Raw genomic sequence first — 71,639 nt, 5'->3', positions numbered from 1 at the left:
AGAGATGCTATTCGATGAGTCTTGAGGTCTCTCTTACGTCCAGCACAGGCCATGCACACAGTAGGCATTCCTGGGTATCTGTCCAGTCCACATGTCTTCACGTCATCCTTCTATGCACCTTTGTTTTTTCCAAATTATTCTCTGCCATTTCAGATTTCCCTGTTGTTCTTTGAAAAGGTAAATGTCTTAAGAACAGGGAGAATTTATTTTTGCATCATACTGTGTATAGTAGGGGCTCAGTACATGCAGTTGATGACCTAAATAACCCCATCTAAATCTGAGGGTCCTTTCTCTAGTCCATGACATATTTTCACAATTATGTCACCCCCAGTATAACCAGGGGTGACATAATTTCAAATCCAGAGGATTACAATGGATTTTCTCTCTTAGTCTTCCTCAACTCATGGAGCCAATTATTAGTCATTCATTCAAAAACTGGTAATAGTTAATACTTGTTGTTTACTATGTGCCGGATACCACACTAGTGTTTTACCAGTATTGGCCTCCAAACAGCCCGTGAGGAAGGAATGAATATTACCTTTATCTGACAGAAGAAGAGCCCAAGGCACGGAGACGAAAAGTCAGCTACCCAAGGCCACAGCCCGTGGTGGAGCCACGATTTGAACCCTAGAAGCTTAACTGGGAATAAAAGTAGGAACTGGGGAGCCATAGAGATCGAAACCTGGCCCTGAAAGAGAGGAAATCTAACTGGGAAGGAATAATGACAGCGTTGAATTCATTCGGGGAAGAGGGAACTGTCCCACAGGAAAGGCCGCAGGAGGTTAAAGCAACCTTGGCTTCAGATGGTAAGCGCAGGGGCTTCGATGCCAGGTTAAGATACCTGGGTGTTAGGTGGGTAGTGGGGAGGTGCTGGGGGTGCTGAGCCGGTGACTGGGGTGGGAGACAAGTGTAAGTGGCTCAGAGGTAGGGGAGCCTGGGGGCAGGGCTGTGGACCTGGAGAGGGGAGAGGCCTTCTGACCTGATGGCAGAGGAAGTTAAGGAAGAGGCGGGGAGATGGGGCGAGGGGGTGCTGTCCAAGCCTGGTGGGGAGGCATGGTGGGAGGCCCTGGTGGAGCTGCCTGGAACTTGGGAGGACTGGGGCTGTGCTGCTGGGGACTGGACAAGGGGGCAGTCCTGAGGAACAGACACATGAGGAGAGCACCTGGAGTGACCTTTGGGAACGCCCGTGTCTGGGGCAGGAGGAAGCAGCAGATCAGCGAAGGAGACCAAGAGGGGTTGGAAAGGCCTGAGGAGCAGCCGGACCCCACCCGGGCTCTTCTGTCGGGGGCCGGGTCTGGCAGCAAGGCTGGGCTGGAATTCCAGAAAGGCAAGAGGGGGCTGGGGGCAAGCTGAGGAGACAAGGGGAAAGGGTCCGGATGTAGAAGAAAGCCCTTGCAGGGACTGGAGGAGACCACGTCTGTTCTTGGGGAGACTGTGCTCAGCAGGGTTTGGGGGCCTCACGAGCCAGGCAGTGAGGGGTTCTGACTGATGGGAGAGGAGGTGAGAAGACCCGGCAGTGTGGGAAAGAGAGCACCTGTGAGGTACACCTGCGAGGTACACGTGTGAGGAGGTGGGGGGATGGGCATAAGCAGATTCGGGCTCAAGGGGGCTTTGGTAACAAGGGAGGTTTCAGGACAAGTAGAACGTGGGTGTCTGCATCTCCTCTGGGCAGGAGGCCGGGCAGGACGGGAGTTCACAGAGGGACACATCCACAAGATTTTAGTCTGCAGACGTGCACTTGTCTATGCCTAGGAACTGAGGGTATTGGGGGCCTGACAAGAACGTCCCACTCTCCACCTGGCCCAGCTGCCTGCCACCTCTGCCGCCTGCTCCAGCCACTGGAGCCTTTGCAGGAGGACGGGAACCAAGCTGGACAATGCTGGGATAATCTTTGTTGAGCACGGTGCCCTGTCTCTACCACAGAGTCATCACTCCCCGACTGGTAGCGATTGCTGTTTCATGCAATAATGATAATGCTATTAATTAGGGAGAAGGTGATGAGGATGCCTCTGTCTATCTCACCCAAAGGCCAGCCCAGGCACGGTCACCAAAGGGATGGTGACAGCATCCTCACCTCTGACTGTGGCCAGCAGGAGAAGGCCGATGGTCCAAGAGGGCAGCATCTTCGGGGATGAAGACAGAGACACGCACGGACACCAGATGCACAGGCACGAGGCTGGCGGACAGGGCAGGCGGCCCTCAGCACACATGGGGCTCTCCCTCGAGGTGGGGACCCTGAGGCTGAGGCCTCCCTGCACACAGGGAGTTGGGCAGCGCCTCTCTCGGACCCTGTACTCAGGGTCTTTGCACGGCTGTGCTCCCCTGTTCTGGGCCATGTCCCCCTGGCAGCCCTACCCCTACCCGGCTCCCTGCCCGCGTGGGGCTGTGACTTACTGTGTGGCCTCAGAGCTTCCACCTGCAGCCCAGCAGGTTGGCCATGGCCTTTTATAACCAGACTTTATCCTTTGGGTTCCTCAGAAAAGGACGGGGGTGGGGGTTAGATAGGGCTCTGTACATGCCAGGTTTGAACCTAGGTTATCATAAATACATAAAGCCAGCTCAGCTGGGGAGCAGGGCTGTTTATATAGTGAGATTTGAGGAAAGGGAAACTGACTTTATAGGATGGCAAAGGGCTCTGTTAATCTGAATTTACAGGTACAGTTGCCAAAAGATCGTGTTCCCCAGGTGATAAGAGGGAGACTCCAAGCTGTAGTGCCACCCACTCAAAATCCTCTTGGAAACAGGAAGCCCGAACTCATCTCATTGCCCTGCAGACACTGGCAGAGCCGTGCAGGAGTGGGCAGTCCGAAGCATCCGTTCAGTGGAAGCATCTGTTTATGAAGACAGCCCTTGGTTACTTTGGGGGTGAGGTGGGTGGAGAGCATCCTTCCAAAGATGCTGGACAGAGTTGTAAAAACCCTGCTGGTGGAGGCACTCAAAAGAGTCAAATAAACACTGTTCAGATACAGCTTTGTTGGGAAACAATGTAGTTTATGACCCGGGGATAAGAAAGATGGAAGTGTTTGCTTTCCTTCAGGGCTGAGGGGTGAAAGCCAGGTGCTGCCCAGCTGTTTTTAAAATTGACATATGATTTAGATGCTCCAAAGTGTATACATCTTAAGTTGAAAACTTGAGTACAGTTTAATGAGTTTTGACAAATGTATACTCCTGTGTATACGCCCCAGATCGAAAAGCATTTCTAGCAGCCAGAAGTATCTCTGATGATCCCTGTACCACCACCCGCACAGCCATGCTCTGACTTCTATCACCATAGATTAGTTTGGTCTCTTCTGGGATTGCATATACGTGGAATTATGCAGTATGTGTGCTGGTTAGAGTCTTGCTTCTTTCACACAACAGGGTTTTGAGATTCACCCATGTCGTTCCATGTATAGTAGTTGGTTCCTCTTTATCGCTGTGTTATATGGTACATTTCTGTGTGACTCTGTCACAGTTGGTGTATCCATTCTGCCTTGGTGGACACGTGGGTTCTTTCTAGTTTGGGACTGTTATGGACGATGCTGCTGGGAACTTTCTAGTCTAGTACCTGTCTTTCGTTAGACTTGCACTCGTTTCTCTCAGGTTTGTCCCCAGAGGTAGCATTGCCGGGTCCTGGGGTGTGTGCGTGCTTAACTTTAGGAGCTGCTGCTAAACACTTTCCCGCAGCGACTGCACCTGCATGAACTCCCGTCAGCAGCTGGGTGAGAGTTCCAGTTGCTCCGTATTCTACTCCTGCCCTTCAATCTATCCCACAAGGTTGCCGGCAATTTCCGGAGGGTTTCAAGTGTAGAAAATGGCTTCTTTTTTTGGTGAACTTCCCTTCTGAGAACTCTGAGGCTGGAGGTGAGCAGGGTGGCGCAGAGGGAAGCCCAGGAATGAACTTCCTTATCTCACGTGGGCTTAAGAAAAGTCAAGCTTTGTGGAACTGGTAAAGGGATGATGAACCTGAGTGGGGTCACCTATACCTCAATGACCCCAAAGCCCAATGTTGCCACCCCACAGCTCCTGCGGGTGTCCTGCAGCTGAGGAAGGAGGTTAGTCCAAGGCCTGACACTCATGCTTATCAAGGACCCTACTGAGGAGCCTGGAATGGCAGCATGAGGCTGAATGGAAGCCCTGGACCCATGCCGCGGGGCTGGTGGCTGCCCACCACTCTTGGGAAAGCATACAAACTCCTCACCAGGGTGCAGCGTTACCTGGATGCCTGTCTCCCCTCCCTCCCCTTGAGTCTCACTCACTGGACTCCAGGCACACGGGCTGTGTGTGGTCTGTTGAAAGTGCCCATCTTGGAGTCTTCGCATACTCTGTTTATTCTTCCTGGAACACACTGCCCTCAGTCTTTCCCTGCCTAAACTGAAGTTATCGCTCAGGGCTCAGCTTAAACGTGACGTCTTCAAAGAAGCCTTCTCCAGTGCCCGTGGAGAAACCAGACCTTCCTTTACTCTCTTATCACGTTCCTTAGTTTTTCTTCCACGGAATGTATCCCAACCGGTAATTATATTTCAGGGATTATTTGTTTAGACCTTGCTTTGGTGGCAGGGTCAAGGTCTATAGAATCATTTATGTGTCACCAGAGCTTAGGACAGCGCCTGACAGGTACTAGGTGATCGCTAAACATTTGCTGGATGAAAGGAGGAAGCATTGGAAGCTAATGGTGAGCTGGATAACATCCGGATCTCTGCTGCCTTCTCCTCCCTGCTCCGTGCCCCGGAAGCTGTCTCTATGGACAGCCTCCCTGCACTACTTGCCCTCGGCCTTCTGGTTGGGTTCGGTCAATGGGAAGGAGGTGGGAGGAGGGAGAGGTCGGGGTATTTCTTCCCCAGGCTCCCTCCCTTCTGTGCTGTGGTCGGCTGATGGCTGCACTTCCCTCCTGACAGCTGCAGCCCCTCTCAAGCAGCTCCTCCCCTGGCCCCAGCTCCTTCCAGACTCTCATGACCGCTTCCTCCCTCCAAGCTTCCGATTCCAGGGAAGTTAGAGCTCCCAGCTGCTGCTACATCCCTGGTGATTTAGTACCCCTAGTGGATTCCCTTAACCCTGTCCATAGTTCTGTAAACAGTCCCTCGGATAAACCCTTGGACTGGGCCATCTTTTGTCACTGGGGCCCTGGCAGGTGCGTCTAGCCACTGGACATCCCCTGAGAGAGGTTGGTCGCAGTGGTTCAGAGGCCTGTAGTCCATCTGGTGGGTTAGCTGGGCCTTGGGCACCACCCTTTCCTGACTCTATGTTCCTAATGAGGACATTTCCATCCTCGTTAGGAAAGGGTTTGGACTGTGTAGTTGTCTGGTTTCACCACCCATCGTAATAGCAGCCAAGCCTTTCTGTGACTTGTCTTTTTTTTTTCTTTTTGCGGTACGCGGGCCTCTCGCTGTTGTGGCCTCTCCCGTTGCGGAGCACAGGCTCCGGACGCGCAGGCTCAGCGGCCGTGGCCCACGGGCCCAGCCGCTCCGCGGTATGTGGGATCTTCCCAGACCGGGGCACGAACCCGTGTCCCCTGCATTGGCAGGCGGACTCTCAACCACTGCGCCACCAGGGAAGCCCTGATTGTCATTTTTGACAAAAATTTAGTGAGACGCTTTCAGATAATCTGTGGTTCCCGTTGTCTATGCTCTCCTGGCTCCAGCTACAGACTGGTCAAGGAATCTGGGAAAACTTCTCACCTGAGTGGCCAGTGGTGTTTCATCTGGTCAACAGTCACCTGGGAGGGCAGAGCTGGAAAGAAAGGGGAGGGTTATAGTTCATTTAGGCAAGAAGCGATTCTTGTTATTTCCAGGTCACCAGGCTCTGTTCTAAATGCCAAGGGCAGGTCGTGGTCACCCCTGTCCTCAAGGGACCCACTGAGGCAGATTTGCTCAATATGAGAAAAGCTTTGTAAAGGTTAGAATCACTGGGAAGTAGGATAGGCCGTTGCTGGTGGGGCATGACCCCCGCCTTACTTGGATGACATGGTGACTGAGTAGACATGGACAGAAGCCAAGCATCAGATGAGGGGTGACTTAAGCGATGTACTTCTAAGGTTGTCTTCGAATCTGGGATCCCACAGGAAATTTTGGAAACTGCAACCTAGAGAAAGGACTCACCTTTCAATTCAAGCAAGAGTCACCCTGAAGGAGCGCAGCATCTAAACCCCTCTTTCAAAGTGGATAAGGAGTCATCCAAGAGGTGACAATACCTAAGATAATGAGAAATAAGCTGAACACACACGTCTCGGGGATACAATCTCTGGAAGAGGTGCTGAGGGCGTGAGAGAGCTGAATATCAGAGGAGAAATAGGTGGTGTTGGTTCAAAAGGTGTCCTGAGAGAAGACGGCGGCCATCAAATCGTAGCTCCTAGAGCGCCTTTTTTATTCCCATTCTACAGCCAAGGCAACAGAGGCCCTGAAAGTAAGGGGCTTAGTTGGGGTGAATGGAGGAGGAAACCTTGATTTTAGGCGCCACCTCCTACTGTGCAGCTGCTCTCTCCTGGAGGCCTCAGTTTGCTGCCCTGTAAATGGGGGGAATCTCGGTGGATTTAGGAACACTGTCCCTGCACCAAGCTGACCCCACGGGGCTGGGCACCCCTGCCACAGTCACCAGTGGCTGGGGGCAGACCCACTGGGTGCTCTCAAGCAGTCCCGAGCCTGCTTGGTCTCTGTGACAGGTGACCCAAGGCAGGGCCCCATGCCGCCTCCCAGTTGGCTGCCCGTGGCAGGGGCAGCTCAGCTCCTCCTTCTTCTCTGGGGGCCTGAGGTTCTGAGGTCCTGCCAGCTGTCTGCCCTGGGAGGGAAGGGAAGGCCAGCACCTGTGGGAAAAGTCATTCACTGGCCACATGTAGGCAAGCGGCAGGGTCAGAGCCTGGGGAGCCCTGCCAGCTAGCGCAGCCACTGCCCGGGGGAGGGGGTGGCTTGGGTTCTCCTTCGCCTGCACCCTGAGGCCTATTGAGACCTGTTCATTCCTTACCTTCATCACCTCTTTTATCTGTTCCCTCCCCTCGCCCTCGAGGGGCTGGCATCACGTCTCTCTAGGGCACCGCATCCGCCTCCCCCAGAGTTTCCTCCCAGCTCTAATCCTGTGGGTGGCTCCTTGACACCCTCAGATGCGTGTTTCACATGTCTGTTCACGCTTTCGTGTTCATTTTTATGCGGTCAGAGCGTGCTGGATGCTCTTCCAGCCTTGAGGGTGTAACAGGGAGGGAACAGAGTATCCTACTGCCCTGCCCTCATGGAATTGATGGTCCCTTGGGGCACAGACACTGATTGCCTAAAGGAAATACAATTTCAACTGATTGAACAAGCTAACAAGGAACAGCACACTGAAGAGGGCTTGTACCAGGGCTACGTAATTTGGGCTTTAACTAAAGAGAATAGTTTGCGGGTATCTGGTGGAGAGGGATCCAGTTTAAGTGGAGTCCAAGCTCCTAAGCTGGACATGCGAGGTTGGCCACTGTTATAGGTTGGGTTGGGTTCTTTGCAAAAAGATATGATGGAGTCCTAAACCCTAGGACTTCAGAACATGACCTTTTGGAGTTACGGTTTCTACAGAGGTAAAATGAGGCCATTCGAGTGGGTCCTAATCCAGTATGACTGGTATCCTGATAAAAAGGGGAACTTTGGATACAGAGACATGCACAGAGGGAGAAGGCCGTGTGAACATGAACAAAGAGATTTGGGTGATATATCTACAAGCCAAGAAATGGCAAAGATCACCAGAAACCACCAAAAGGAGAGAGGCGTGGCCAGGGTCTCCCTCACAGCTGCCGAAAGGACCCGAACCTGTGACAGCTTGGTCCTGGGCTCTCCAGCCTCCAAAATCGTGAGATCATAAGTTTCTATTGTTTAAGCCACGCCGTATGTGGTACTTTGTTATGGCAGCCCGAGAAAATTAACATGGCCACCACGTGGCCTCGCCCAGCTTCATTTCTGCTCTTCCCTGATGCCTTCCCACCCTACAAGTGCTTAGATGGAAGGACACACAGTTCTCGAATACACCTGTTCTTTTCCTCTCCTGAGCTTTTGCACCTGTGGGTTCTGCTGCCAGTGATATCAGCTGTATCTCCCCACTGAGGAGCCCCCTGGGGTCCCCGCTACCACCCCCGAGGCTCGTTCCTCCCCCACCCCTCCCTGCTCCTCTCTGGCCACATTTGCTCTCCCGTTCCGGGTCCCAAAGCCAACTCTCTGCTCTCAAAGCCTGTGACACTGGACATGTCTTCCACATTTTCAGTCCCAGACCATACTCTCCAAGGTTTCTCAGACCTGAGTAAATAGAAGGACACCATCCTCACTAACAATTTTCACCCGCCCCCCGGACGTTCCCATTAACATCATTTCATTGCACATCAATTTAGGAAACAAAACTCTTACTGCAAATTACCACAACAAAGAGAAAACCTTGTCTCTGTAACTGACTGAAAAAAAATAGATTATCATCTAGGTGAAAACACAAAATTAATAAATTCCCTTGGAGAATGAGGAGTAAGTTCACTTGGAAGCCTGGGATGAGAAGACTCACCTTTAGAGGATTCAGGAAATACTGTTTCCTGAGGGAGCTTCACCCAGCTGCACGGGGAGAAGTACCCGAGGACTTTTTAAAAAGGCCTGTACATGGGATTGTTCTTGAGTTGGTCAGGGTGGGGCCTGGGACAAGACCCCCCCTCCCATCTTTTTTTTTTTTTTTTTTTTTGCGGTACACGGGCCTCTCACTGATGTGGCCTCTCCCGTTGCGGAGCACAGGCTCCGGACGCACAGGCTCAGCGGCCATGGTTCACGGGCCCAGCCGCTCTGCGGCATGTGGGATCTTCCCGGACCGGGGCACGAACCCGTGTCTCCTGCATCAGCAGGCGGACTCTCAACCACTGCGCCACCAGGGAAGCCCCCCAACTCCATCTTTTTTTTAAGCTCCCAGTTGATTCTAGTTTGCAGGCTGGTTGGTGCAACCCTGGCACTCCTGGAGCTGCCTCAACTAGTCCCGTGAGCCCCTGGATGCCCAGCTTCCTGCACCTTGGGGTGAGCATGCAGGGCCTGAGTTGGGTGGGTCTGAAGCCCATCCTAACGAGCACTGCTTTGCGTGCCTGCTGCCTTCTGGTAGCTTTGAGTCTGGGGTCAGACTGTGGCCATACTCCCTAAGGAGCCTCCCTCATCTTACAGCTCCCTGACTTAAGGATGGAGCCTTCTGTTCCATTTTACAGATGAGAAAGCTGAGACCCAGAGAGGTGGAAAGCCCTTGCCCAAGGTCACCAGGCTTGACTAGAGCCCTGACTGCTGGCTCAGTTCCTTTTCCTATTGCTTCCAACCAGACTGAATGTCCCCCTGAGCTTTATGTTAACAAACTGACTATGAATGGGGTGTATTTTCATTGCTCCAAAGGCCGTATTCATATGCATTCTGAAAAATGCACCACCTCTGTTATTTAAAGAACAAAAAAGAACAAAGTCTAATCAAGCTGGCCCCATGCAGCTGCTGAAATCTGGATTGCAATCTGCCTGGGCCACATAGACACTGCAAGTGTCCCCCAGAGTAACCGCGGAGAGCCCTAATCTCCCCATCCAGCTCGCAGGCGGTGCGTTAAGGTCAAGGGTGTGTGGGGACAGGAAGTGGAGGCTCTGCAGCCGCACTGATAAGTAGCCAGGGTGCTATGATGTGATTTCTTCTGTGCTACGGTTCCTACTTACCTTGTGTGAAACGTATAGGATTTAAGCTATTGAAATAGTTCAAAATAAATAGTTCAAAATAGTCACAGTGGCCAGTGTGAACTTCCATATTAGCTGTCTTGGAACGTCCGCTGTAGGACTGCGAGTGTCTTAGAGTGATACACTGAGTGGTACTTTAGATAAGACATTTGATGGGTAACATACGTCACTAGAACTGAAGGAGCAACTGATAGAGACAAGGTACCCTGGGTGTAACTGTTACACCTCCTGACCCACTCCTTGAAAAGAGACACTGAGCCCAGCCACTAGAAGGCTCTCTGCTGGAGGACCGGATCCCAAGGTGCTGAGCTGTTGCAGGTGGTCGCGCCCGAGGCCCTGTCAGAGCAGAGGGCGACTTCCCACTCATGCTTGTCTGGAGGCCTGTGGCAGGACCAGGACCTCCGCTCGTGCCGAGATGCCTCCTTCCCTACTTCTTCTTGGGGTGTTCATTTACCACCTTTCTTATTTTCCCGACTCTGACTAAGCTGTGTCGTGTGCTGTTTGTGTGCAATAACAAGTGATTCATGAATTGAACATTGGCTACGTTTCGTGTATCTCCAGCCCCGTGATTCTTACCTGGCTTTACCGCTGGCCCCTGCGACACACACGAGGTCAATGGTGGTGATCGTGGAGCCAGCTGTTCTCTGCCCTCCTGGGAATTTTCTCAGGCTGTATATCCGATTAAAGGACTTACGCCCATTCTAGGAAAGGGACTCGGGAGGAGCCAGCAGGAGGCTGGCCCTGCTCCGGCTCGGGTCTCCATCAGCTGCCTTCCCTGTTCCTGGAGCAGGTTACCTGTCCCAGGTTACCGGTGCACCTGCTGTCAAACCCAAGGTCACCCAGGTCACCCGAGGCTCAGGGCAGAACCTCCGCTGTGTGCTTATGGTGTGGCCAGCAGATTAGGGGAGCCTCGGCAACTGGTCTCTTCTGTCTGTAGTCTTTTTTCAGCTTCCTCCTTGTTTTAAAATCCTTTTCTCCAAGTTATTGGCCGTATCTGTCAGATTGGGGAGCAGGTGAGACAGGCTGTCCTTGAGCAGGAAGGACCCTCTCACCATGGCCAACCAGTCCCGCCCCCCCCCATTATACCTGGTTCCACTCGCCACCCTCATACATCTCATCACTTCTTGCCTGGATGTCTGTGGCGGCCTCCTCCTCCTTGCTGGCCTCCCAGCCTGCAGTCTCAGTGGGTCGTCTTCCTGCAAGCCTGGGCCTAGTTCCCACGGCTCTTCGGAGCCTTCCCCATCTTACTCCTCCTTCTTCTGGGCCCCCTGTCCCGGCATATACCTTGCTTTTTGCCCTAGTGGGCAGCATGGTGGTGTTTATTTAGGTGCCGGCCCCCTACCACCGGGCACGCCCCCGGGGGCCAAATGGAAGTCGGCTTCCCTCTCACTCCAGTGCCTGCACAAGAGGTGGTGTTCGGGAGCGTCTGCAGAAGCTCCCTTCCGTTGATTGACGTGCTGCTTGCCCGGGGCGCGGTTCACGGCCAGCGCTGGGTCTCTCCTGCTCGGTGCGCCGCGCCCCCCCCATCACCACGGTTTGCTGAGCGCCCACCCTGTGCCCTTGACTGTGAAGCCTTTACTACAGCCGCTTGGGGAATCCTCGCCACACCCTCTGCTTTCACGGAACACTCTGGAGCCCACTCGCACTCAGGTTGGAAGCTCAGTGATAGCTTGACGTGCCACTGGGCTTAGGAACTGCCATGGTGGGTGGGTGACCAAGAGGGGAGACACTCAAGGGAGGCAGGGCCCTTCCTGGTCCCTACAACCCCCTGGGGATGATCACGGGACAGGCTGGGCCACCTTGAAAACTCCCCCACCCCCAGGTAGGAACACCTGTGTGGGCGGGGCCACGGTGAGGTCGGCTTGGCTGAGTCTCCCCGCCCCCCCAAAGGCAGAAAAGTGCCCCCTCAGCCGGGCCTGCATTGGGCACCCCCTGGACCCCTGCTCAGCGCCTGGCCCTGCCTGGGATGATGCTTGCCCGGCAGGTGGAGAGAGGGCTCTGAGGCAGCCCCGGCCCAGGGCCAGGGGGCGCGGGAAGTCTGTCTGTGCTCTGCAAATGTACCCACCACAGTCTCTGGGTGCTGGAGCCCCTTAACCTCACCAAGGGCCAGAGCCCCCAGGTGGTCCCATCACCACACAATTTACCATCACAAAGGGGCCACATCCTAGCACGGCCTTCCATGATCTCAAGGTGATGGCAGAGTCAGGGAGGGGCCCTGGAACCAGAGTCAGGGGCCTGACCCTCAGCCCCGATGGGGCACATCCGCTCCATGTGCTGCAACAGCGAGCCCGCACGCCTGTTTCCTCACCTGCAGGATGAGGGGCAGGGCTAAAGGCTCTGCCGGGGCCCCAGCTCCACTCTCTAGTGTTGCTGTCTGTCGCCGCGCCTCGGGTGAGGAGAAGACAGTGGGCACGAGGACCAGGGAAACCGGGGGGAGCGGGGTTGGTAACTGTAGGTCAAGGGCAGGAAACCCCAATATACGGAAATGGGCAGGGCATTTTAAAATAGTCAATTCCCAAATGTCCCACTGGGGGCAGCTGACACCAGCGACAGATGCTGTGAGCAGATAGATGCATGTACGGATTTTATTAGTGTTACACGGCGGCTGCATCGCACCCGGAGTTTAACAGGGCATGAGACTGAGCAAGACGTCTTCTCTCACGGTTTCTTCGCTACAGAAACTGTATCTGTGGAGAGAAAGGAATCTTTTTAAGTGCTGGGCGTTCTTACCTGGCAAAGGTAATTGCTGATTTACAATTCAAAACGATGAGGGCTGCACTAGGGTGGTAGCTTCAAACAGTTCCTGGAGGGCTGATTGCCTGGGGGCTTCCAGGGGGAGGGGCTGGCTGGACCCCAGGACAAGGTCAGGGGTCGCTCAGAAGTGGTCCCCGGTCTCTGGGTCCTCTGGCAGCCAGGACTGTGGGCACCCTGGGGCAGCGGCTGGACCTCTCACGGCTCTCCTTCTCCACAGTCCATGCGGGCCCCCCATAAACCCAGCAGAGGGGTTTACAGATGGGCTCACTCTCGCCCCAGCCATGCTGGGGACCCGATTCAGCCTACAGCAGCTCAAGAAAACACAGCAGCTACAGTAGATGGAGCTCTCGCTAGCTGTCGGCAACCACACTAGCTGATCCACTCACGCAGTGCGCACTTCGTCCTCACCACACAAGTGTGAGGAGGTATCGTTAAGAGTCCTACATCACAGGAGAGGAAACTGAGGCACAGAGGGCTCTCAGTTAATACGTAGAAGAACCAAGATGCAAGCACAGGTCAAGCTGACGTTGTGGCCTACGTTTTCTGTGGTCAGCTTCAAACCTCTCTGGACCTCGTCTTCCAAACCTGGAGTCAGGGGCCTGGCTCTCCCGTTGGGCTGCCCCCTGCTGCCTTCCAGCCATGATACGGGGCTGGTTACTCGAGTCTCAGCAATGGAGTCTTTATTTGTAGAAGAGGGCTTAGCTCCCTCCCATGATTGGTGAGAATCCCAAGTCAATAATGTAGCATCTCATGACAATAAATATAAAAAAGCTTTATAATTAATTTAAAAACAATGCAGATGTAAGTGGTTGTGGTTACAGCTCTTCCAGGAAACATGGGATTCTCTCACCACCTGTGAGCTCTGAAGCTTCATCCTCTCTCCTCACCTTCACTGGCCCCTCCCCACTTTCTCTTTGTACCTCATTTGTCTTTCCTGGAAGCCCTAACCCTAACCTCCAATCGAATTCCTGTCCTCTGCACCGGAGCCCCGCCCTCAGCAGCCTGGCCTCCCTGTGCCCCTCACATACCTCCCCCCGTCCCTCTGCCCGTCTCCCCAGCACCCTCTTTGGGCCCCTCACGGGGAGTTCTTAGTCTGTCATTTGACCTTTCCAATGAACCAGAAGTCCATTTTTCTCAACAGCTATACTGTAAACTCCTCAGCAGGCTCTGTCTTTGCATCCCCTCCTATACGCCAGGCATACCTGGTACTTACTAAAGTCAGAGAGGAAGGAAGGAGGATGGTGTGTGGGGAGAGAGAAATAAAGGGGGGAAACTACATTTTTCTTTTGAGACCATGTCACTGGAGGAATTCCTGTCAGCAGGTAGGACTTGAAACCCCAATGAGATGACTAAAAAAATTTGAGGGGGATATGAGAGGAGGTTGGACCAAACTCTTAATTTTCTTTAGTCTCCCACTTATTATTATTTTTTTTAAATGTTACTTATTAGCTGTTTTCCTAACAGCAAAATATTTGAATAAGTTGACGAATTCAGTATTTTTACTCCCCAAACTATTATAGTTTGTGACGCTCTATCTTCCCATATTTAAAATTTTTGAGGTCCACCATCTAGCTTCTCTTAGATCGATTCCCTCCAGAGTCGGCGGGCGGGGAAGCCGCCCTCAGGTCATCGCAGGGTTGAGGTGACAGCTGAGGCACCTAGAGGGTGCAACGCCCTGGGTGATTTGGTCTCCTACTTGTTTTCCTTTCTTGAATCCACCTGTGAACAAGGCATCTCCTTGGGAACGCCTCTCATTTTAAAGATTCCAATGAGACCACCTTCTTCTGACATGATTTTAGCCACATCCCAGGATCCAGGAAACAGGTCCACTTCCTAATGGGACCTGGGCCACTGACCTTAGAGTCCCAGTGTCCTCCGATGGCGGAGAGGAGGCCTCGGCTCCACCCCCAGCCTGCATAGGGCTCCCCACTGGCCTCCTCGACACTGTATTTTCAGTGAGAGGACCTTCTTGTTCCGCGGACGCCCTGCCTGGGCCAGCCCCTCGGTCCTCCCGTCACAGAGACAGGGTGGACCCCACAGGGGTCATCCAGCTAATGAGACGGCTGTGAGGTCTGCCAACCCACCCCCCTGCCCGCCCCCTGCCCGGGGGTGTGACATTCCCTGGGGCCTGAGTTTAGTGATCCCACCTAACCTCCAAACCTCAATCAGTGACCAAGAGCCCAGGATCTTCTTCTCGCCAAGCGGCACGGGGGTGTCCTGCTGGCCAGACTTGGGGTCTGAGCTTTGGTCCTTACCCCCACCTCCCCGCAGATGCCACAGCCAGGGATGCCAGGGGTCAGGATGAGGATTCTGCAAGTATTGCCCCCTCAGCCCTCTCGCCTCATCTCAAATTGTATATCTTTTGCTAAAACTGATTTCCTTTTCCTTCTATTATCCTGAACTTTCATGGATCTTCCCCTCTTTAACTTGTAGCCACTCTCTAACGGATACTTAACTTTATACCCTTCAGAAATTATTTCTTATTTCTCTTTCTTATTTTTCCTCCTTAGTTTTCAGTGAAGGCAGGGCTGTATCATCTGTGCCTGCCACAGAGAGCGCTGAGAACACCGGCTGAACCTTAGCTGACTTTCTGGGGTGAGTTTCCATGACAAATGCAAGTCTCTACAAACATCCTTAGGCACAAGCTGCAAAGACACGTACTCCGTCTTGTCCTCTCCCTGCTGCACGGTGATCTTGGCTGCCCCCACTTTGGGGAGGGTTGGGTTTACCACGTTGTTGTTCCAAAGAAACTTGACTTTCTCAATTGTTCCAACGTCAATATCCGCGTCAAACTCATTGGAGTGGGTGGAGCCTGGTGTGATAATCCCCCTGGAAGCAGAGAAATAGAAACGTTCCCATTCACTGAAACAAGTTCTAATGACCATAAAGTCCCTGCCTCTCTTTTCTACCCTAGATTAACAAGATGATTTTTTTTCCAAATTAATTCTCAAATAAAGGTTAGAGAAATGAAAAAGTCAGCTCTATGCCAGCAGCCTCAAACTACTATTTATTTTATTTTTTATCCAGCATGCGAATCTTGGTTCCCTGACCAGGGATCGAACCCGTGGCCCCCTGAAGTAGAAGTACAGAGTCTTAACCATTGGACAACCAGGGAAGTCCCTTAAACTACTATATAACTAGTATTTCCTCAAACGTAAGTTAATTTACCCTCAAAACTTACCTATAGAAAACTATATAATTCCTTCATATTATTTTTTTCTGGTAGAATTATTTGTACAATAACAAGTTATCCACTAGTTTAACACAACAAACACGTGTGACTAGGCTAATCAGAAAATATGATATCTGGGCTAACATTAGATTTATCTTAAAAAATCTGATCTATTGAGAGAGAAAGAATAAAATGCCTGGATTTATAATAGAGAAGAGAACACATGTTAGCAAAAATCTGAAGTTAACTTCAGTACATAAAGTAAATAATTTAGAATCCATTGATAAAGAGACAACAAGTATGTCAGTGCACGGATGTGAAGGCCGTGTGTATCAAGTGAGAGGTGGTACCGAAAAAGGAAATTTACTTGAAGACATTGTATTGGTGAGTGTTTCCCTTATTTCCAAACAAAGCGACTTTGATTTGACCAATGGCTCTTCTTCCAGACAGTGTTATAGAAACTCCGTATCTCCAGCCTGCACAGGACATAGAAAAGAGTTTTTATTCATGCACAAAACAATTGACAGAAATCTCAGGTTCTTGTCACATCCCTTACACTGAGGCATCGAAGTAGAAGTTCTACATGTTAACCTACGACTCAAACTAGGCCTTAAGGAGAAACACGTATCTGGCAGTGGACCCCTGTAGACTTGCCCGCCCAGTAAAGGGGTCACTAGCCACATGTGGCTGCTTAAATTTAAACCCAAATTAAATAAAACAAAAATCAATTCCTTGCTTTCCCTAGCCACCCTTTAAGTGCTGAATTGCCACATGTGGCTACTGATTACTGCATTGGACAACACAGAGCATTTCCATCATGGCAGAAAGTTCTGTGGGACAGCTCTGTTCTTGAAGGACAGTACTATGAGTGAAGGTGGAAAGAGAAGGAACAAGGGCTGGTCCCCACATTTGGAAAGGTAGTTCAGGGGTGCAGTCCTGGGAGCCTCAAGGGCAAGGTCTGTGTCTTCCCTCTGCCTCTCCAGGGCCCTGGGCAGTCTCCAACACAGTGGTCATCCAGATTTATGCCTGAAGGGCTGTCTTGGTGCCCAGGAGCTCACACACATACACAGGAACCTATACACACATGACCACACACTCATGTGCACATAAACACACACACAAAAACACACATATACACATGCACACACATACATACACACCACATACTCACATACACATTCACACATATGTATGTAAACGCACAGACACATCCTTTGCCTAACCCCTACTTGTCCTTTACATCTTCAGAGGTGTTTTCCCTGCCCCTTCCTCTGATCAGGGCCAGGTCCGCTGTCCTGCCGTGTCACAGCAGCAAGCCGTCAAGCCAACACACTTGTAGCTAACTGCTTGTTCAGTTTCAGTTTTCTCTGCCAGGTTATAAATTTCATGCTAGGGTGTCTTGTTCATCCCTGCACCACCCCACATCTAGCATAGCCTGTGGCCCATACATAAATGTTAGTTGAGGAATGAATATATGGTTTTGAATGTTTAATTTGTTGTTTTAAAATATTGGCAAGTATTTTGTGCATCACTACATCAGAGGAAGGATTGATTAACCAACGCCTTTTTAAAAAGTATGTAAACAGTGATGGAAATGTTCTATATCTTGATTTTGGAGATGGTTACATGACTTTTTATTTATCAAAACTCAGAATTATACACTACAAAGGGTGACTTTGGCTGTATATAAATTATACCTCAATAAACCTGACTCAGAAAACTATGTGAGACTTGTATTATATTTATGTATTTATATAAACACAGTCTCTTTTTTACAGTACAATATCTTAGGGAACTGTCATAAGGCAGGTTGGCACAAAGAGGCTGAAACATGCCTGACTCTACCCTATGTCCTAGCCCATTCAGCAGAATTTTGAGAGGAATTACCCCTTTCTGATCCCCTCCAACCCTCCACCAGGGAGGCACCCGCCATCAACGGGCATGAGGGACACATGGACAGAAGGCTGGAAATTGAGGAGATTGGAACTGGGCTTCTTAAGTGGGCTAGATAAGCAAAGAGTTGGTACCAAATAAATTTTGAATGGATAGAACAGATGCGGATGACACAATTTTTAAAATGCATAGGACAAGGAACTGTGAGGTGGTGAAAATGCAGAGAAGATGGCCACAGAGACAGGTAAATTGCTATTATCCCATTAATTATGCTGTTGGTGTCCACTCATTTCATGCCATAGAAATAAAATGAAAGTAAAGCAGACCCTTTCTAGATCCTTGGTTGAGTCTTAAATGGGGTGGTTTGGGTGGATGTGTCCCTTTACTAAGATGAAATGTACCCACAAATATTTCAGGTTAGAAGCCACCCCTGTATGTAAAACAGAAAGGAAACCTCTTTTACTTGGGTGGGAAATCACAGCGCAACTTACGAGCAAATTTGCTGGAATCTCCTGTGTTCAGGAAGAATTTCTGCTGCTCCTCACGTGTCTTGCCAGCAAATCTATCAGCATAGTGGCCCATCTGCGGGCACCCTTCATCTGGACAGGGGAAGCACTTGTTCTAATGAGAAAGATGGATCCGGCTGTAAGGTGTGAATTTGTCTTTTTATGATCCACACGTCTGGGGAGCAATTTTCCTATAGTCTCAGTTTCCTCTTTCATAACTGGAAAGAGATTGGCATAGATGGTCTCTAAACTAACTTCATCCAGGATGTAGTACCCAAGCCTGATGCACATCACATGAGAACTATTTGGGGAGCTTCAGAAAATATTGATGCCTGGGCCCCAGGTTAGATCAAATATGCCTTCCATCGAGTGGTATGCTGGTGAATGACTAACAGGCAACTCTGGGACAAAAAGTCCTGTAGAGTTTACCGATTTCTGTGGTGTAAACATGCTGTGCCTGTGGCCAACTTCAGGCTATCAACACGATGTCATTGAATGTGGGGTTGGGAATAGATGTTCACACCGGCTCTAGTGAGCCCGCATAGGCAGGCTCTGGGGTATCGTTTCGTGCATCTCTCTCCTTGTTGCCGGCTGCACACGGCACAAACTCCCAGCCCAGCGTGCAGAACCCCAGCATCCACCTTTCCTTCTCTCTGGCATGTAGATTCTTCTCTCCCACATTCCATACTTGCTCCGCCCCTGTCAGAAATGTGCACACTTTCCCCTCTTTCTAAACTCTATGATTTTCCAGCCAGATTCTACCTTTGCCCCTGCAGGAAGCCTTCCTAGATCATTGAATTGACTGCTCTACTCTCCGATTTCCCAGAATCTTCCGCTCCCACATGACTCTTCTAGAATTTTAGCTACCTCCTGCCTAAGGCTTTTTTCCCCCTCCACTCTACAGGACCGTGAACTCTGACATGCGGTGCAAAACAAGAGAGTACTGCAGATCCCAACGCAGCAGGACAACAGCCCCACCTTGGGACTCAAGGTGGCATAATAGCTTACAGACTCAAAGTCCTTGTAGGAAGCGCAGGGGTACGCAGCGAACCCATCGGGATTGAGGATGCTCTCCGAGTAATACTTGTAGCTTCTCAGGTGGTTGCAAGCCACAAAGTCCCGGGTTCCTGGGTAAGCAAAGAGGGAAGTCTGCACAGGTGGTCAGGACCCCATGACAACTTCTCTGCCTCTCTCTCCAAGTGGGATGGTTCCAAAGTGGGACCATATTTTCAGAAATTGAAGATTAGTCCAAAATCCAGCCACAAAATGACAGTTAACATATAAAGGCTGCTTTCTGTGTGCCGGGCAATGTTCTGAGCACTTTACATGTATTGTCCCTGTAAGCTTCACCTTTCCTCAGAGGTGGGTAACATACCATCCCCAATTACAGAAAGACATACAGGCTACAGCCTCAGATTTCAGATTTCAGCTAGGAAGTGGTGGAGCTGGGATTTAAACCCAAGCCCGTCTGGTGCTTGAGTCCAGGCCTCTAACCTCTGTTGCATTCTGTGTCCCAGGCACCAGGCTGGAGGTCCTCAAAGACACAACCGGATGTGACTTGACCTCCTAGGCATGACCAAAGCCGGGCAAGGACACTGTCATGCCATGTTTAGGTGAATAAAAAGGAAGGTCAAGTAGCTTTAGGTGGCTTTATGTGAGCATGCCTTTCACTCTCATGTCTTGTTCCTTCTTAGAACCTTCCTTGGCTCCTATAAATTCCTGCCAAGGGGCAGATGTCCCAGCACGCATTCCAGACCTGGCCTGAACTTGCTTGGCCTGATGGGTTACTGAAGGAGAGTCTAGGCTACTGGTTACTGGTTACTGATGGGGAGTCTAGGCTACTGGTTACTGGTTACTGATGGGGAGTCTAGGCTACTCTATCCGTGCAAAGCCTCCTAAAGCTGTGAAAGACACATAGGTCCTCATCCTTAATAGTTGCTTTGATGGTGTCCATACTTGCCAAGCTATTACGCTCACGTTCAATAAAAGTCTTTACTCATTTCAGTTAAACGTGTGCGGTGCCAAATGATGAGTCTGGCTGAAAATCTCACCTGTTCGTTGCCATTTTGACCTTATTAGATACAGAGTCGGAGCTGTATCTGAAAGATGCCCTTTATCCCAGGTGTGCTGATCAATGATAAAGAATGGCCACCTTGAGCAGCACAGTCTCTGCTCTAACCTTCCTCACCCGTGATTGCTTCTTATTCTTTCCCCAGCATAGAGGAGTGGTGACTCTCATGTGAATGGATTTGCCGTGGACATGATTGGGAATTCTGTCTATGGAGTTGTCTATGGAGTGGAAGCCAGTTACATAAGCTTGAACCATATCACTGACTCCCAAGGGACAATTGGCAGAAAAATTCTCTTAGATTCAGGATATTTACTTTTATGGTATTTCCTTCCTTTATTAGGTAGCTATCAACTGATTGTTGGAGTTACAGCTCTAAGCAATGGTAATTCTTTGTTGCTTGTTCACTCCAGGACACCACATAATGTATAAGGAAGTAAATCATCAGAGCTGAGATATAAAATGATATGTGGCTATATTTTTAAGAAATAAGGTCTAGAAGGGGGGATTGTATATTTTCAAAGAGCAGTGTGTTTTCGTTGTTAAGATTTGCTGTGGGAGTGGCGTTGCTCCCCCAGGGAAGTGATGTCCCCACTCTGCTCTGGCTTTACCTGCCCAGATGCCATCTATGTCCACGATCTGTGACAGGGCATTCTTCTTGCATCCGGGCATTTCCTCTCCTCCGTTTGGGAAGAAATCAAGGTGACCCACCAGTTGTTTCGTTCCAAAGCCTGAAATGTTTAGAACAGCAATGAGCTTTTCATAATGCAGGGCTCTCATTAAAAGCACATGCTCTCACAATCGCACGTGATTGCAGCTGGAACGTGGAGGGGCTCACCCATGAATGGGATCAGGGGAGCTGCATCCGTGTGGATCACATCAACAAAGTCAGCGTCGGAGGGATCGAGTCGGACCTCTTCAGGAGTACCCTCGAAACTTGCTTCTACAGGATCCAACCCTAAAAGAGATGGCCAGTGCTGCACACAATAGGCCTGGCTATAGCTGCCAGCAGGATTGAGGCTGTACAGTTGCCCAGGCTGTGCGCTACCTAACTCAAGGGACGCCATACCCTGGAGCTGTGCAGTGCCATGGCCGGGGTATGGAATATGGAGACATTGAATCTCAGTCATGCTCATTACATTCCAGTGGAGTGGATAGAGGAGGGCAGGTGAGCAAAGACATTTAGATTTTGTTTAGGCAAGGGTTTTTCTCCACATCAGATTCTCCCACTTACTTGTATATCTTTCTCCTTCAACATTCTCTTTCTCTTCCCAAGTTTGAAGGGAAAAGGGGCGAAATAGCATGGCATCACAATTCAAAACACAAATTCTGGGACTTGGGTGCCTTGCTCCAAATCCCTATTCGATTATTTTTTGAGCAAGTTGCATGACCTTGGATGAATCACTTGACTTCTTCTACACCTCAGTTTCCCCTTTTATAAAAGGGGGTAATAATAGAGCTATAAGATTAAATGAGATAATATATGTAGCATTTAGCACAGTGCCTGGCACATCATTATGGGTGTATAAGTAAATATTTAGAATGATATCTCTTATATCTCTGTTGTTTCGTTCCAAAGCCTGAAATGTTTAGAACAGCTGTGAGCTTTTCATAATGCAGGGCTCTCATTAAAAGCACGTGCTCTATATTTCCTTCTTGACAGGACTCCTAGATTTAACAATTGTTTTTGAAGGTTTCATCAGAGCAGATGAAAAGGCACGAACATAATTGTCTGTTGAAAATAAAAGGGAACGTTCTTATAAAGGTAGAGACTTGAACCAAAAGACAGCAGAACCGGGATTGAATGTCAGTCCTACCACTGATTAGTTGTGTGACCTTGGGCAAGTCATTTGCTTCCCTCAGCCTTTTTCTTTAGTTCTGAGGATTAAATGAGAAAACGTAAAGCACTTTGCACAGTATTTGGGATAAGCAGGCACTTAATCTATGCTTACTATAATTATTATATTAGCATTATAATGACTTTGATATACTTTGTGGTTATAATTTAAAGGCTTTGCTTGGGTTAAAAGGATGCTTTTGGTGTGATGGTGTCTGGGTTTCTTCTACCAACAAAGGCAGTGGAAGCAAAATTTTTGTGTTCTATTCTGCCCTTGATTTCAGAGAAGAGGGAAAGGAATGACATTATGGACTTGTATTACTTATGTTTGCTCACGTTCATGCTAGCCTTACTCTGCATTTTCCTGGGTGTTCAGTCCTGCTGAGAGACCCACATCACCAGAAAATGGATGGGGACAGAGGCGGAAGAAGTAAAGAGAACAAAGACACCACTTCCCCTGCCACAAAGATAGGCTTCTGGGGGGGGGCTTCCTAAAATGCTCTGTGCAGACTCTAATCTGGATGGACTCTTTGGGCCCAGCTCCAAGCTAGGCTGCAGTCTTGTATACGCTCCGGGGCTACTGGGGACCAAACCTTGGGCCCCAGCCCTCAAGTCTTACCTGTAATCCTGCCCAGGCCTGGAGTCTTTCTCCCTGCCTCTCCTGCCACGTGGGCCCCCAGGCTGTGGCCGATGAGGTGGACTTGGGAAGGTAAGTAACTGTAGTCCGACTGGAGAGGGAAGATTGTCTTTTCAGGACATTTCTGTGCTGTGGTTTTTGCAAACCTAATGCCGGTACTCCTCTGCTGAAAACCTGCCACTGCCCGTAAGATCCAGCCCAGCCCTTTACGAAAGCCTCAGAGCTCTTCTGACTCAACACCTGTTTTTCTAGACTCTTTTCTAGCTAGACCCCTAGTGGAACTTTCAGGCCCTCAGATATGTCGTAGTCTCTCACCTCTGGGTCTGGTTTAGCCTCCTCTTCCTGTTGTCATGTCTCCCCAACCACGAGTCAGTCCAGTTCACATCGACACAGCTCAGCCATTAGCTCTCAACTTAGACGTCTCTTCCTGAGAGACATCCTTAATCACCGACCCCCACTTCCCAGACTGGATTAGCTGCCCCCTGACCCCCACACACGCTCCTATAAAGCCTGTAGCCACCCTTCCCCCTCCCCACATCAGAACCCTGATCACACTCAGTGGTCCCTGTAAGCTCCCCCAGGGCCTTCTCTTTATTCCCTAGCAGAGCTCCTGACAATGTGACCCCAAATATTGGATGAACAAACAAATGACACAAATTCAAAGTATTCACACCTGTTGGTCTCAGAGATGTTCACCCAGAAGTACTCATTTATTATAGGTGTACAGCGCCTTGAGCACAAACACCATAGGTTTTGATCTGAGGTGAGTTTTAGAAGTAAGACTCCAAGAGAAATATCAATTCTTTCTATTTCCTCTTTAAACATGTAACCCTCAGCTGTGTCTTTACCCAGCAGAGACCGGTGGGTGCCGTGTGTCCCCTCGCAGCCCGGCCACCACTCACCTTGAGCATGGCCAGCATCTGGGCCACCTGGGCGCCCACCACACGCGCGTTGTTGGCAGCCTGCGTGTAGGTGGTCTGGGAGCCTCTTTTCCAGTCCACGCAGATGCAGTTCACCTTCTCCACCTTGAACATGTTCTGGTGTTGGAGAGACACCAGGGGGTTATCGTGGGGGCTCATGAAACCGCTTCCAACCAGAGCTCAGAAATGGTCGCTGAGAGTTACCACTGGCTGTCCTTCTGTCTCTTCCTAGCTGGGGCACAGGGATGAACTCGACTTCGTTAGGAATCCCGTTGCCAATAGGAGTTATCCCTCAGGGCAAAAGCTACAAGCAAGGCAAATCGATTCCCTCTCTAGTTCGTAGACTAATTAAAAGCTGACCACTCTCTGGTTTTCTTCGACCAGATTCAATCAGGTTGATTCAATAAGGTGGCTGAAACCAGGGCATCATTCAAAGAATCCTATTTCGAAAAGAAAAGGTCTCAAGCGCATTCTCCGGCAGCCAGGGTCTAAATGACCTTGTGGATTTGACTGCTAGGGGTCCTTTCAGCCTCTTGGCAAAGGCTGGACTTGCTTCACCCCAGGCTGCTGGGTATTTACGCAGTTTTAAGGTGGGAGGGAAGTGTCACTATTTTTACAGTCAGGACAGCACAGTATTTCATGGAGGAAACACACTAAAGATATTTTAAAAATAGAACTGCACTGATTTAAAAGATATTGAAGAATTCTGAAAGGGAAACTTCTTCTTGGATGTCAAAGGAACTGATATATCCTTAGAAGTTCTGCCGGGCAGGACGTATGACCAGCTGGAGTCTAAAATGGTACTATAAATTTAAAATCCACCTAGAATCTTTTCACATATATGATGCTAATATGTGTGATCACACACACATGGATACCAAAAACCGTTTTCTCAGGACTTTTATTTTTAAAGCAGCCCTGAGGAATCTCTTACAAACCTGGAGAATTTGGGATATAAACTATATCTTACAGTTTATACATGAAGATACTTATTAATGATGGGACAGAAGCGATACCAAGAGTTAAATGGCTGCTACAACCAAGGTCAAATGCAGAATGATTTTAATTTTCAGGGTTTGTAACTTTTCCTGTTGACATTTTAAGTCGGAGGGTGGAAGACAGGCTGCTAGGGTAAATTCTTAGGTGTCAGAAAAACGTATTGAATCAGTGAACACAAGAAAAGAAGGGACGATGGTATATCATGTGTATTTGTGGGTGCGTGCCTCTGCACATGTGTTTTTGTGTGTATGTGAACATGTGTTTGTTATTCTGTTGTCTATCGTTCTGAGCAAAAGATGCTCTATTACAGTGGGTTTGGCATTTTCTATTCTGCCATTTGGGGCACCCAGTCAGTCGAAGCTCTCCGTATCTCAAATAAATGGTCATAGCACACATCTCTGACTCTCAGGGAAGTGGGAAAGACTTGAACAAAAAGAACATAATCCTGCTTTTATAGGAACACAAAGTAGCCTCACTGAAATGGAAGCAGACCATATTTAGGCTTCATTTAACCAGAAATGAGAGGACAGAAGTGTTTGTTCACGCAGCAGATGCCATTGCTTCAGGCTACAGATGTAGTCTAGAAACTTGGAAGGGGATTTTTATTTTGGTGAAGAGGCATTTTTATTGCATAAAGGTACCTCGATACGTCAGGATTTCCTGTTCCGAGCTCGCTAATTGAGATTGCGTAAAGGGAGGTGGAGACATTAGTGGGAAGCAGGGGCAGCTGCCCGCAGCGCAGGCCACAGGGCTTAGAACCAGGCCCTACCTTGCACATGTCCACCAGCCAGCTCTCATCTCCCTTGCCTATGAAGCCGTGGATGATGAACCGGGTCTTCCTGTCTGTTTGGAAATTGGATGCCTCAATCGTTGATGGATCAGAGGGAATAAGAATCTGTGACAAACACAGAAGGGTTCCGTGTTTTTGCAGCCCAGCCACTTTAGCCTGTCTCTTTCTTCCCCATCTCTGCCTGTTCCAATGCACAACCTTTCAAAGTTTAGCAAAAAGCCACCTCTTTCAGGAAGTCTACCCTGACCTCTCTTTCCCTGCCCTACCTTCCCAAGTCAGGAATCACTACCTCTACTGGGTCTGGATTGTGGCTCATGGTCTTACACCTTCCATATGTTCTTCCATAAGCTCTTTGCCCAACACCAGAATCACATAACTAGCTAGAGGCTCTGGCAAATGTGAACCATTCACTCATTCAAGCCAGCTTTTTTACCGGAGACCTACTCTGTCCAGGTCTCGCTAGGCCTGGGGGCAGCTGGCGGGATCGGGTAGAGGCAGAGGGTACAGAGGTAAGAACTCCTGGTCCCCCAGTGGGCACAGCCCCTCACCAGTTACAACAATGTTAAAATGGCAGAGGTCTCACCTGAAAGTTGTTTGGGTTCTCGTTGGTGTAGAGCAGGAAGCGAGTCCCGATGTCCTCAGGGCTCCAGGGGAGAACTTTCAGGGGCCTGATGGCGGTCCCAGCCCAGGGCTCAGAGTCAGAGAAGCACCCAATGGAATCATAGCAAACTTCCTTTCCTGTAAGAGAAAAGATGACCCTGCTCAGGGGTTAGCTCCCAAGGCTGGCCTGGTTGCTCCCCTGCTTGGGGACAGGCTGAAGACCATGCAGACACTTGCCTCTGCCCCATCAACTCTCTCCTTGCCCCCCTCCCCCCGTGCCCACCTTCTGATCAGGGAACAGTCTCACTGAATCCCACAGAGACCTCTCTGATTCGAACCACCATCAAAACTTAAAAGTCCTGTGTTCCCTGCCTAGATCTTCCGATAGTTTTATTTGACTAATGTGATAATGGGCACTGGTAAGTCAATATGTTAACCCAGGCAGGTGTCTAATGCTTTATCTGGAAGAGTCTGGCCTCAGGCCTCCTGGACATGAAGGCAGGTTGGTGGGGAGATGCTCTGAGACGGACCCGCACAAACTGCAGCCCCATCCGCGTCTCTGTGGAAACTTGGAGCTGTCTGCAGCCGCTGGAAGCCCTGCCATGGCTGAAGCTTTCTCCGGCCAGTGCCGAGATGATGGGTTTATGCCCTTCCCAAGGGGCAGGTGGGATGTGTTTTACCTTTGGCTGCTCCCAGCAGGAAAAGAGTGAGTGTCCAGATGCTCACCATCTACAATAAATTCAGATATTTGGCCTCACCAAAAGCATGACCAGAGCAGTGAGCAGACTCCAGAATGCAAGGCTCGGGCTTGCGCCTGGTGGCGCAGTGGTTGAGAGTCTGCCTGCTAATGCAGGGGACACGGGTTCAAGCCCTGGTCTGGGAGGATCGCACATGCCACAGAGCAACTAGGCCCGTGAGCCACAACTACTGAGCCTGCGCGTCTGGAGCCTGTGCTCCGCAACAGGAGACGCTGCGATAGTGAGAGGCCCGCGCACCGCGATGAAGAGTGGCCCCCGCTTGCCACAACTAGAGAAAGCCCTCGCACAGAATCGAAGACCCAACACAGCCAAAAGTAAATAAATAAATAAAATTTTTAAAAAGTAACTGTACCATTTTTTTTTTAAAAAAAAGGAATCTTAAAAAAAAAAAAAAGAATGCAAGGCTCTTTGCCCCACCTCCCTCCTTCACAGCTGGCGGGAGACTTACCCTGTTGGATGTTCTAGGCCTTCCTTCTGGATCAAGTGCCCGGGCTGTTTTCTTATATTCAAGCCTTATCAATTGTACACTGCTTCGAGGAAACAGCAGGTGAGTATAGAACATACTGTGTGCACTTAATAGTTTAATCTGCACAAATACACAAAACAAGATTAATAATAGAGGTCAAATCTTCCCACAAGTCTGGGAAGATGAAAGAATGCTTGAATAAAAGGAGGTGAAAGGTCTCTAACTTTGCACCTATGTACATGTGCCTGTAACTATGAGCTGAGTGGGTCCCACTTTCCAATTTTTTATTTTATCACCTAGTACAAGTCCCGCTGAGGACACTGCAGCAAACTAATCGTGGAGGGCTGTGTTTCTCACTTAGAATGGCTGGAAATGCCCTTGCAAATCGCTGATAGTGAAAGGAAGTGTCTAAGAAAACCTCCTCTTTCTTTTTGTCTGTCTGTCTGTCTATCTCTGTCTCTGGCAGTCTAGTAATACTTGAGCACATGAGCTTTGGAGACAGAGTCAACGGCCCCCATAATAGCCTCTGACCACAATCTCCCACTAACTAGTGTTCCAGTTACCTATTGCTATGGGATGAACCAACCCAAAATGTAAGGATTTAAAACAATAACAATTATTATATTATCCTGCTATAATTTGGAATAGCTGTGTTCAGGAGCCCATAAAACCCATGTCACCAGACCACGTAATGTCTATCGAGTTTCCTCAGACCGTCCAAAGTTTGCACACCTGTCCTACAAGACTCTACCCTCTGAGGCTGTCATGAATTACCCACTGACCCAAGCATCTGTGAGCAGCTTGTCTGGTTCACACAACAAGCAGATAAGCCTTCTCATGGCAAATGCCATTCGTGCCCTACCCCACCCCCAAGTTAAATATGCCTCCGTGTCAAAGTTCACTCTGCTCCTGAATAATCAGGGCACTGGGGTCCAGGCTGGAGGGCCCTTCTATGAAGAAAATGGAAAAGACTTGCCCTAGAGTCATAAGGAAGAGCAGACAACAGTTAGTGAGGCTTAGTATGTGCAGTCAGAGTACTTTCCATGTATTACCTAATTTAAAGTCTTACAACAACCCCAGGAGGTAGGTACCATTATTTGCCTCCCTTTACAGATGTGGAAACAGAGGGACAGGTCTTTCATTGCCTATAAAGTCACACAGCTAATGAGTGATGAGATGGGATTTGAATCCAGAGTGAAATAAGGAGCTGCTGAATATCAGTTGTTCTGAGCAAGTTATCAACAAGGTTTGTTGAGTGTCAATCCACCGCGAAGAATAGGGGAAGTACTTACACAGAATAAGTTGAAATTGAACATAAATGTCCCCCTTCTCCAGACTTGAGCCATCTGGTTGACCTAAGTGATGAGGTATTCAAGCTTTGGAAGTCTGTTCATATGGTCCAGGCAGGTGCTGGAGCACTTGACAAAGACCGTGGAGAAGACAAAGCCATTTATGCTTTCCTTTGACGTTGCAGTGCTGACGCAGGACGAGATTTGTGATAATCTAACAGTGGGTAAAATAGGTAATTTGGCTGATAGGAGATGTCAGATGACTCTGTCTGCCTCTTGGACCTCTTCTCTTCCTGCTGTCCACTTGACCTTCCCCACATGACCACAGTGGCCTCCGTCAAACATGCCAAGTTCTTTCCTACTTCAGGGCCTTTGCACTTACCATTCCGGTGGCCTGAAACTCTCTTCCTTAGACCTCCATTGGGTTGGCTCCTTCTTGTCATTCAATGATTAGTTTAAATGTCACCTCTTCAATGAGGCCACCCCTGGCCACCTTCGAAGCCCCTCCCCTGCCAGCCACCCACCCAATCCCTAGCACCTTGTTTCCTTCTCATCACTTTGTCACAAGTTATAATTATCTCTCTTGTTTTTCTATTTATTTGCAATCTTCCTTTTCCCACCTAGAATGCAATTCCATGTGGACACAGACCTCATTTACTTTGGCCACTGTTGTGCCCTCCACCTTCTAGAACCTGACACTGAAGTGGTTATAAATTAATGAAAGAAAGAATGTACATATGAATAGAGTTCATAGACATTTTATCCTTATTCTCCGAGTGGATTTCAGTCCTGGGAATGGTGAGAAGGCACGGTTCTAAGGAGGAGAAAAGATGTTGTTCTTCAGAGAAGCAAGAATATAAACATCTGATTAGATTTAGGAGAAACAATCGTCACATGATCTGTCACAGGTTCCCCAAAGGTCAGGCGCCCATGCCTACTTCCCCCTCAGCTCACCTCACTGCCAAGTTCATCTGTGGCTTCCACGCTCACCCCTGCAGAGCAGTTCAATGGTTGAAACTGCCTTAAGGTGATCAGAGCTCATGTGACGTCCTCTGGGCAGGAAAGGAAGGTTTAATCTCCAACAGCCACTCGTGTGTGGTGGTGAGAGCAAGTGTGGGCTCCAAACACTCAAGGGGAGAGGCATGGGCATTTAGGGCTTAGTTTTTCCTTCTTAAAAAAAATTCTTTTCACTCATGTTTGTAAATAGGTAATATATGCCCCTCTACATCTGATACAATACAAAGTCAAAAATGATGCTTCACCAGCTCCCTGTGTGTCCTTCCAAGATATTCTATCCACTATGAGTATATATATATATATTATATTTTATTTAAAAACATACAAAATATAAATGATTAACAAATCCTATACATTATTTTGCAAACTGATTTTTAAAAATTAATTAATTATTTTATTTTTGGCTGTGTTGGGTCTTCGTCGCTGTACACGGGCTTTCTCTAGTTGTGACGAGCGGGGGCTACTCTTCATTGCGGTGCGTGGGCTTCTTATTGAGGTGACTTCTCTTGCGGAGGAGCAGGGGCTCTAGGTACATGGGGATTCAGTAGTTGTGGCACATGGGCTCAGTAGTTGTGGCTCACGGGCTCTAGAGCACAGGCTCAGTAGTTGTGGCACATGGGCTTAGTTGCTCCGTGGCATGTGGGATCTTCCCAGGCCAGGGATTGAACCCGTGTCCCTTGCATTGGCAGGTGGATTCTTAACCACTGCGCCACCAAGGAAGCACTTGCAAACTGATTTTGAAAATTAATTATATGTCTTGAAAACCATTTGTTATCAGTGCATACAGATGTGTTCCAATCTTTTGACCCGCTGCACAGTATTCTGATATTTGGATATTCACTATCAGTCCTCTACTGATGAGTATTTGGTTGTTTCCAATCTTTTACTATTAAAAAGGATGCCTCACTGAATTTTTTTTTTTTTTTTTTTTTTTGCGGTACGCGGGCCTCTCACTGTTGTGGCCTCTCCCGTTGCAGAGCACAGGCTCCAGACGTGCAGGCTCAGTGGCCATGGCTCGTGGGCCCAGCCGCTCCGTGGCATGTGGGATCTTCCCGGACTGGGGCATGAATCTGTGTCCCCTGCATCGGCAGGCGGACTCTCAACCACTGCGCCACCAGGGAAGCCCCCTGAATATTCTTATACATTTGTCTTCTGGATGGATGGCGTGTCTGTAGGATAAATTCCTACAAGTGGAATTTAAGGAGCAAAAGATATGTACATTGAACATGTTGATAGTGATTTCTGCTCCTTGTGTATGTTGGCTACTCTCTCCACCCCACCCGTGAAACAACAGTGAAGGAGAGACGATTAACTATTTAAACAGTAACTTTTTAGAGGTATGTTAGTTATGGGGCTTTTGTTGTAAGCAACAGAAATCAATTCTGGATAATTTTTTTTTTGTGTGTGGTACGCAGGCCTCTTACTGTTGTGGCCTCTCCCGTCGCGGAGCACAGGCTCTGGACGCACAGGCTCACGGGCCCAGCCACTCCAAGGCATGTGGGATCTTCCCGGACCGGGGCACGAACCTGTGTCCCCTGCATTGGCAGGTGGACTCTCAACCACTGCGCCACCAGGGAAGCCCCTGGATAGTTAATTTTTTTAAAAAAGGAGAGATTTGTTGGGAGAATATTGGGGCATCTCATGGAATCCATGAAGTTGTTGAACCGTGACACCCAGGGAAACTCAAGAAATGAAACCACTCTGGAGACCTCGCCTCGGCAGGTCGTCCTCAGATCCCCTCCGCCCCTCTGTCCCTGAATTAATTAGCAATGGGATATGGGTCCTATTAGGAAGGCCTGGATGTGCACCAAAAGATGGAGGTGAAGTTGTGAGCTGGGCACCTTCAGCAAGAAGTAAGTGGTTCTGCAGTAGTAAATTTAGCAATCCTAAATCAACTAACTCTACTTAATTTGTACCAAAGTGCACAGTTAGTGGCTCAGTGCCAGTGGGCAGGGGATTTGAAATAATGAAGAGATGATCTTCTTGAGTTATCAAGAGTGACTGGCAACACTGGGGAGTGGAGTTGCTGATCAGGAAAGCTGATCAGGACTGTTGCATTATGTTAAGATAAGAAGAAGCAACCCTGTATTCATCAGCATTAGTTGTTCAAGAATAAGTGTGCTGTATCGAAGCACTTTGTTTTCTACAAACATCAAAAGCAAGTGAACCAAAAGGGCACCCTCACTTCTGATGACAGCAGTGAGGAAAAGGCAGTATAAGAAGGCCAGAGGGCTTCGCTGGTGGTGCAGTTGTTGAGAGTCCGCCTGCCGATGCAGGGGACACGGGTTCGTGCCCCGGTCTGGGAAGATCCCACATGCCGCGGAGCGGCTGGGCCCGTGAGCCATGGCCGCTGAGCCTGCGTGTCCGGAGCCTGTGCTCCGCAACGGGAGAGGCCACAACAGTGAGAGGCCCACGTAACGCAAAAAAAAAAAAGAAGGCCAGAGTCTGGAGCCTGGGTTGACCCCTTGCTGTGAAAAGCCTCCTGACACCTGACCTGTTCCTTCCCCAGCCCCAGGCTTCCCCGGGTGGAGAAACAGTTCAGATGATGACAGATGGATTGTGAAAATGGTCACAGTTCTTTACCCCCTCCCCTTTCTGAAGCTGCCCTTTGCCATGTGATCTTGCAGCTTCTTCCATCAATAACTGGAGTCTATTACGCCACCACCTGAATCTGGACTAGCTGTGTGACTTGGTTTGGCTATTAAACGTGATGGCAGCAACATCTTGGAGCAGCTCAAATCCAGCCGACCCCTAAGTATGTGAGAGACCCAGACAGGATAAGCTGCACTTCTGACTCAACCCACTCTGCAGACTGCAGACACATGAGTGAATCCAGTCAAGACCAGAAGAAACACCCAGTTAACCTGGAGATTTGTGAGCAAACCTGTCTAAAGCCAGCGAGTTTAGTGATGATTTGTTATGCAGCAGCTAACCAATACAGAAACTCAGCTCAGCCAGGCCTGGGATTCAGAGAGAGCAGCTCTCATTGCACTCACTGTCGCCATTCTCGGGTACACAGAATCAGATGAGCGTCTATTCTTTTCTAAGACAGTGAGAAAACTCCCACGTCTGTCAATATACACTGTGCTCTAATGCACTGGCTCTTGTTTATGCCCTGAGGGATTTAATTGGACAAAGCCCCTAGCAAGACTGGGGTCTAAGCTGCTTCTCCTTTAAAGCCTCTTCGACCAGTTCATTCACTCCACACTAGATGGAAAGATTCCTGGGCGAGGCTGTTAAATAAGAATAACAACTGAAATATGTTGAATGAACTGATATCCTGGTCAGATTCAGGGAATTAAGGCAGGACTCATGTGCCTGCAAATCTGTGGATCTCTTCTGAAAATGCGACTTCATTTCCACCAGACAGCTTTCCTGTCTTCAAGATGTATGACTCCTTGAAAGTCACAAAGGTGAAGAATGAGGTTGCCAGCCATTATCTGCCATGTCCACACATCCAGATGGAGCCGAGTAGCTGCCTTCCTCTAGCCAGTCAGTTCTGTCCTTGTTTTCTCCTTCAATTTCAAGTTCACAATGTATAGATACCTTGTCATCTTGTAAGAGAACGATCTTGTAAATTTGAGGGGAGGAGTAGGTTGGCTCAAGCTGGGTTCTAGCAGCCCCTTAATTCCAAAGAAGTGTTTGCCCTGAAAAAGCTGTTTTCTAAGTCTTTTTCACAGCCTGGACACTCACCTGCATTCGTTTGAACCACAGCTCTAAATATCCCTTGAACTGGTTGAATGTCTCCCTGTGTTTGTAGTAACAGAAGTGGGGGGTGCAAAACTTTGCCTTATCATCAGTCAACCATTGACTTCTTTCTTTTTCTTTCATCAGAGATGCCCTGTCTGTGGGATGTGAATTCAGGTTCTGAGTGTAGCTCAGACTTCCCAAAGCCCTTGAGGGCCGTTGGTAGATTCCACCCGTTCTTGTCGGCTGGCTAACAAGTGAAAGTCTCAGGGCAGACAGACCCTGGTGCCAACTGGGGAGAATTAGGCCCAAAAGTCTGCACCCTCTATAGGGGGGCCTGGGAATTTCCAGAACAGCCCCAGCTTTCAGGATCCCAGAGTACCTGAAAGTTCTGGGCCAAGTAGAGCAGGATTTAGATCAAGAAATGGATCAGAACTTGCATTCCATGCAAGTACCAATTGGATTGATTTAAACCCCAAACATGGGTCAAGTCACTGCCCTTCTCAAAGCCCTTTGGGGGTCTCTGCTCATCACTTAGAGAATCTTCCATCATCTGATGGTCATGGACCTTCAGAAGCAGGCACTGGGTCCCTCTTTTGCTCACAGTGTGTTCTTCGTGCCTAGCAGAGTGCCTTACACACATTAGGTGCTCAACATGTGCTTGTCAGAGGAATAAATGGTCAATCAAGCCCAATCTGGTCCCATCTCCTATGACTCCCCTCTCTGAACATGGTCTACAAGATGTAACACACTGCAGTTTGCCAAACACTCCATGCTCAGGTACTATACTTTTGGACAAGCTGTCCCCTCTATTGGAATGCTCACCCCTGGTCTTATTTTAGGCTCCCCTGAATACAGAGTCTGAGATAAGGGCTTGGGTGCAGAGAGTTTATCTGGGAAGTGACTCTAGGAAGCACGAGTAAGAGGAGTGGAGAGTAGGAGGAAAAGTGTTACTGGGGATTGACTCTGCTGCGCAATCTGAACCACAGAGAGAAAGTGTCAGAATTATTCATAGGATGGGTACCTGGGGCACAGGCTACCCTACCCTTGGCCCCCTACACTCCTTGGGTAGGCTTAACCCCCTTTTCTTTCCCTTTACTTACTTTATATAGCCTTTCTCCATCCTACCCCTGCTCTCAACCTCTCTCCCCAAATCAAATGCCAACGCTTCTTTCCTCCCAGGATAGTAACTCATACTTCCTGACACTGTTTCATAACTGTTTCCTTGTCCAGCTCCCTCATCAGACTACAATCTCCTGGAGGGTGAGAAATGTATTTTATTTATTTTACATCCTTCGTGCCAACAGCAGTGTCTGGAATATAGTAATGGGGGCTCCATAAATGTTTGTTGAATTAAGTAATGTATTTAATTCAGTTCCAATGAGGAAATGACCAAGCTGGTGTCATTTCCAGAGAAATCCAAAAAGGAACAAGGTGGGACACTGTGGTGGCCACAGAGGTGTGCCGCTCAGATCCCTTCAGGAAAACCTGCTGCAGGACCAGAGATGACTGGCAGCCCAGCTGCCGCCCCTTGGATCCGCGGGGCACTCACACAGAGGCCACGCTGCTGCCGGCTGCCTCAACCCATGGCTGAGCACGGCATGGGTACAAGAGCCCGTCTACTCCTGCCTGAAGTAGGATTCCTGCCAAGGATCACCTTCCCTTGGGGACTCCCCATCGACTTGGCCAAGACTTTCTCAGACATTTGCTGAGGGCTGGGGCTCTTCCCACCCAATCTTTCCTTCCTTTCCCCTCTCATGGATGTTAGACCTGCACTGAGGTCTGAAGTTTCTCCTGCCTACTCCTGCTCTCTCCTCTTTCATCCATCACAGACATTTCCCTGGCGTCTGATTCTCAGAGGGCCCAACTGACACAGACACAGAAATAGACATGGCCAAGGATTTGAAAGAGAAAAGTTCAGATTAGAACTGGAGACTCCCTATGTGTCAGTCCTCCTGAGATGTCGATTAAAGACGATGGAAAAAGTGGCAAAGGTGGGGACTTATCATGTGTGCCCACCACCATCAGGAGGGTCACATTGGACCTGGAAGCCTGCCTTAAGTGATCAGAATGACATCAGTAATAGTAATGGGCATGACGTCAGTATCAAGTAAACAATATTCCCAAGTTCAAATGCCAGGTAACATGTAGCAAAATTCAACAGTCATTTGTGGTTTTTCAGACCACCTCCAAATATTGGAACTTAATCACATTATCCAAACATTTCATTGGAAATAATGGACATGATGGCAAAGAAAGGAATGTAGTGCTTCACCACTAGATTTTATTAGCAGTAAGATTCAGTGTTCACATGTCAGCAGCTCCTAACACAGGGTGAGGGTAAGCAGAATATCTTCCCTCACAGTTTCTTGGCTACAGAAGTTGAACCTGGGGAGAGAAAACAAAAAGTCAGCTCTTCCTGACACACAGTTGGTGTGTGGAGTTTGATGACAGCCACTTCCTTCCCCTCGGGCTGAGTGAGTGGCACACTCTGTGCCCCAAACTAGACACTGGCCGAGTGAATACCTCTTGGGTATAAAGGACTGCATTTTCCTTTCTAATTTTATCCCATGGCTATGCAATAGCAGAAAGAAGAGGTATCATTGGACACGCCAGAGGACACGGAGGGTCCATCTGTCACATCCCCAAAGCACCTACTAAACACGGCACACCGTCAGTGAATGCACCTGAGGAAGAGTAGGGTCAGCGGCATGACAAGAAATCAGCCAGAGTAAAGATCCTGAGGTCCTGGTGTTACAGTGGCTAGGCATTCTTATTTTAATTCAGTATTGAATTGAATGACTAATTTACTCATTAAGACTGAGCAATACTTAGGAGGCTTTGGAGCTAACGTTCTTTAATAAGATACAGAAGCATATATAAAGTGCCTGGCACATAAAAAATGCTCAGAAAAATGCTCTTTTCTCTTCATCTTCATTTTCTTCTCTGTAATCTAATGGCTAGCCGATGTGCAAATAGCAAATTAAAGAAAGGTTAGGGGCAGGACAGGAACAAAGATGCAGACGTAGAGAACGGACTTGAGGACATGGGGAGGGGGAAGGGTAAGCTGGGACAAAGAGAGAGTAGCATGGACATATCTACACTACCAAATGTAAAATAGCTAGCTAGTGGGAAGCAGCTGCATAGCACAGGGAGATCAGCTCGGTGCTCTGTGTCCCCCTAGACGGGTGGGATAGGTAGGGTGGGAGGGAGATGCAAGAGGGAGGGGATATGGGGATATATGTATACGTATAGCTGATTCACTTTGTTATGCAGCAGAAACTAAAACAACAAGGTAAAGCAATTACACTCCAATAAAGATGTTAAAATAAATAAATATTTTAAAAAAGAAAAAAATAAGAAAAATATTGGACAAGATGAAACTCAGTGCAAATTAGTGAAGGACTTTGACTAAAAGCTCCCTCTCATTTGATGGCAATCCGTAAGTTAATGTTGTTCTTCATTTTTCCCATTAGAATATAATAAATTAAGATACACCATCAAAAAAACCCCTAATATTGAAAAGGGTCACAAGAAGTGAAGGGCACACAGTATATATAAATAAAGGTGATCTGAATTTCCATTGTGGTAGTTAAGGATTTGCTGAAGTCAGATTTCCTGCACATGAATTCTGGCATTGAGCTTTCACTGAATTATCTGTAAAATGGGGCTAATAACAGTACATATTTCCCATCACCACAATCAAGAGAGTAAACATATCCATTATTCCAAAATTTTCCTCTTATCCTTTGTAATCTCTCCTTCCCATCCCTTTCCATCTTCCCTTTCCCCAGGCAACCACTGGCCTACTGTCGTTATAGACTACTTTGAATTGTGTAAAATTTTATATGAATGGAATCAAAGGTGTATGCACTCTTGTTTAGCTTCTTTCATTCAGTATAATTTTGTTCAGTATAATTATTTTGAGATTCATCTATGTTGCTGCATGTATCACTAGTTTGTTCCTTTTCACTGCTGAGTAGTATTCCATTGTACAGAAGACCACAATTTGTTTATCCATTCCCTTGTTGGTGGACTTTCGGTTATTTCCAGATTTTGACTATTGCAATAAAAGGTAATATGAATATTTATGTACAAATCTTTGTATAAATATATGCTTTCTTTTCTCTTGGGTAAATACATAAAAGAGAAACACGGCTGAATTTTAGGTAGGTGTATGTTTGGCCTTTTAGGAAACTATGAAAGAGTTTTCCAAAGTGGTTGCATCGTTTTACATTCCCATCAACAGTTATATGAGAATTCAAGTTTCTTCACATCCTCACCAGTGCTTGATATTGTCAATCTTTTAAATTTTAGCCATTTAAATAAGTTTATGTTGGTATCTCATTGTGGTTTTAATTTGCATTTCCCTAATAATTAATAGAATACCATTTTCTGTTCTTTCGCTTCTAATCTATTTGTGTCTTTATATTTAAAGTACATTTCATGTAGGTAGCATACGGTTGTGTATTGAGTTTTTAAAATCCAGTTAAACAATCTCTGCCTTCTAATTGTCATATTTTAATTTAATACATTTATTGATACGGTTATTATCTTGCAAGTTGTTCCCTATGCTGTTTTTCCCCCTTTTTATGCCTTAAAAAATTCCATTTAATCTCCTTTTTTTGGCTTATTAGCTATAGTTCTTTGTTTTACCATTTTAGTGGTTGCTTTAGAATTTATACCATATATTTTTAACATCACATTTTACCTTCAAGTGGTAATATTTTAATTTACATATGGTATAAGAACATGATAAGAGTGTGTTTCCATTTCTCCCTCCTACCTAATGCCTGATGGCATTGTTCTCATATATTTTACTTATACACGTTATAACAGCCCCTCCCCCAAATATTGCCATTACTTTTTAAACTGTCAATTATTTTTAAAGACTTAAATAACCATATTTTAAAATCTCATACGTTTCCCAACGTAGTTACTATCCCCTACGCTCTTAACGCCTTTCTGTAGATTCTTTTACAACCAGTATAACTTTCCTTTCTCTGAAGACTTTCCTTTAACATCTCTCATGGTGTTGATGGGTTGGTGATGAATTCTTTCAGCTTTGATATGTTTGAAGAGTCTTTATTTCATCTTTTTCTTTGAAAGATACTTTTGTGGATATAGAATTCTAGGTTAACGGTTTTTTCCTTTCAGTACTTTAAAGATGTTGTTCCACTGTTTTCTCACTTGCATTGTTTTTGATGTGGAATCTGCCTGTAATTGTTATCTTTATTCCTCTGTAGGTAATGTGTGTTTTTTCTCTGGCTGCTTTTAAGTTTTCTTCTTTATAACTGGTTTCGAGCAGTTTGATTTTCACATGTGTTGGCATAGTTTTCTTCATTTTTTTTGTGGTATCACTTGGATCTATATGTTTACAGTTTTCACTATGTTTGAAATTTTTGAAGCCATTATTTCTTCAAATATATATTTCTCTCCTTCCTCCTTTGGAGTCTTCAATGAGAACTATATTAGACTTCTTGTTATTTCACAGATCACTGATATTCTTTTCATCAGAAATTTTTTTTCTCTCTTTGTTTCATTTTGGATACTTTCTATTACCTCTTCAACTCCACTAATCTTTTCTCTCACAATGTCTAATCTGCTCTTTCATTTCAGATATTGTAGTTCTCATCTCTAGAAACTCAACTTGGGCCTTTTTTCTATATATAGGCCATACCTCTACTGACCTTTTTAAACCAATGGAATACAGGTTTACTAACTGTTTGAATCTATGTCTGCTATTCTAACAGTTGTGTCGGCTCTGGTTTGGTTTCAATTGATTGATTTTCTCATTATAGGTTGTGTTTTCCTGCTTCTTTATATACATGGAAAACTTTCATTTAATGTCATATATTGTGGATTTTAGCCTGTTAACTGCTGGATAATTTTGTATTCCTATAAATTTTCTTGAGCTCTGTTCTGGGGTGCAGTTATCTGGAAACAGTTTGATCCTTTCAGGTCTTGCTAATTCTAGGCTAATTTTTTTTCCTGCTACTGAGGGAAGACCTTCTTAAATACTCTACCCAACATTTCCTGAATTATGAGCTTTTCTGGTCTGGTTGGAGGAAACAAGTACTGTTCCCAGCCCTGCAAGAGTACTGGGTACTATTCTCTCTAATCCTTTCAGGTGGATACTTCACAGACCTTGGCTAGTTTCCTCATATATATGTGCTGATCAGTCCTCTGCTGAATGTTTAAGGAAATTGCCCAGCTCCCTGAGATTTCCTCTCTGTAGCTCTCTCCTCTCTGGTCCTCTGTCCCGTGAAGTCCAGTTGCCTTGGATTTTTTGGATTCTTAGTTCTGTTTCTTCAACTCAGGTAGTTTACTGGGTTCTGCCTGAATTTTTCCTCTTTGTGTGACATCCTGGAGACTCTGTCAAGGCAGTAAGCCGGGACAATTTGAAGACTCTACCTTTTTGTTTCTTATCTCTCAGAGATCACTTTCCTTTGTTGCCTAATGTTCAGAGTCTTGAAAACTGTGGTTTGATTATATTTTGTCTGAATCTTTGTTTGTTTCAGTTGGGAAGGTAAATCTGGGCTCTTGTTACTCCATCTTTGCCAGAAGCAGAAGTCTCCACACTGGACTTACATGAGGACTGAACGATATGACGGCAGAAGCAGCATAGCACCGTGCCTCAGAATTTGGCTTTATACTCAAAACACTTGGGCTGATATTGGTATTGTTATGATTATCATCATCATCATCACCTCATTGCTTCTGGTAGTTCACTCTGGTAAATATCCGTTGGTTCACACACACTTTGGTCTTGATTAGAACCAAGAGTTGACCTTTGTCTTCACTAAAAGGACTAATGACACAGGACAATCTATTTGTATTCCTTGATAAGTTAAGTGTTTTCTCGGTAATTTAAGTGGCAATTTGGTGAGCCCAGGAAGCTTGGGGAAGATACACATATTACGCACACACATAGCACAAGGCACAGCTGCTAAATGAACTCTTTCTTTTCACCTTAGGATTGTGAAGCCAGATTCTCATTCTAACACTTGTATCCGATCATACAACAGTCAGCTACAAATCTATCAAAGTTGTTTTCCTAAAGATGTACACTTTCTTCTAAAGAAACAAAAGGTATTAGGAAGCAGTGGTGACTGAGATATAGGAGAACCACTGTAGGTGACTTAAAGTTGTCTTTCAATGGGAGTAGAATTATAAACGTGACTCAATGATTCAAATCTCTTTGGATTTTTATTACTTACACTTTTCCATCATTGCGTTCCACACTGATCTTGGATGCTCCCACTCTGGGTCGAGTTGGGTTGATCACGTTATTGTACCAAATAAATTTAACCTTCTGCACATCTCCAACTTCCACATCTGAGTCAAATTCATTGGAATGAGTACTGTCTGGTTGGAGAATGCCCCTTGGGAATGAAGAAGTTAATAAAAACATACATGAATATACATAAACATACATATAAATATACACATATATGTTTCTAAAAGCAGTTAACAATGTATGTCTAGTAAGATGATTGATAGTACATTTGTGAATCTAATGGTTAAATAAGTGTAGACATGTATGCCAACTCAGTGGTAGTTCATTTGCCATCAATATTTCATACTACTTTGAAGTCATCCTTATTTTCATAAAACTTCAAACATGTTATAGTCACAATCCTCCCACAATTTAATAAATGATGACATCATTATATCATCCTTTTCCAGTTGTTTTGTGGGTAGAATAATTATTTAGTGATTATAAATCATGCATCAAAATAAACATCTGTGGTTTTCTCAGGAAATAGCAGAGAAAAAATTTAGAAACAGAGTTCTAAAATGTATTAAGGTACAAGGGTGAAATAATCTCTTCCCTTTAATGACACATGGCAGTACTGTACTTCTGAAGGGGTTCAGAACAAGTCTCCCCAGAATGTGCCACTTTGGCAGGTGGACTATTTCGAGCTGAAGGAAATCAAGACCCAGCAGACTCAAGGATAACTTTTACCTCTCCCTTAACTGCCTAAAAGAATTTAGATAGAAGGCCTGGTTCAGGAAGGGAACTATCACCTGAGATAGCTACAAGGAATATGGGTTAGGTGTGCTAGGCTGGCGGGGAGCTCAGCTGGGCCTGGAGATCAAATTCCTCTCCGTGTCCTGTTGTCTCTGCCTGTCATGGCAAACTTTTGTGCACCAAACCTTTGTTCTTCCCATCTTACTGTGGATCGTCTTTCTCCCCTTTGAAGTCCCAGACCCCTGTCCCTTCTCCTTAGCTCAGAATGGCATATAAGCCTCAATTGTCTCACTGCCTGTGGGTCTCATATTCTTCTGGGACCCCCATATGTACATAATTAAATTAGTTTTTTCCCCTGTTAATCTGTCCTATGTTAATTTGATTACCAGACCAGCCAAAGAGCCAAGAAAGGTAAAGGGAAAAATCCTTTCCTTCCCTATATTCCCATATAGTAATGAATAAACTCTTATGTCCATGACATACATTGTATGTGTGAAGTATTCCAACACTGAAGGAGCTTGGAGTAGTAGTTTACTCACTTGAAAATTTCATACTGCTTAGAGTTTCCTCTATCTCCAAACAAAGAAACCAGTATGTGTCCTCTAACCTTCTTTCCAGACAGTGTGACAGCCACCTTATACCTCCAACCTGCAAGGGGGAAATATTTGCAAACTATCAGCTTTTAGGAAAATTATTCTGGAAACAGGCTAACTTGGATTCCACTACTGCTGAATTTTGAATAATTTTTGTATGGTTTTGGTAGTTCTTCTAATCAAATAGTGATGGATATTCCTTTAACTAAATGTTCAGAGGGCAGACATTGGGGGAGGGGAGGAACACAGACCCTTTCCAAAGTCAAAAGATTTCAAGCCAAGGGACTAAGTTATATATTTTGTTTTCAATTTTTTTAACCTAACAATTTATTCTTGAACATTATAAGAACTTTATGTTAAAAGATAATGGAAAAATAATAGTGTGGTATTTTCATCAGTTTATTTCATTTTTACAGATCACAAAATTTTAGAGTACTGTCATCTTTTTGTCTAAATAATCTATATTTATCTTTAACATTCTATAATTCAACTTTTCATCACCATTGGAATTGTATTAATTTATGGTAACCATTTTATGGTACTAGTCAATAGTGAACTACAATTTTTTTGCCATTTAGAGCTAGCCTGGGCCAAACTGGGAAGGGGATAAAATTTAGCTTTAGTTTTTACAATGCAGCTAATAACCCTGACTCCCATCCAAATAGTTTTCCTCCTCTGTTACCCAGAAAAGAAACCCAGGGTCTGTCCCCAAGTCTCACCATTCCTGCATTCGCTGATTCCCATCACACATGGAGTCTACAATCCTAATATCTCTTGAATCTGTCACCTCCTTTCCACTCCCACAACCTCTGCCATCTCTCTCCTGGGTTGCTTTTCTGCTTCTAAAAACCTCAGAATTTTGCACAGTGAAACTTTTAATAGCGTATGAAGAGGCTAGAGCAGAAGAAGCCTCCTGAATTCGGTACCAGAATCAACTGTGAAGAAATTTATTTTTGCATCATTGATAATTCAGGCCCTAAACTCTGTTCTGCCACCCAAATTAGCATGTTCACATTGAGCATGGCATTGATGTGTTTTTCCATTTTGGGGAGGAGTGTTTAAAACTTTTGTACAGAAAAGCAATTTCACATATTTCCACTGGATGTGATAAGATACATAGTATTGAGAATTTAAGACAAATAAAATAGGGGCTTACGGGCAAAATTGCTGGCATCACCGGTGTTTAGATAAAATATCTGGCCCACTTCTTTGGTTTTCCCAGGAAATTTATCAGCATAATGACCCATCTGCGGGCAGCCTTCACTTGGACAGGGGAAGCACTTGTTCTAAGGAGAATAAACAAATGATGAATGAGGAGGCTCTTTTTTTAAAAGTGTACCATCTTATTCCACGTGTTGAATTTTCAAATATTTTAAAGCCAATCGTCTTCTGATAGTAAAAGAAGACTTTAACAGTATCTCAACAAAGGTTAAAAATGTCTCATTATTTACAATGATAAGTCAGCAATTTCACTATTAAATAACATGACACTAGCATAAATATTATAAAAATTAACTAAGAGAATTTATTTATTTATTTACATTTTAATCCTTTCTCTTTTGCCTCTCTAAGTTGTTCCGGTTGCCCCAAGACACCCATCTGCCTTTAGGTGGTTAGAATTTATTTTAGAAAAATTGCAAAAGAAAGAGCAGGAGGTGATAATCAGCTTCTGGCTCACAAAATAGGACTCACTGGGAGGACAATAGACTTAAAAGTCAAGCTTTTCTCAATTTTCTCTAGCTCCCACTTAGCATATCAAGTCTGGAAGATTCAGATCTCAGAATTCTCCCAGTGTGAAGGGAAGATGCTCTAGTTGGTCAGTCAGGCTTAGCCATGAGGTCTGGAGAAGATGGATATCATATAGGAAAATGTCCTTTTTTCGTGGGCCAAGAAACTGCAAGGAGAAGAGAAGGAGGGGGATGAACAGAGGCGGAGGCAGATGGACATAAAAATTCCTGCTATGAAAGGGCAAGGCTGCCCCACAGTAGAGGAAAGTGGTGAACTCCTGAATCAGTGGACCAGATGGGGAATGGGCTGAATCTCAGGGTCCGCATTCAGCAAAAGCTAAGGGAAACTGAGCCAGCCAGGAAGAAATGGCCAAAGCTCTCTGAGAGCATTGCCCAAGCCAGTAGCTTGGACATGCCCAGACATCACCTGCAGATGACAGCTATGAGCCCGTCAAGAAGGCGGACCCCCAAGCCTCCTCTCTGCGCTCCACACACACACTGACCACCACCACCATGATCACCTTGCCCAATACCAGCTTGGAGAGAGGTGGTCCAAAGGCTGAGAAATCTGCAAAACTGAGAATTGTTTTCCTATAAAAGTGTCTGAGCATCACTTAAAAGGACTGTTTATATTATTGAATCAGATTAAATTTTAACTGGATGAAACCTAAAGCTTCTGTGTTTGTTTGTTTTCCCCATTACCTAGAAAATACGGATTTGGGAAGAAAATAAAAATAAAGTTAGACCAAAGAAGGGGGGGCATTCTCGTTGCATATGCAAGCTACATTGTGAATAGAATATGCACCCAGCCCCTCTCCCCTACACATAATAGCTAACATTTGTTGAACGCTAATTATTATATTTTAGGTTCTGGGCTAAGCAATTAAAACATGTTATCTTATTAAATCCTCCCACCAAATCTATGGAATCTACCATTTTATTTACATTTTGAAATGAAGGAAGTGCCTTAGAGAAGTTAAGTATTTTGCCCCGAATCATTCAACTATTTAATGGTAGAACCAGGAATCAGATCCTGTCTCTTCACTGCTAAAGTATATCTACTTGATAATTATAATTTCACCTAGCACGTTACTTGAAAATTTACATATTAAATAACATAGGGTATACATTTTTATTTGAAAAAAAATTATTGTGAAAGGAAAAGCAATAGTAAAAAAAAAGCCAGGCAATTGATATGTCATATTCAAGATCAGATTTAAGGATCCCAACTTAGATATTTAGAGAATACCAAAAAAAAGATGGACACTCAAAAAAAAATCTTGGCAATTATGAGACTGCACAGAAATGTCCACATGCCCATAATCATATACCTTTATAAGGTTAACATTTAAAACAAGTTGTTCATGTTCATCAGCATCCTGCAACCATAGATCAGATTTCCATAGACAATTTTTGCACTTAGAATTATTTCCAAACCAAGTGTGAACATTTAGCTGACACATACAGAAGTGATAGAGAGCAAGGTAGATTTGGGATATTTCAGTTTACAAGCGCATTTCTCCAAAGTTCTCCAATGCTTTATCACTATTAAAATAAACATGTATTATTGAAAGTATAAATCATGTGGCAGTCATATAGTAACATTCACTGAATGCATGTCATGTATAGTGAACCACACTGGTCATGAGAAGCGATGGTCACAAAATTCTTTAGGTGCAAGATAGAATCTACTTACTGCACTGAAAACGCTGTAAGAGGCACAAGGAAATCCAGCAAAGCCATCAGGGTTGAGGATGCTATCAGCATAATACTTGTAGCTTCTTAAGTGATTACAGGCCGCAAAGTTGCGTGTTCCTTTAAAATCAGACATGATTACACATCAGTGACAGATTTTATTTTTCCAAGTTAATGCCATGGTCAGAATACAGTTGTTGAATAGATTTTTCTAATTAGTGTGAACTCATGGCAGTCACAGAACAAAATCATTTATGAAGGGTAGTTATGATTTGAGATGCAAGCAGAATTTAATATAATCTGTTTAAGATTATAATAGTTATGTCATAGCTAAATGAAATGGAAAAATAACTCTAGGAGGAAAAGATTGGTCTGTAAGGGATAGGTATGACTGAGTAGTGAATTCCCTGAATTAGATCCTTGAAAAGTTGACTACAAATACACTTTCTTTCCTATAGTCTTCTCATGTCCACCTCCGCCAGTGAAAACCTGTATCTTGGGGATACAACTAAAAGTTCTTTGTTATAGAAAATGTGAGACCTGTACAATACCAAAATATTTAGCAAGTTTATCAAAAGGAAACACAGATTCACACCCCGCCCCCAAGAAAATCTCTTCATATACATAATCGTTGTACCTTCCCAGATCCCATCTATGTCAACAATCTGAGAGAGAGCATTCTTCTTACATCCGGGCATTTCCTTTCCTCCATTTGGAAAGAAATCTAGGTGGCCCACAACTTGGCTCATTCCAAAACCTGAGGAATTTTAAAATATGGGAAAGTTGATGTTAATGTAAAGACTCAAAACACTCTAAAACACTCTTATGTATAGACTCAAAAAACACTCCAGGGGGACAAATTGAGGAACTCACCCAGGTTGGGGATTATGGGGGCAGCGTCTGTGTGAATTACATCCACAAATTGGGCATCACTGGGGTCCAATCGGACTAATTCAGGTGTGCCCTCAAAGCACGGTTCTGCTGGATCCAACCCTAAAATAGATAGGATGCGTCATGTCAGTGTCTATCAGTGGACATGCATGTTCACCTTTCTCTTTAGAGACCTGAGTGCAGCTTTGGTGGTAATCATGAGTAATGCGTGCAAAGAAATAAGCTGGTTCTTCCCTATCTTACCAATTTCTAAGGGAAATCTGTGTCTAATTTACTATTTGCATTAAAGTGAATTTTCCTCAAACCATGGAATTTGGCCCTACTTACGGATGCTTAAGTCATTGGGACAATCCCTGTCAATAGCACAGTTACAACAGAAGAGCCAGACTCTGGGAAACACTGGACTCCTAAGAGATTTTCAAGCTAAAAGAGTTCCACCTATACTATAAAGTCCTGTGAGGGCAAGGATCTTGGCTTTCACAGTCACTGCGACCACAGCTTGGCAAGTGCCTGACTGAGCAGGCTCTCATAAGCATTTATGGACTATGAGAAAGAATGTTCTCTCCAGCAAGTTAAAGAGATATCCCAGACACCCCCACAGATGCAAATGTAACCAACTTATCGAAAGTATTAAAAAAGAGAATCAGGGGGTCGGAGACAGGGGATTTGGGAAGAACATAAAGAAGCGAAGATGCAAGAATAAAGTAATCATTTCCTGAAATAGTCACTTCTCAGATCCAGGATAGCAAAGTCTTTCTTATAAAGTTACAAGGTTGTTGTAGGACCTGGGTATCCAACATATGACTCCATTGGCTAAAGGCAACCAGTCTGAAATTTGTAAAATCATATTTTTTATCTAATTAGCAGCATGTAGCCCAGGCAGCCCAGGACACACAGACTATCTGTCCCCACCACTCTCAGGTTGTGGTTCATGAGGACTGGACTAATTATCAATTGCTATGAAGCAGAATATAATTAATGATACATTTTTGAGCTCTTTGGGTTTAATTCTATTGCTTCTATTATTTATGCCATTTCTTCTATTCACCAAACTCATCCTTTGTGAATACCCGACGAAGGGAAAATAGATATGAATAAGACATCCAGATGTTCTTAATTCACATTTTAGTCACATGCAGTATTTATATGTTAAACAGGGCTCTGTAGACTAAAGGTTGGTATTAATAACAAATTCATAAGGTCTCAGAACGCACCGATTTCTCTGATCATGTGATCTAATTCGGAAAATGTGAAAACTTGTCTCCTCAGGTAAAAGCAGGTCTGTGCCAAATTTCTGTCCTTTTAGACCCCGTATAGGCTTCATTTAGTCCAACTTTGCAGCTTTGACCAACCTGTGATACGTCCAATGGTCCCATTTGTCCTCCTTCCTGACTCGCCAGCAGCGTGGGCACCTAGACTGTGGCCAATGACGTGGACCTTCGAAGGTGAGTATCCAAGTGACGACTGTTGGAAAGAAAACTTCTTCAGAATGTTTTCAAACTAGCAAAATTCACGATGGGCAGAAAAGAGAACGCTCTGAAAACTCAATTTTTAAGAAGAGAAGCTTCTCCTTTAAAGCAGTCAATTTTCATGGATTTTTCTTTTCATTTATCACAAGAAATGGCGATGGTGTAATGTTTAAACTGGTGGAAGTAGTGTTCTCTTTTATTGTTCTACTACGTAGAGGGGACTCTTGATGGATATCAGGACTTGTTACCCAGAGGTGGTGAAACAGTATTTGGATTAGAAAGTAATGATTATTCTTCAATAAATGGTGTTGTGAAAACTTGAGAGCTACATGCAAAAGAATAAAACTGGACCACTTTCTTACACTATATACAAAAATAAACTCAAAATGTATTCAAGACTTAAATGTAAGACCCGAAACCATAAAACTCCAGGAAGAAGCATAGACAGTATATTCTTTGACATCCATCTTAGCCATAGGTTTTGGATCTGTCTCCTCACGCAAAGGAAACAAAAGCAAAAATAAACAAACGGAACTACCTCAAACCAAAAAGCTTTCGCACAGTGAGGGAAACCATCAGCAAAACAAAAAGGCGACCTACTAAACGGGAGAAGATATTTGCAAATTATATATTTGGTAAGAGTTTAATATTCAGAGTGGACAAGGAACTCACGTAACTCAATATAAAAAAACATAATCTGATTTAAAAAATGAGGCGAGAACCTGAATAGACATTTTTCCAAGTCAGACATACAGATGGCCAACAGACATATGAAAAGATGCTCAACATCACTAATCACCAGGGAAGAGCAAATCAAAAGCACAATGAGGTACCACCTCCCACTTGTCAGAATGGCCATCATCTAAAAGACAACAGATAATAAGCATTGGCGAGGATGTGGAGAAAAGTGAACCCTCATGTACTATTGGTAGGAATGTAACTTGGTAGAGCTACTGTGGAAAACAGTAGGGAGGTTCTTCAAAAAATTAGAAATAGAACTTCCATATGGTCCAGCAATTCCACTGCTGGTTATTTTTCTGAAGAAAATGAAAACATGAATTCCAAAGGATATATGCACCCTTATGTTTATTGCAGAATTGTTTACAATAGCCAAGCAATGGAAAAAACCTAAGTGTCTGTCAATAGATGAGTAGATAAAGAAGATGTGGTACAGACATACCATGTTTTATTATGCTTTGCTTTACTGTGCTTCACAGATATTATGTTTTTTGCAAACTGAAGGTTTGTGGCAACACTGCATTGAGCAAGTCTATCGGCACCATTTTTCCAACAGTATTTGTTCACTTTGGGTCTCTGTGTTACATTTTGGTAATTCTCTCAATATTTTAAACTTTTTCATTATTATAATATTTCTCATGGTGATCAGTGACTTTTTTTTTTTTTTTTTTGCGGTATGCGGCCTCTCACTGCTGTGGCCTCTCCCGTTGCAGAGCACAGGCTCCGGACGCGCAGGCTCAGCGGCCATGGCTCACGGGCCTAGCCGCTCCGCGGCATGTGGGATCTTCACGAACCCATGTGCCCTGCATTGGCAGGCGGACTCTCAACCACTGCGCCATCAGGGAAGCCCAGTGACCTTTGATATTACTATTGTAATTGTTTTGGGGCGTCACAAACTGCACTCAAGTAAGATGGTGAACTTAATCAATAACTGATCTGCCAGCTCCACAAACCAGACATTGCAATACATATTTTGGCACCTGAAACTAATAGAATATTGTGTGTCAACTATACTTCAATTTACAAAGAAAAAAGAAAAAGAAAAAAATTAAAAAAGAATAAAAGAAAAGAATAATGAAAGCAATTACTTAAGCACTTTCAGGTTTAACATTTTCTAAGTTTTTAGTTACCAAATCAGGTTAGCTTGTCATCATTGTGCTTCTCTTAAAAAAATAAAAACAACAAAACCTCTACTTTAATCTTCAGGTTGACATTATCATATCAACTCGGCTTAATAACTGGTAAAATTAAAAGAACTAATGATGGAATTCAGTAGAAACAATCTACCTGGTTGCTTGAATAATAGCACTTAAAAATCAGTTTATTCACCTTAATAGGCATATTGATGAAGCCCAAATCTAGATTTTTTTTTGCATTTTTCTTTTTAATCAAGGAGAATGCCAACTCTAAGTAGAAAAATACTTTACCAATTATCATACATACAGCAATTTTTCTGGAAGAGAATCCAGAGAGCAATGTGCATGGGCTTTTGTATAACCCAGAGGTAGTTACCTCAAGAACGTCAACAAAATACGCCACTTCTGCTCCCACAATCCGGATGTTCTGTGAGGCTTGTGTGTACCCAGTTCGTGAGCCACTTTTCCAGTCCACACAGATGCAGTTCACACTTTCCACTTTAAACAGGTTCTGATGGAAGAGACACAATAAATAAGTAAATAATTCAACATCTTTCCTAATTACTAATTAACACTCTTGAAGACCAGGATAAATTCCCTCCTTGACCTACACAATATCATGCTCGCTTTTTAACCCCAAACCAATAAACAAAACTTTTAATCTGTTATGGTTATGGAATCCTTTTTAAAGCTTAACATTGGCTCCAAACTAGAGATTTGGCCATAATGGGAACTGGATTCTTGGGATTTCTACAGCAACAGATGTATAGACATTTGTTGCAGGGAAAAGTGTATAAAATATGGTACAATGTGTTGTCTCATTAGAGCATCATAAACATCACAAGACATTGTCCCTTACTAGACTGCACCTCAGGGCATTGCCTGTCTTGTTCACTTCTGTACCCTCAGTGCCTGGAAAAGTTCCTGGCACATAGTAGGCACTCAGTAAATATCTACTAAATAATAGAATAAATGAAAGACTATGTTAGGACCCTTTAAATATAGGTATTGAAGGCAAATGAATAAGCTTCTCCATGATGGAAATACTAATCAAAATTTTTGTGCGAACACGTTTTATTGTACATGACTGAAGTTATTTCACATAAAAATATAAACTTTCAGATATCTGCTGGAAGCCTTTTTGGATGGGGGTCAATGATAGTTTCATGAATGCTAGATCTGGCAGGAATTTTATTTATTTGAGTGTTTATTTATGCATATCCCCACCTGTTTTCCAAGAAGAATTTGAGAATGCAGCAATATTAGAAACCATCTCCAATTTTTTCATTTTACAGATAGAAAAATCCAAAGAGGGGAAACGATTTGCTAGTGTCCTGGTTAGCTAAAGATAGAATCAGAACTTGAATCTACTGCATTTAACCTTCTAATTTAATGTACTCATTCCTCCATTATAATGCCAAAGCCAAGTCAAATGCAAGAAAAACACATCTGCTTTCGGATCTCAGAAATAAATTGTATACGCATATCTGAAAATCTACATACCTTTTGAGCTGAGAATCATTTATTTATTTTTTCTTCACTGTAGTATAGAAATCTATTACTACCCTCCCTTCTACCCCAGCCCAATAATCATCATCTATAAATTATTTTCGAAGACAAGTTGTGGTTTTACTGATTATTTTTAAACTTGTGTAGTTAATTAGCCCCTTCATTTTAACTGTCTTCAAGATCAGTCGAAACTCTCTGGAGTTAACTCAGATCAGCCTTTGGCTTGAGTCACAGGCAGGCCTGAAATAAGACCGCTAAAGAAATGATTGCATCTTTGCGCCACAGCTGGCCACAAAATCTTGATGAAGAAATGAATCAATGACAATGTTCCTTAAGCACTAGCAGTTACTGGAAAATTTATTCTGTTTGATTTTCTGTCTTTTAATTCTTCATTATCACAGGGCACATAGCCAAAGGCAAATTTAAGAAAATAGGATCACTACTGCTGAAACAACAGAAGCCAGAAATGAAAATCTACACAGTTTTCTTAGCTATTGCTACCATAGGAGATAAAAGAGTAGCAAGGGAAAATAATTAGTTTGGGCAAAATGAGTTATCTTAGTTCTTCACACAGAAATCAAAGCCTATTGAAGAGACTAAAAGCTATTGAAAATGCAACAAATGTTGCATCAGTATGGCAATATCCGTTGCTAAAATTTAGAAATATCTCTGTATTAGTTATTAAATAATCGCTACCCAGAGCCACCAAATGCCTGCCAGCCTTGCTGCTCTGACTGTCCCAGGTCCCCTCCACCCCGTGTCACCTCCTGGACCTCCTCTGGGAACCCCAGGCCCAGTGGGGTCAGAGGATCCTCCAGCCTCATGGTGGCAGGCATCTGTCCTGCCTGGGTAGGGCCTTGCCTTCTCTGTTGTTAATTATCACTCTGGAAACAAACTTTCCTTAAGAGATTTACAGTCTCACCTTGCAAATGTTGTGCAGCCAGCTTTCTTCTCCCTTGTCTATGAATCCATGAATAATAAAGACAGTTTTTCTATTTGTTTTGAAATTGGAGTCTGTGATAGTAGATGGATCTGCAACGAGTTTCTATTTGGGGGAGAAAAATGTTTAATGTCAAGTTTCTGAAAATATCAAATAGAACTGTTACGAGGAGGGAAGTGGCAGATGGGAGAAGACTCCTGGGACTTGGGATCCTTGTGAGTAAGGATTCTCTCATTACAACCAAGCTATTCGCAATTATCACCAAGTCGATACTTTCCAGATGTCATGACATTTTTGCATTTGCTCTACTTGGGGTAATATGTCTGCTATAATACTGGTGGTAGGGACTTGTCTCCACCCAAAGGAAGGCTATGTACGTGTGTGTGCATGTTTTATAGATACAAAGTATGTTGGGAGGTTATACATAATACTTAGAGATTATATATATGTAATATCCATATTTAGAATATTGTATTAAATGGTACCATAGAGGTAGAATAAAAATAATATCAAGTAATGGATACTTTAAACAAATTACCAAACAAACCTTTTATAAACAAGTTATATAAAATAATACGGTCACTGTGCTAACAGTCTGCAGAGGTGCAAATTCCACTGTCTGATTTGTTCTCTTTAGAAGACAAAATTCAGTATCCTTATTACATAAAACAGATGAAACTTAGTTCTGAAAACCATGAGTGTTCTTACTTGAAAGTTGTCTGGGTTCTCGTTAGTGTATAGGAGGAAACGAGTGTTGACATCTTTTGGAGACCAGGGCAAGATTTTGAGGGGTCTTTCTACAATTCCTGCCCAAGGGGAATCATCACTGAAGCAACCAAGTCTTTCATAGCAGATTTCTTTTCCTGCAATCACCCAGAAGTGTTAGTTTCACCAGGATGTTCTTTTTGATGGTCTCTCTGACAATACATGAGTTAAACTACATTTTGTGGCATATTTTCTTCCTCCACATCTTCAAACACCTTCCTTTATACACACTCACAAAACAGCTTCAACAGACAACATCCAGCTAAAGACAGGCTGCTGCTTCTCATTTCCACTATGTAGGACCGCCTCACTCCCCTTCTGTCTCTGTCCAGTCCCATGCTAGGACTCATTTGAGCCTCTCAACTCAGATGTCTTCTCTGGGCCCTTGGTGCCCAAGAAGGGAGCAGTCTGGTGTCCCCAGGTCTTGGTAGTAGGGGATGAGGCGCTTATCTCCTCGTAAACATCTTCTGGCATTGGGCTTTGGGTTGAGAGCTTAAGTTTCCTGCAAATGCCAAAACTTTACGTCTCTCCCTGGGTGAGTAGTTAGGTCTCTGACCTATATCTGAGGGGCATCCTGGATTCTTGTGATGAAGAAGCTGCCCACAAATAATCAAACAGAAAACCCATGGTTTGACACAGCTCTGTGCTTGAATGTTAACCCATAAAAGAACAACACAAAGGAAGGGTTCTCCAGGGGGATAAAGTCTCCATTAATAGTGGGAGCAGGAATAGGAGGAGTAGTCGTTGTGGGCGCTGCATTCTTGATATGTGCCACGTGCCGGGCAAGATGATCTACGTGACTTATCACACCTAAACCTCACAGTTACCCTACAACAGGGGTGGCATTATATGCCCAGTTCACAGATGAAGACAGTGAAGCACAGAGAGGTTAAGAATTTTACTCAGGGAAATACAGTTGTGGCTGATGGAACCAGGGTTCAAAGCTTATGCTTGACTCCGAGCTAGGGTTGCTAAATTTAGCAAATGAAAATACAAGTTAAGTTTGAGTTTCAGATAAACAATAAATTTTTTATTATAACAATAACAATAAATTTAAATTGTCTTAACTTTACATTTTATTTATTATGATGATAAATTTTATCATTTATATAACTATGTCACATATTCTTTGTTTTACCTGAAATTCAACTTTAACTGGGTGTCTTAGCTTTTATCTGGCAGCCCTACTCCCAGTGCTGTGCTCCTAATCATGGATCTGTCCCCCTTGCTCTACTTCTCATCCTCATAGTAGCTGGAATTCAGGTGTTGTAGCCCTTCTTCCAAGTATTGAGCAGCAAGTCTCTTCCAGCATGACATAAATAGTTTTTCTTACCTACTACTGCTCCCAGCAACAGCGAAAGTGTCCAGATTAGCAGCATCTAAATAAAATTTTAAAATATAATTAAGTCTGGCTAAGTAAGTTCTTAAAAGACTGGGATAATTCAAGTTCAGCTAGACCTCTGAGGGAAAATGGGTAAATTCGACTAAATTAGACCTGGTAAACATGTTCCAGACTCACCATGGCAGTTCTGTCAAGTTCTGCCCACAAGATAGCACCTAGAGGTCCTTTTATAGGCAAAGCTTATCTTTTTGAGCAGTTCCATGGAAAAGTGGCATGAAAAAAGAGGAGGTTCCCAGGATGTATTTCTAATTTTAATCATAAATAAACCAAGATTGATAGAGTAGGTAAAGTTTTCCACAGTACTTTTGGAAAGATGAGAAAAGGGTAGATAAGCACAGTTCTCTTTCAATGTGATTATACAATGCTTAGAATCACCATAATTTCATTGTAGTGAAGGTTGTAGTCTGCCCGTTTTTTAGTTTACAGTTCTCTGTGCAGGTCTGTGGGTATGGGTGAAACTAAATTGTTTTCATAGACTTGATAGCAGCAGTCTTGACCACAAATACTAAAAGCTTACCAGCTCATGCAGTTTTTGTACAACCTTGCCTTACCTTCCAAAACAGTGAAATAGAGGCATTTCTTCAAGAGAGTTCATTTCTTTTAGGAAAGCTGTTGACAGTTTATTTTGATAGTCCATAGGACTAGTTTATTTCTCAACAATAACATGGAGGAAAGAATAAACTGGGGGTACTTCTAAGAACATAGAGGTGAAATCAGTGACCCCATCACCAAATGAAATTGTGCATAAGAGAAAAACAAAATTCAACTTGGAAAAAAATGGTCTGGGAAATATAATATGGAAGAGAAGTATTTGATAGAAAAGAACTGGTATGTTTTCAGTTGGTGATCGCATTGCTTAAAATTAATTTTAAAAAGACTGGGATAGGCTACTATATTTAAGAGACTGGAGCATTTGGCCTGACAGCATCACAGCTATAGGTCGAATCATATGAAATTTTCACGTTTGTAGGTCAAAAATGGTCAAAGAATTCAGTTCCCTGACAAAGTTTACAGGTACAGAAAAAAAGCGAGAAAATTATTTGTGTATGAAGAAAATTCAGGAATGTTGGGCAAGGGAAATGTTAAAATCAGAACAGAAGTTGCAAGGAAGGAATCCCATGGATGGGAGCAGTGGCAAAGTCCCACTGAATCCTTCATGTCTCAGCATTTAATCCTATCCTTAGGGACTCTTCTCCAGCTCTGATTAGGTTGGTTTCCCTCTCTCCTCTAGAAACACCTCCCTTCAGAACTAGCCTCATTTGACATCCATCACAATCAGTTGTAGATCATAAACTCTGAGAAAGCTGGAATTCTCCAGGCCTTGTCTTACGTCAGCATCTAGACATGTTGACATGAAGCAGGCCCTGAACACATCCCCCATGAATGAAGGAACAAGCAAATGAGGAAATGAATATAAAAAGCAATATAGTTTGAATAATTTCTATAGGAACAACTGCCTACACAATCTCACAGTAAAGAACTGTGATTTTTAACTGAAAACAAGCAAAGTAAACAAACCAAAAAAAAAAAAAGGAGCCAATGTTCACTCTGGAGTTGACTATAAAATAAAATACCTTCTGTGTGAAATTACCAACTAATTCACACAAGATTTCTAAGTTGGCATTTTAGATAGTACAAAATTTAATCCATAGTTAAGGAGACCTTTGTTCCATATAGGTTGTAGAATTAGGACCAAAAGTCACTAAGTTCTGAAACAGAGACTAGTGTTCATGGAGAATTTTTTTTTTAATAAACTAAAATAAGTTCAAATTTTATAGTGTTTTGGGAAGAGTCAATTTCCCAAACTGTTATAAAAGCTAAGAAAGGAATTGTATGTAATCAGCAGTCTATCATGTCAATTCTGGATGAATGACTTCCCCTAAACTCAATCTCGCTGAACCCTTTAGTTGGGTTGTAAAATTTTATGAACTATATTGTTTCATTCAGATCACTAACATGCTATTTATGTCTGTTTATAGTGTGTATAGGAGAGATTGCTGGCCTCTTCCTACAGGGAATAGAACTAAATTCTATTACCCAATCTGTCTTGCAGTATGATGTGCACATGATCAACCGGCCAATGAGATGTGAGTGCACACACGCACATCAATTCTAGTCTTGTTCATAAAAAACCCACACATGATCTGCTGTATGCCTTCCTTTCTGTGGCATGACGCAGACAAGAACAGTGACTTTGAAGGCCATGTGTTGAAGCTGGTGGAACCATAAGCTGGAAGGAGCCTGGGTTCCCTGCTTAGATGAAAGCCACCCATCAATCGCAAACACCCATTTTGAACTGTACATAAGCAAGAAATAAATTCCTATTATGTTAAGCCACTGATATTTCAGGGCTACATCAACTAGCATTACCTCAACCAACGAAGATTATTTTATTGTGCAATGACTTCTCCTACTTCCAAGAACAGTTCAGGTACCAAACATTGAATCCTTGGTTGCAAATTTTACCATGAGATTTGGATGCAAACATTATGCAAAACATTAATACTTTGCCAGGTTACTTTCCAATTCTTGGCTTAAAAAATCCCCTTTCCTGCCACTTCCCAAATTATAAAAAGTAATTGCCCAATTCTTCACTCTATTTTTGTAGAATTTTAATTTTACTGGGTATTTTTCAGTTCAGACCCTGATAGTGACCATTGTGTCACAAGCAACCTGAGGCCATATGATACTTCAAGGTTTAGTGAGAATTCACCCAGTGTTGCCTGGGCCCCCAGATGCAACTTACTTGTAGTGAGAGCAGTTCAGTGTGCTGGGTACCTAGGAAACTCTCAAGCACCACAGGCAGGTGGACTGGAGCTACCACCAAAATTCTGCTCTCCACTAGCTTTTGTTACTCCTCACATCTCAGGACTGTGGGCTAGAGGGTGGGCCCTGTGAAGGCTGATAGAGCCACGGCAGTCCTTCTCCAGCTATTGCATAGCACTGAAAGTGGGCTTTCATTGAAAAATAATTCTATGTCTCCTGGATTCAGCAGAGCCCTACATAACACTGATTCAGTTTTGACTCTGAAACCTTGGACATTTAAAAATAAAAAGATAAACTTAGATGTTTCTAATCCAGTAGCCATGTTTGCAGAGGAGTTAAATATTGACATATGTTTAGGGTCTGATTCTGGCAGCCTTGTGATAACAAACTCCAGGTGAGAGAAAGAAAGACCCTGGGACACCTGTGCAGACAGATAACTGACATGTTAGCCAAACGGGGTCTCATTTACTTAACCTTCACAGAGCCTATCATGTCCTCCCTTATCCTGCTCAGCCCACAGCCAGGGCCTTCAATGGGAGGGAGAATATGCCTACATGAGAATGCCAGACTTGCCTAAGCAGAAGGAGACTGCAATAATCTGAGGGTTATTGTGGCCTCACACCTTCCAGAGCAACCATCCTGCCAAATGTGAGGTGTTTCTGGGACTTCCCTTGTGGCGCAGTGGTTAAGAATCCACCTGCCAATGCAGGGGACACAGGTTTGAGCCATGGTCCGGGAAGATCCCACATGCCACAGAGCAACTGAGCCCGTGCACCTCAACTACTGAGCCTGCGAGCCACAGCTAATGAGCCCATGTGCCACAACTACTGAAGCCCATGCACCTAGAGCCCATGCCCTGCAACAAGAGAAGCCACTGCCCTGAGAAGCCTGCGCACCGCAACGAAGAGTAGCCCCCGCTTGCTGCAACTAGAGAAAGCCCTCACGCAGCAGTGAAGACCCAATGCAGCCAAAAATAAATTAATTAATTAATTTAAAAAAACCACCAAAACACTTTATAGCTGAGTGTGCTTATTAAAAAACAAAACAAAACAAACGTGAGGGATTTCAGTTCCCCCAGACTCAGGGACTGAAATTATAGTCAACCCTCCTCTGTTATGTATGAAGATGGTTTACTTTGTGAAAAAGAAGAACAAGCATACTTAACATTTTATAGCATTGATTATTCAGTTTTACATACTTATAAAGTATGCATTTAATGTCCTGCAGAACCTGTGGAAGCTTTAGCTATTTTTCTTATGAGGATAGTGAGACTCAGAGAGTTTAAGCAACATTTCCAGGGTCACACTGTTGGTAAGCAGGAGAGCTAAGTCTTGGGGACGAATTCTTTCCTCCAGCTCCAGATGACTTGTGTAAATCCACAAAAGGCCATGTTCTCCAAGGCTGCGTTACAGTTGATCTAAAAATGGTCAAGAATGGGTACCGTAGAAGATGTTAAATGTGTATGTATATATATATATGTATAAGACTGGGTATCTGCTTTCCAAAACAAAGCCACACATATTTTTTAGATAACTTGTTTTATTTGTATTTTGTTCCCTTACTATTAATGCAGCAAATGGCAGTATTTTTTCAAACGGAAATGCAACTTTTGTGATATTAACTATGATAATCATTTCTTCCCTGGGCCATCACACTTCTAATTGCTTTTCTTGCCCTCAGGACACTGTCTATCCTCTATACACTGCCTGATAGTCAGGCTTAAAATGCAGACTGGCCACTATTGTTTTTAAAACCCCAGCCCTGTGCTTTCTCGATCAGCACAGCCTAATAGGAATATACTGTAAGCCACATTTTAAAAAGTAAAAAGAAATAGGTGAAATATATTTTAATAACTTATTTAATCTAAAATACCCAAAATATTATCGTTTCAACATGTGGCACATTTCAAGGGACCACACGTGGCTAGCACCTATCATATCAGATAGCACAATTCTAGATCAAATTAACTCTTCTTATCACAAGTAAAGCTTTACAGATATGGTTACCTTCTCTGAGGTTTTTAACCTTGTTGCATACCCATTTGGTCCATTTTCCAGCCACTTTGAACTCCTTTCAAGACATGAGCTCTCAAGAGAGTTTAATGGGATCCAACTACAGGGTACTTAACAAATGGAATAACAAGATTTTCCAGCTGTCATTGAGCAGGAAGAGACAGCAAATAGGTAGAGAGATGCAAAATTCAACAGACCCAGAGATCACAGCTTGGATACTGAGAGCTATGGTGAAAGAGGGACAAAAGAGAGATAGCAAGCAAAGGAAAAAGAAAGAAAGAAAAATATTAAACTAATAATTTGTACCAATTTTTTTTTATACCTAAGATGCTTTGGGCGTCAGACAATTAGAAACGACCTGAAGAACCTCACAGAGAGGCAGGCAAAGCCAGAGGCTGTCTCACCATGTGCATTTCATAGCCAACCTTGTAAAGCAAGTAGCAAAGTCCACTTAAAAAATTATAAGCTGAAGGATTTCTACTTCTAGTAAGGATGGAGCAACTGGTATCAGACTTGCCCTTTTACCATAAATAATTAAAAGTTTGGAAAAAAAATAAATGATTTGCAAAGACTGAACAATGGGTAGTACGAGACTGTAATAAATGGAAAAAAAAGGAAAACAAATGAGGTGAGACCTTCAATCACTGGCATTTCCTGGACCCCAGCACAAGGAGGAAGATTCCTATTAGAGCAAGGCAGGCTCATTTTGCTGAGGAGATAGAGAGCAGAGGCTAAAGTAGTTAGAATTTGCAGAGCAAAGTACTGGAGAGCAGGAAGCTATGAAGATGGAGAGTTTTCAGAAATTGGCACGGGTGTCCGCTTGCATCTCTGGATAAATACTAAGCTGTGTTTGCAAAGAGTAAGATCTATGAGGCTGATTAATAAAACAACTGTTAGGGAAAGACCAACTATCTGAGGGAATTTATAATCTGAACAACTCCTGGAGTAATTAATAGTGCATAAGGAAAATCACAGTCAACACAATAACAGATAATTAAGCCAATTACATTTTTTTTGTTTATACGATGACTAGAACTTTGTCTAGAGAGTACTGAACACGTAGCTGAAAAGCAAATACTTCAGATGAGGCAGTAATTTGGATAACCGAAGTTATATTAAATATAGTTTAAAGTGAAATTCCATTTTCTCTTAAATATCCTTTCCTGGATAAGCAGTTATATAAAGTATTTCTTAAATGTATGAGAAAATTGTGTGAGTCATAAAAATTACTGGAAATAACATCCTACTTTTTATGGGTGATATCATTCCCTAGTCATTGCCATGTCATGACAAATACTTTCCTCAATTAAACATTACAGGAAGGGCAAAGATATCTTGCAAAGCTCTCTGAGTTGAGAATGCTACTAGAATAGCCACTTCTTAAGTGTTTACACACCATAAATTCTCTTATGAAATCAGACTCGATTACACATTAAAGACAATTTTTTCCCTAGTTAGTATCCTGATCAGGATATACCAATGGGATAGATTACTGTCAATTGGATCAGAATCACATTGAGAGACAAATTACAGTCATGAAGGAAAGTTTGTACCTTATGATTCATTTTTTAGTTCCCAAGAGCTGTTCTGAATAGTTAGATCATAGATAAATGTGTGAAAAAATTTAGAAAAAAGACTGATTCCTTTAGATGAGTCTAACTCATTAATGGATAATCAGAATCAGCTCAATGTTTATAACAAATATAATTTCTCCAACAGTTTTCCTAGCTTTCCCTAATCTAGTAGAATCCTCACAGAATACTGGAAGTTTTCGGAATAATATTTGAAGTTCTTTTGCATAAAGAAAAAGAAGTACATAATATCAACTATTTAGCAAGACTGACAAAACATAATACTTTCCCAGGAAATCTCTTTATACACATAATGGTTTTACAGTCCCCAGACTCAGTCTCCATCTGCAGAGTGTAGGAGAGAATTCTTTTTACATATGATATCTCTTTCCCTTTATTTGTTAGAAATCTGGATTCCTGCTACTCAAAGTGTGGTCCATGGGCCAGCAGGGTCAACGTCACGTGGGAGCTAATTACTTAGGAATGCAAAAGCCACCTGAATCTGCTGAGCCGGAATCTGCATTTTAACAGGGTCTGCAGGAGATTTTGTGGCGCATTGAAATTTGAGAAACATGAATCTGGATGGCCCCAATTTGGCTCATTCCAAAACCTGACATACTTTAAAAGGGAGAAGGTGAGGCTACTAAATTGCCAACTAAAGAATAAGAGCTGATCACCCTTGGAAACTGGGGTCAAGGAGCTTATCCATTTGGAGATGTTGGGAACTGCATCTATCAATACAAATATAGCAAATGAACCCCCTGAATGAGGTCTTTAAAGCTCCTGACCTGGGGTAAAATTTATATGGGAAACACATGCTCTGCCAACTCCAAGATTAGCATCAGTTAAAAAAGAACATCGGGCTTCCTTGGTGGCGCAGTGGTTGAGAGTCCGCCTGCCGATGCAGGGGACACGGGTTCGTGCCCCGGTCCGGGAAGATCCCACATGCCGCGGAGCGGCTGGGCCCGTGAGCCATGGCTGCTGAGCCTGCGCGTCTGGAGCCTGTGCTCCGCAATGGGAGAGGCCACAACAGTGAGAGGCCCGCGTACCGCAAAAAAAAAAAAAAAAAAAAAAAGAACATCATGCTTACCACCTACCCCTGGACACTGGATTTCTAATCACGTGGTCTAGGACTGAAAACACTTGGAAACCACTCTCGCAGGCTAACATGTAACTATTTGAAGTTCCCTCTTAAATGCATTGCGTTCTTAACCCAGAGCTGCAGGATGGACAGGCTGTGATTTGCCTGGTGGCCCCATCTGTTCTCCTTTCAGCTTCCCCAGGAGCTGGGAGCCCAGGGGTCTCGAGTGATGTGAACCTCAGAAGACAAGTGCCCACTTTTGGAGAGTAAAATTTCTTCAGAATGTGCCGAAATGAGTCAATAATAAAATATTGTATGCAGTGGGAACCTCTGGCACCTTGATTTGCCAAGATAATCTGACAATAACATCTACAAAGGAACAAGGGGATTTAGGTCCACTTGAGGAAAGATATGAAAACATTCCAAATATTCCTTAGCCATGATATTTTTCTTTATTTTTATAAAGAAAATAAAAGTACATCTAATTCTTAAGGCATCAATAGTTGTCATGGGTCATTATCTTGCCCCTCTACTGTGAAAAGAAAGCTAAATTTAATGATGAGTCATTTTAAGATCTTGCTATTAGAAAGTAACCTAGGCAATTGCTTTAAAAACTAATAATGAATTAGTTACTTAATCCCATGAAATTCAAGTCTAAGAAGGTTTTCATACCTCTTCCTGCTCAGTTCAGCTTTTCATTTGTTTCTTGAGGTTCCCTATAGCACAACCAATTTGATATTTTGGATGATTTATATCAATTTGTTAAAACTGAAACTAATAACGGATGAAATTCAGTTTAGAGACCAAATTAATTAATTAAACTGCTTTAGATATATTTATATCTTTTAAGCAGAACTGATTGCAAATGAGGTCAAGCTGGCTTCTGAATGAAGTTTAAAAATCATTGTCATTCACAGTAGTTTTCTGTTGAATTAAGGGGAGAATGTGTATAGATGATCACACTTATACAAATGCTTTGGAACAAACTCCTGAGAGTGGAGCCTGTGGAACCTGGTAGCAGGTCAGGTTTTTTTCGTTTGTTTGTTTTTTTGACATGGCGCATTTTGTAATTAGAAGTGTTTGTGATTTTCCTCTTGACCATGTGAAAAAAAGGGGAAATGCCTTGGGAAACTACTTTGCAGTGTTACCTGGTCCACAGTTATCTGCCCAACACCCACAAAAGATGCATGTCAGCTCCCACCACCACTCTGTGGGACCCAAGTTTATGTCTTTAGTGTACTTTCGCTCCTGTCAACACAGTCGTATTTATTTCTTTCACCTGAAAAGTGCACGAACTCTCTAGAGAAGTAGTAAATTATTCAGGAAACAAGTGTCTTCTCTTTGAACACATTTTGGGGAATAACATAATATCACTTCTATCTTATACATTCTCATGCACAGGGTTAATCTAATGGCAACAAACAATGGGACAGAAAGAATTTAAACATTACAATCCTATATATGTAGTCTCATATATTTTAATGTTGAATTCGCCAGAAGTTTACTCTGAGTGAGAAACTGAATTTTGAGAATTTTACTGTTATATAGGCATAGATATTTTATTTTTCAATGTATAAAACGTAGTATCATGGGCTGTAAGCAGGCTAACTATTGTAGTGCTATATGCAAGATTCTTCCACTAGAGGGCCCCTCAACTAAATATATATATTGAAGGGAAGTGAAAAAAGGTTTTTTGGGTTTTTTTCATGATTAAAAGATTAAAAAACAATCAAAAGACTTTTTAATCTCTGCCATTAATGTATATCAGTGGAAAGTTATTTCAAATGAAAACATACAGCTATTCAACCAGAGCTATATAAGGTGGCAAGTCTATGATTAGAGGAGAATGTCATAAACAAAATAAAAAATAAAATCCTACTGTATTAGTGCTGGATGGAAACCTTAAAAATAATTAATTTAGAAATACCCTAACCTCATTCCAAATGCTATTCTTAGTAAAGGAAGAAATCTTAGGAATAATTTTTAATATATTCAATTTCACCAAAATTGGAGACACCAAGGCTCAAAGAGGGGAAGTCATTTGCCCAGGGCCAGAGCACCAGTTACTGCACAGTCTGGACAAGACTCCAAGCCCCGGTCAGTTCCATGCTTTCCCCACTATTCTCTAATGTAACAGTATTCTCCACCTCTATCAACATCCCTATCTATCTATCTATCTATCTGGAATAAATCCTTCTGATTCTCAAGTACTGGGAAAAGTCCCTGAAGCCCCCGACTTTGGGGCTGAGTGAGAGGTAATACTGCAGTTTTCATCACTAGAGGTGGAACTGTGCCCCTCCTGCCACACACCTATGGCCTTAAATTATGTCCCAGGCTTCCCTTCAGGTGTTGCTGTGGTTATTTCTGATTATATAAATTCATCGATTTTAATTTCTACTGTCTTATTTTAATTTATCTATTGGTTTTTAGTAGTTGCTCTAGGGAGACATATATCTTTAATTTTTCACAGTCTACTTAGAGTTAATATTGTACCACTTCACATAAGCGTTAACAACTTTGCAAGTGCTTAGGTCCATTTTCCACCCTTCACTGTCCTTTATGCTATAGTTGTCATATCTATTACATGTATATAACATGACTCATCCCGGGCTTCCCTGGTGGCGCAGTGGTTGAGAGTCCGCCTGCTGATGCAGGGGACATGGGTTCGTGCCCCGGTCTGGGAAGCTCCCACATGCCGCGGAGCGGCTGGGCCCATGAGCCATGGCTGCTGAGCCTGTGCGTCCGAAGCCTGTGCTCCGCAACGGGAGAGGCCACAACAGTGAGAGGCCCGCGTACCACACACACAAAAAAATAAATAAATAAATAAAACATGACTCATCCCACAGGACGATATTGAAATCAAGTAACAGATTAAAAAAATTATGAGTGGAAAGATGATGTTTATTTGCCCACATATTTACCATGTCCTGTGTGTTTCATTCCAAGTTTCTGTCTTTGGAATAGCTTGTAGTTCGGTGGACATGCATTCGCTTTGTTTTCTTTGATCTGAAAATGGCTTCCTTTCACTTCATTCTTGTTTTTAAAATACATTGTTTTATTTTGCAACTGTTTTTCCATATGATTTTCTCTCCCATATGATTTTATCCCCATTTTATGACAAGCTATTGAGGACAGGGTACTAAGCGACTTACTCAAGACAACATAGCCAGGAGGTAGAGTAAATCAGCACTTAAATCCAGATCCTCTGACTTGAAATTCCACAATCTTTCTATTATGCCAGTTATTTATAAGCAGGAACATGAAGGGATGAAATTGCGATAACTCAGAAAAGTAGTTAATGTGTGGATTAGGGATGACAGGAAGAGGAATAAAAGGCCTCCTAACGAGAGAGACTTCAGACTACTGAGGAAAGTACTCTGGATGCAGACGGAAGAGTCCTCTAGGTTAAAAAAAAATTCAATGTAAAGAGACTATTCTTGCCTAAACTTATGGTGTACAGTAAGATTCAGGCTACAAAAGAATGGTTGTTGAGAGCAGAGGACTTTCACATTGTAAAGGACTTTCCCAGGAAACTTCCATTTCTGTTAGCTCTCAAGTTAACCCAAATTGAGAAATAGCAATTAGGAACAGAAACAGCAATAGAATGAGGAACAGAAGTATGGTTATTAAGCCCTAGTCAAGATAGACGGGACAGAAGGCTTATATTTTAAGGATTGGTATTATGTCTTTGAAAAAGGAAAAACAAACTTTTCTGCAATCAGAATACCAGCAGGAATCATCCCAAACCAGATTTACCAATGGAGCTTAAATTTCAGGGCCCCCTTCAAGTGCATGGGTTCTTTGAGCTGTTTTCAAAATCTTTTTTTAAAAATTAAGGTATAATTGACATACAACATCTTATTGGTTTCAGATGTACAACGTAATGATTCAATATTTGTGTATATTGCAAAATGATCACCACAATAAGTTCAGTTAACATCCACTCCCACACAAAGTTACAATTCTTTTTTCTTGTGATGAAAACTTTTAAGATCTACTCTCTAAGCAACTTACAAATATGCAATATACGGCTATAACTATAATCACCAGGCTGTACATTACATCCCATGAACTATTTATTTTATAACTGGAAGTTTGTACCTTTTGACCTCCTTAACCCATATCACTTGTCCCCAACCCCACCCTCACCTCTGGCAACCACCAATCTGGTCTCTATCTACAAGCTTGGGGTTTTTTGTTGTTGCTTTGTTTTGTTTTGTTTTTAGATTCCGCATGTAAGTGAGATCATACAGTATTTGTCTTTCTCTGTCTGACGTACTTCACTTAGCATAATGCCCTCAAGGTCCATCTATGTTATTGCAAATGGCAAGATTTCATTCTTTTTTATGGCTGAGTATTCCACTTGTTCCATTTTTTGTGTGTGCTTGTGTATATGCATGCCTCCTTGTGTATATATATATGTATATATATATCACATCTTTATTCACTCATCCATCCATGGACAGTTAGGTTGCTTCCATATCTTGGTTATTGTAAATAATGCTGCTATAAACATAGGGATGCATGTATCTTTTTGAGTTAGTGTTTTTGTTTTCTTCTCACTTCATTCTTGAAGGATATTTTGCTAGATATAGATATATGGCTGGATGGCTTTTTTCCTTTAGCACTTTAAAGACATTCTATTTTCTTATGGCCTTCAGATTTCTGATGAGAAGTGAGCAGCTATTTAAATCATGTGTAATATGTTGTTTTTCCCTGGCTGCTCTCAAGAGTTTATCTTCAGTTTTCAGCATTTTGATTATATTGTGCCCAGGTGCAGTTTTCTTTGCATTTTTCCTTCCTGGAGTTTGCTAAGCTTGCTGAATCTGTAAATGTACATCTTTCAACAAATTTGGAAATTTTTTTTCTAATATTTGTTCTGTACCACCTGTCTCTTTTCTTCTGGGACTCAAATTATAATAAGTACGTCAGACTTTTTGATATTGTTCCACAGGCCCTTGAGGCTCTATTCTTTATTATTTTTTCAATCTTTTTCTCTGTTCCTAAGATTGGATAATTTCTACTGATCTATATTCAAGTTCTTCTATCATTATCAATCTTCTATGAAGCCCATCTGTGGAATTTTTAATTCATATATTTTATGTTTTCACGTTGGAATTTCCAATTGATTCTTTTTTATAGTTTTTATTTCTCTTTTGAGGTTTTCCTCTGTGTTCATTCCTTATGACAGTTTCCTTTATACCATTGAACATATTAACATAACCAGGGAAATGCAAATTAAGATCACAATAAGATACCACTATACCTATTAGATTGGCTAAAATTTAAGACTGACAATACTAAGCATTGACAAGAATATGGAGAAACTGGAAAATACAATGCTAGTAGGCATGTAATAAGATATAACCACTTAGGAAAAGATATTTCTGGGTTTCTTAAAGTTAAACATACACTTACCAAATGACCCAGTCATTCTATTCCTAGGTATTTACCCAAGAAAAATGAAAACGTGTCCACATGAAGACTTACATACGAAAGCTCATAGCATCTTTCTTCCCAATAGCCAAACCAGGGAAAACCCAATGTCCATCAAGAGATAAATGGGTTAACAAAATGTGACATGTCCATACAGTGGAATAATACTCATCAATATAAAGGAGTGGCCTACTGATACATGCAAGAACATGGATGAATATCAAAATCATCACGCTGAGTGAAAGAAGCCAGAAACAAAAGACTATGTACTGCCTGACTCCATTTATTTAAAATTCTAGAAAATATAAGTGAATCATTTTTGCACACACGAAAAAATTGGTGGTTGCTTGGAGCCAGGTTAGAGGACTGTAAAGGGGCAAGAAGGAACTTGGGGGGCGGGGTATATCTTCATTATGGTGGTGGTTTACCGGCTTATGTAATTGTCAGAACTCATCAAATCGTACATTTTAAATGAGTGCAGTTTATTTTAAATAACAAAATTTATAACAAAGTTGATTAAAAAATAGCCCTATGAGGAAATGCTACTAAAATCCTCATTTCATAGAAAAAAGCAACTAATGAAAGGATATATTTATTGCATGGAAGAAGAAAAATAATACCAATGTAATACATTAATTAAAATTATATTACATAAATGACTTGGGCTTACTGATTCTAAAGATCTCCAAACATACAATTTCACTATTTGAAGCTATCTAGACTTTAAAATGTAACATTTTAAAAATTAAGAGCTTATGTAGAACAAAGTACACATACATTAAGTGAACCACTTGATTAATTTTTATGCTTGTATACACCCATGTAACCATCACTCAGATTAAGATATGGAATATTCCAGCACCCAGAAGACTTCCTCAGGACCCCTTCGAGTCAGAAATTACTCCCAATGAATGACCAATGAATGACCAATGAATGATGACCTATATCACATTTGCTTATTAGTTTTGTCTGTTTTTGAGCTTCGTATAAGTGGAATCATATGGTATTTATTCTTTTGTGTCTGACAGTTTTCACACAATATTATGTCTGTGAGAATAATTCATGTTGTTGAATGTATCAGTAGTTCCTTCTTTCTTAACATTGTGTGTTATTTCACTGCATGAACATACCACAATTTATTTAGCCACTTTATTATTGGCAGACAATGAGTTGTCTCTGGTTTTCGGCTATTACAGTATGCTATGAGTATTTGGAAACACATATCTTTGGCAAGAATAAACCATGATTTCTGGTGGAAAAGTAGAATTATAGCATCATAAATAAAAAAGCATTGTTAAGTTTAACTTTATTTTGATTAGATAAAATACATAGGCATTAAATAAGAAAATAATAAGTTATCTTGAAGTTTGCTTTTGTTATCGTTAGAGGAGCAGATGTTAATATCTTCCCCAGAGGAGGATTCCAGAATGGCTCCTCATGGAAAATGATGTGGAAAGCATTTGAGAATGAGCTTCAAGTTTATCCAGAATGTTATTTGAGGACCTCTGTCTGCCAAATGGTACTTGATGAGTTAAAATTAAGTTTGTTTCCACATCTTGGCTATTGTGAATTGTTGCAATGAACATGAGAATGCTAATATCTTTTTGAGTTCTTGATTTCAATTCTTTCAGATAATTACCCAGAAATGGAATCGCTGGATTGCATGGTAGTTCTATTTTGAAATTTTTGAGGAACCTCCATATAGTTTTCCATAGCAGCTTTACCATTTTGCATTCCCACTAACATTGTATAAGGGTTCCAAATTCTCCATATCCTCAGTAACACTTGTTGTCTTTTGTTCTTTTGATAATAGCCAATCTGATAGGTATGAGATGATATCCTACTGTGATTTTGATTTGTATTACCCTGATGATTTGTGACACTGAGCATTTTTTCATGCACTTATTGGCCATTTTTATGTCTTCTTTGGAGAAAGGGCTATTCAAGTCCTTAGCCCATTTTTAAAGTGAGTTATTAGTTTTCATGATATTGAGTTGTGTCCATTGTCAGAAGAATGGATAAAGAAGATGTAGCATATACACATAATGGAATATTATTTAGCCTCTAAAAAGAAGGAAATTCTGTAATACGTGACAATGTGGATGAAACTTGAGGACTGAGCTAAATGAAATAAAGTTGCAGAAGGACAAATATTGCATGATTCCACTTATATGAGGTATTGAAACTAGTTAAACCCATAGAAACAGAGGGTGGAATGGTGGTTGCCAGTTGCTGGAAAAGGGAAATGGAGAGTTACTAATCAAAAGGCATAGAATTTCAGTTAAGCAAAATGAATAAGCTCTAGACATCTGCTGTATAACATTGTACCTAGAGTCAACAATACGGTACTGTGCACTTAAAAATTTGTTAAGAGGGTAGATCTCATGTTAAGTGTTCTTCTCACACACACACACACACACACACACACACACACACACACACATTGTAGTAGGTATTTCTTTTGCCTCTATCCTCCCTCCCAGAAGCTCACATCCAAACATCGAAACAAATGTGACAACAATTGACTTCAACATCAGCAGCAATAATGCTCTTTTCTAAGCAAGGAAATGTCTTATCCCTGGCATTTCTCAGGTCAGCATACTTTCAGACTCTTTTATTTCCCACTCATTGCTGGTAGCCAGGACCATTAATTCAGAGGGAGAAGTAATACTGTTTTTTGATTTTCTTGGTTTAGGCTTTAAACTGAGAGCATAACGGTCCCATCTTGGTTAGAAGTCTTTCCTTTTCATGTGTGAATTTTTCCCTCTCTGGCTGCAGCTGGGGATATCCTCGATTCAAGTGCACTTATAAACGAAACAATGTGCAGATTTCTTTCAAGATTCTAAAGGTACTTTATAAATACAGATTTTGAAGAAAAAATATTTAGCATATCCAAACGTTTACCCATTTAGTAATTTGAAAGCATAGGATTTTAGCACTTTACAAAAGCTTTCATAAGACATCTCCTTCAACACAGTATCTGTGTTTATCTGCCATTGCACCCAACAGCAGCATCTACAAACAAGTCCAAAAAATTGTTGACTCTAGCTTTCAAAGAATGGAAAAATAACTGAAATAATTTAATTTAAAAATGTGGTAAAACACACATCACATAAAAGGTACCATCTTAACCATTCTGAAGTGTAGAGTTCAGGCATTAAATACATTCACATTGCTGTGCTGTCATCGGCACCATCCATCTCCCGAACTCTTTTCACTTTGCTAAACTGAAACTCTGTGCCCGTGAAAGAATAACTCCATACGCTCCCCTCCCCATGGTCCCTGGCAACTGCCATTCTACTTTCTGTGTCTATGAGTTTGACTACTCTGGGTACCTCATTTAAGTGGAATCATACAGCATTTGTCCTTTGGTAACTGATTTATTTCACTTAGAGCCGTGTTCTCAAGTTTCATCCATGTTGCAACTTGTGTTAGATTTTCCTTCCTTTTCAGCGCCAAGTAATATTCCATTATATGTATGTACCACATTTTGCTTATTCATTCATCCATGGATGGTCAGTTGGGTTGTTTCCACCTTTTGACTATTCTGAACATTGCTGCTATGAACACGGGTGTACAGATATATCTGTTCAAGGGCTTGCTTTCAATTTCTTTGGGTCTATATCCAGAAGTGGAATTGCTGGATCATATGGTAATTCTATTTAATAATTCAATTTTTAAAAACTTTAAAACATTTGTAATAATATTGTATGAGTCCTATTATATTAAGGTCACAAACAGGAAAACCTATCATATGGTGAAAAAGTCAGAGAGGTGGCTACCTCTGAGCAGGGGAGGCTGACTGGACAGGGCCAGAGAGACCTCTCCAGGGTGATGGAAATGTTTTACATCTTGATCGGGGTAGAGGTTACACAGTATACATAAGAATGCATCAAGACATACATTTAAGCCATATCGTACATTTTACTTTATGTAAATTATACCTAAACAAACTCTCAAAGATATTTAACAGTGATATTTTTAAGCTGATATGGCACAGAAAACTCAAAGCCATGATATATTTAAATTTAATTTTAATATAGATAGATAGGTATGAAATAAGTTTTACATATTTAAAAAAGCATTTGTAATATCTAAGTAGGACAAATTTTCCCAGTTCACCAGGCAGTTTCAGGAGGTTCCATATATCATGCTAGAATATAAATGCCCTTTTATGGATAAATGTTTTCTTTTGCCTGTAATTCCATGGATAAAGAACAAAAAAAGAGCAAAGTTTCCAAGGATATGTTTCCTATGTTAACCATTGAAAATTTATATCATTAACAATTGAGGGAAGGTCATAAGTGTGTACATTAAATTTATCTTTATATTTGAGTAATCAATGCTTAAATGAGTCACTATTTCAATGCAGTTCATTTTTATTCCGCAATTCTGAGTATATATATATATATATATATATGGTTGAAAAGAACTTTGTTACCACAGAGCCTGTTAAGGAAGGCTGCCAAACAAACACTAAAAAGTACCTGCCCTCGTATTTTTTCTATGAACAGCTTGTCTAACCCACAGTAAATTCAGAAACAGAAAATTAAAGATAATTCTTCACTGCTAACCCAACCAAATAATTCCGTCATTCTAGAAAAATGGGTGTATTTTGACTTAGAATAATGTATGCCTGGCTAATTTACCTCTCAACAATAATGCAGAAGAAAAAGTGACCTAAATGAAGGAGCTGTGGTTAAAGCGTAAAGGAAGAATGAGTTATAGACCACCAATAAAATTATGAGAGAGTAAGCTGAGATTCAATTTGGAAAATTCCGTCAGGGAAAAAAATAGTCAGAAAAGATCTTCTGGTGAGGAGAACTGGAGACTTATGTGTACAGCATCTGCCTGGCCTACCGGCTCCTATGCACCCCGT

At 43.3% G+C, this 71,639-nt stretch overlaps 3 protein-coding genes across 5 annotated transcripts in view; all 3 read right to left on the bottom strand.

Annotated features, from left to right (window-relative positions):
- The window catches only part of LOC132507045 (pancreatic lipase-related protein 2), a 17,022-nt gene extending 14,899 nt beyond the window's left edge, over positions 1-2,123 (bottom strand). For both annotated transcript variants that reach the window (XM_060126004.1, XM_060126003.1), the window contains exon 1: positions 2,075-2,123. In XM_060126004.1, coding sequence (XP_059981987.1) covers positions 2,075-2,123 — 49 coding nt within the window. The remainder of the gene's footprint in view (positions 1-2,074) is intronic.
- Positions 2,124-12,284: 10,161 nt separating this feature from the next.
- On the bottom strand, positions 12,285-26,566 carry PNLIPRP1 (pancreatic lipase related protein 1). The gene is made up of 12 exons (XM_060125990.1): positions 26,518-26,566; positions 25,821-25,975; positions 25,217-25,342; positions 23,431-23,565; positions 22,511-22,619; positions 20,893-21,012; positions 20,666-20,785; positions 18,995-19,113; positions 17,972-18,101; positions 15,955-16,063; positions 15,077-15,244; positions 12,285-12,348 (listed from the first exon to the last, which is right to left on the bottom strand). Exons 1-12 carry the CDS (start codon positions 26,564-26,566, stop codon positions 12,285-12,287), a joined length of 1,404 nt encoding a protein of 467 aa, XP_059981973.1.
- Positions 26,567-35,378: 8,812 nt separating this feature from the next.
- On the bottom strand, positions 35,379-53,871 carry PNLIP (pancreatic lipase). 2 transcript variants are annotated; one of them, XM_060125975.1, is made up of 12 exons: positions 53,826-53,871; positions 52,421-52,590; positions 51,710-51,832; positions 49,655-49,789; positions 47,288-47,399; positions 45,918-46,037; positions 45,682-45,801; positions 45,046-45,164; positions 42,779-42,908; positions 41,569-41,677; positions 40,275-40,439; positions 35,379-35,442 (listed from the first exon to the last, which is right to left on the bottom strand). In XM_060125975.1, the coding sequence occupies exons 1-12, from the start codon at positions 53,869-53,871 to the stop codon at positions 35,379-35,381; spliced, it is 1,413 nt and encodes a 470-aa protein (XP_059981958.1). The 2 variants fall into 2 exon arrangements, with proteins under 2 accessions (XP_059981958.1, XP_059981959.1); XM_060125976.1 differs by having other exon boundaries at positions 52,436-52,590.
- Positions 53,872-71,639: the final 17,768 nt, after the last annotated feature.

Source organism: Lagenorhynchus albirostris, chromosome 16, assembly GCF_949774975.1.
Source record: "Lagenorhynchus albirostris chromosome 16, mLagAlb1.1, whole genome shotgun sequence".
NCBI classification, from domain to species: Eukaryota; Metazoa; Chordata; class Mammalia; order Artiodactyla; family Delphinidae; genus Lagenorhynchus; species Lagenorhynchus albirostris.
Note: the sequence above shows the minus strand (reverse complement) of the source record. Positions and strands in the feature narration are given on the sequence as shown.

Bases quoted from the DNA above. Each gene is read 5' to 3' on its own strand.
- PNLIPRP1 (XM_060125990.1), bottom strand. From the start codon at position 26,566: ATGGTGAGCATCTGGACACTCACTCTTTTCCTGCTGGGAGCAGCCAAA. The intron at 18,102-18,994 runs GTAAGCTATTAT...CTTTCTCATTAG, and splicing joins CCTACAAGGACTTTGAGTCT to AACAAGTGCTTCCCCTGTCC. The intron at 15,245-15,954 runs GTAAATTTCCTT...CTCTGCTTCCAG, and splicing joins CACCAATACAATGTCTTCAA to GGGGATTATCACACCAGGCT.
- PNLIP (XM_060125975.1), bottom strand. From the start codon at position 53,871: ATGCTGCTAATCTGGACACTTTCGCTGTTGCTGGGAGCAGTAGTAG. The intron at 49,790-51,709 runs GTGAGACTGTAA...CTCTTCCATCAG, and splicing joins GGCTGCACAACATTTGCAAG to AACCTGTTTAAAGTGGAAAG. The intron at 45,165-45,681 runs GTACAACGATTA...CTGATTTTAAAG, and splicing joins CATAGATGGGATCTGGGAAG to GAACACGCAACTTTGCGGCC.